Source organism: Cinclus cinclus, chromosome Z, assembly GCF_963662255.1.
Source record: "Cinclus cinclus chromosome Z, bCinCin1.1, whole genome shotgun sequence".
Taxonomy (NCBI): Eukaryota; Metazoa; Chordata; class Aves; order Passeriformes; family Cinclidae; genus Cinclus; species Cinclus cinclus.
Window position 1 is genome coordinate 33,259,057 of NC_085084.1, and position 72,089 is coordinate 33,331,145.

The window sequence follows — 72,089 nt, forward strand, 5'->3', positions numbered from 1 at the left end:
ATTTGAATGGTACCCTACAAATATTTCTCAGTGCAAAAATGCAGATGTTTTGTTTTCAATTACAAGAAAGGTTCCATAAATACATACTTCTTTCTCCCCATTATAAATGTGTATGTTTTTTGCCATGAATGAGAAAAGTATTCCAAGTACATGCCATAAATACAATTTTTTGCAATCTAACAACCTGACTGTAGCTCTTTTAGAGCCCTAGGAATGTGTCCTGCATTAAGAACTTGTCCATAAAAAACTTGGTACCCCTCACACGTTAAAAATTTCATACTGCACTTCAAAGAAGAACCTTATATACATTGTGACTAAAGTACTGTTTATTTCATAATCTAAACAAACACTGGAATACAGTCTATGCTTTTCTACTTTCCGGCAGACTTTACAAAGAGCTTTTTTTTCCCCCATAATTAAAACAATCTGCATACACATAGAACATGCATTCTCTAACACCAGTAATGAAGGTAAGCAGAGTCAGTTTTCCTCATCTTCCTGTTGCTTGTGTTAGAAAAAAAAAAACACTTTTCTTTTTACTGTAGTTATGACAGTGTGGCTAAGGATACAAACACTAGAGCACAGTTTTACTCCCTGCACAGAAAATGTTCATCACAAGCATGCTGATGGTGATACATATTAAATGTCTATTAAATGATAGGCATATTTTTATCCCCTTTACTCCCTTTTTAAAAATACTAAGTGGCTACATGTAAATGCAGTGAAGCAGGTATAAGCTTAATTAATCAGAGTTGATTCAGACTGGCACCAAGATGCAGCGAAGTCCAACAAAGTCTCAGCAAGGCTTTCCTTGGGCTACTGATGACGTGCTCTGCAAAGCAACTACATTCTACTTTTTCAAAGTAGAATTCAAGGTCTTTGCAGCATGGCCAATCCTGTGGATGGGGCAGTCTGCACTGGTATGTCAGGCCCCTGGAAAAGATGCACTTGTAGTCCATTAGTGTTTGAGAAACCGTGAGTGGGTTACCTTCCCCTGGGGCTGTGCATCTGCCCCACCCCACAGCATCGCCTGCTGCCCTTTGTTGGTCTCAGGGCTGGCTGTGGCTTCACACCACGGAGTGGTCATTGCTGTGGACGCCAGCCAGGATGGTGTGGTTGAGGGAGGATGCTGACCGATCCGAGCCTTCGGTGGGGCCATTGGTGTTCTCACTGCGCTGGCAGCAGAGGATCTGCTTGAACGTCGCACTCATTTCCTTGTCTCGATAAGAGTAGATGATGGGGTTCATGGCAGAGTTGAACTCCGCCAAGAGCAGGAAGAATTTTTCATAAGCCAGGACATTGCACTGGGGACAGCAAACATCGAGAAGCAGCAAGACTAATCCTGGGGTCCAGCAGATTATGAAAGCACCTACAAAGAGAAAAAATGGACAAAGTCTACAAATATTCTAATGCACCATTACTCATCAAAACACCCCAAGAACCATCCAGACAGAAGCAGCAATGGTTAATTTTCTCTTTCAAGAGCATTGTTCCCACACTCTCTTTTCACTGACCCTATGAGAGGGATGCCTTTCAAAGATCTGTAAATGGTTATGGGCAGCACATCAAAAGAACAAGACACATCCCCAACCCCCCACCATCTGAAACTCTGCTTGGTAAATACATTTACATTTAAAGTTGATAATGAGGAACATTTTTTCCCTTCAGTTAGAGACTCTGACTAATCAATCTCTTGATCAGGAGAAACAATACTGCAATTTACTTCTCAAACTAATAACAACAAAGAAAACTTTTCTGTGAGTGCTGTGACTGAAGTATCAGTAATAGAAAAAGAGTGGTGCAGGCAGCAATTCTCAAGAAAAAGAAAGCCTGGGTCTTGTTAACCCATTTCAGCCCCATTGTGTAATGGAAAGTCCTAAACACACATCCTTCTTGCACTGAAATGCCGGATCTACTTCTTTTCTTAGGGCTCTATTCAATCGAAATTCAGAGACTCATCAGGCTTCAATAGTGTCAAAGCCAAAGAGTCTTACACCGATTAAAATGCTTCCTCCCTCCTTTCTCTGTTTTCCAAAGCTCTGAGGAGAACAAAGCCCAGAACAAAATTCAGAGCTCAATGCAGAAATTAAAACAAATGCCTTGTACTTTATTGGGAGTACTGAATTAAAGGAAGATTGCAACTCCTTGAAGGGTTAGAGAGGCTTTAAATATAAGCACTGCTGGGGAAACCCTTACACACCAGTCATGTCAGAACAAAGAGAGGGCTCCTGAGATTTTCCAGGCTGCTTTACTGAGGTGGAAACCAACGTCTTATCATCACTGAGCAGGATTAGCACAGGCAGCAGTAATAAGGGCTTTCCAGCACTATGCAGTGAGCACTGTTTCAAAGTGGTTCTCCTGTCACTGTGGTATTTATTTGTTTACATATTGCCCCTGTTTTTCCTTCAGTGATGGTTTCTTGCAGGACTAGCAGCTAAGTCAGATCCCACAGCATGCAAACTTTTTGCCATGCCTGCAAAGAAGGTGCCAGCAATTTCCAGGTTGGGCAATGGCAACTGCAAGCTGTGCAAACACCTTTCTGTTTGGACAGCAAACCCACCTAGATCAAATAGAAGAAGATTTTCCAAAGGGGTCTGCAAGCCTGCAATATACACCAGGTGACAGATACTGGTTACCAACTAGGAAACCACACACAGAGGCTTTTTACACACCAAAAAGCATCCCTAAACTGCATTTGCTTGCAACTAATGGTGCCACTCAATGCCTATCACTTTGCTGACCAAGGAAGCTCCCCAGTGGAAAGAAGCTGGGGGGGGGGGGGGGGGTTTGATGTGAATTGCCAGCTGCCAGTACAAAGCATTGAACCCTTTCAACAAATTATTTTGTCAGGATCTCTGGCAGCAATTTGACAGCATGGGAATGAAACTCTCCCATGCTGAGGTGGCATCAAACACATGAATCTACTTTGGAGCTTTAGTCTGCAGCTCTTTTGGAATCCAGCAGTCTTAGAAAAGAGTACTTGAAACCCGTACTTGAAACTCCAAAATCACCCATTTTGTGGTGCAAAGAACAAGCTTTTGTCCCTTCCTTGTACCTGTTGCCATAAGAGTAGAAAACTGCATCCTTTTATTTGCAGTATTGTCCATGCTAATAAAATCTGCCCCCTGCACAGAAAAGCTTTGCTGAGCTGTTTTTTGCAGAAACCAAGTCAATAATTCAAATTCAACCACTCACTGTTGAAATTGTGCATGTTGTCATGTTGTTTTCAGCCTCCTAGCTAGTAAGGCAGCAGTGGATTTTGTTCTAGCTTAAGCATGTATTTTCTTCACTGTAGGCTGCCTTGGGAGAACAACATCAGAGATGGGAACACTGCAAGTCATGGGATCGACAGTGAAGGACAAAAGACAATGACAGCATTCTCACCAGGCCTGTAGCAGAAAAATCCAATGTGGAAACAATGAAGCTAGCAGGAAAGCTCTCATAGCATTGTTCAAAGTTGCAATTGAAAGCTTCCAATTTTCCTTTTTTTTTTTTTTTTTTAATCTGTTGCTGAGGAACAGCAGAACATTCTGTTGGCATAATTTTTGATATGTTAGAAAGAGCAACAAGAAGCTCTATGGTGTGGTAGATAGGAATTTGCTCCTGAGAAAGCTCCAAAAACATCCAGAAAAATCCACATGCAGCCCATTGCACGGAACACTTGTCTCAGATGGAGTTCCTGAGCCTCTCTGGGCTCCTCAGTATCTCAGACAGGTCTGAAAACCTGCGTGCTAAGGTTTGATTGGCTGCACTCAAGAAAAAGTGCATTGTGGTTGAGCAACCGATTGCTCTGTGCAGCTCAAGCTACACTGAAAAATAATATAAACAAAGATTGCCTTCCCACCCAGCTCTGGAAGGAAGTCACTATTGTGCAAGTTGTCACCCTTCTGCTCCTAGCAAAACATTCCCCCATGCTAATGGCTCTGGCAGCTTATTAAGTGCTTGTAAGTGGTGACAGCCTCAGGTTAGCTCACTTCTTATTTAACTGTTGGTATACCGAAAAATACTGAGAAGCATCACTCATGATAACGTGTGTTTGAGTTAAGTACAAAGGAAAACATAAATGTCAGGCTCTTAATACTTCAGATTTAGGAAACTTCATCTGTTAAATATGGAATTCTTTTTCTGGAAGGAAAACAAGGATTGAAATTTATTTTTTTTCTCTCTTACTTAAAATATTTGTTAAAGTAAGCTGGAAGTGAGATTAAATTCTTCCCCTCCCAGAAATCAATTGTGAATTGACTTCACCAAGAATGAAGATCTAAAAATATCACATTTAATAAAACAGTGACATCCAAAAGGTTCCTGCTGCCATATACTGGAAAGCCTTAAGCATACACCAAAACATTGATGTTTTTTCTGCTCAGAATCAGAACTGAGAGCAGGCTGAAGAATAGTGTTAGTAATTTCCAGGCCCATCTTAACATTTTACAAACTCAGTCAAACCTGAATTACAATGACATACAAAGCAGATCTGCTGCATTCAGTGACTTGAACCTTTGTGGATACGTCATAGTCATACCATGGTACTAGGAGAGCCCAACATACTTGGAAAAAAAGTGCAGACTTTATGTCCTTGCATGGCTGAAGAGCACTTTGACTGGACAGAGAACCCCTTGGGATATTGTCTCCAGACCTGACAGTCTTTTGAAGGCAATGGCACTTCAAGAAGCTAAATGAGCTCTTCAGTTGCAGCAGAAGGAACATTCCCATGGAGCATGGCCAAGGTCTGTCCTGAGGGTCAGGCCACAGAGGGCTGGGTGAAGAAGAAATGCCCATCAGGCTGAGGGGTGAATGGCTAGCCATTAGACAGGAAAGCTTGAGGGAACCAGAGAAATAGCACATCTTCTTAAAAGATTGAAGGGTCCCTACGGACCGAGAAGAATGTTTTACAGTGGGAAATATGAGTTACAAAAAACCATTTATGACCTAATCTAATTTTCTGCTGCTGTGTGATACCTCTCATCCCAATGAGAAATGAAACTCCAACTCCTTGTGCATTGTCTCTCCTGAAGAGCTGTGGCAGAAGTCCATTGGAGGCTTTCCACTGACTGTGATATGACTACATCACATTTGTCTTGAACCCTTGCCTGGTGTATCAGTGCAGATTATGTTTCCAAGGTAGCTGGATGTTGAAACCCTTGGGTAAATGAGACAAGGCCTCACAGCAAGGTTTGATTGCAAGAGAGTAAAAACTGTTGTAGGCAGTAGGCATATGAAACCAGCCATGATAAATTACACAAAAAATCAGTGAGTACAAGAACAAAAAACAACTCCAAAAAACAGCAGCAGAAAATAAATAAGCTGCACATGAATAAAGACTGATGAAGCAGATGAAGTAGCCACAGATTACTAGGATACCAGACTGAATGGCTAGCCATGAAACTTCTTGTGTTAGCAGGCAAAGTGTTTCCTAAGCGCTCTTTTCTTTTTCCCCCTTTTTTCTTTTTTTTTTTTTTGTCTTTTGCTTTGGAGAGCCTATGTCTGTGTTTATTCTATGAACATTTGTTTTCCTCTAACCCAAAAAAGCAAAATAAAAGAAGCACTTCTGCTTCTGCCAAGTCACACACTGTTGTCCTTCAGAGGTTCCAGAAGGATGGAGTTCTTGTCAATGCACACCTATTCTGAAACACCCTTCTTCTCTGCCTTAACCACACTGTGTCCCTTTCATGTGCTCTCTTCTATTCATCTTGTGTGTTAACCCTGATATCTGGCATGGGCTCACCTCACCCTGCAAATTCCTCAGTCTGTGTGGAGAGGAAAAATATTGAAAGGGCCTCTTTTAGGGAGTGAGGGAAGAAAAAAATCTCTCCCGTGTTTGCAGGTTTTTTTTTTAAGATTACAGGAATAGGATAAGGAACTAGCATATCAAAGACAGAAAACATGCATTCCAGCTGAACTGCAGGAATATTTACAATCTGCTGGTGCTGCCCTCCTGCTCTTGTCCACCCACTGTCCTCCCCTCGAGCCCTCAGAGTGGCATTTGTGACAGGCAGCTGCACCCCCCTCTTTCTGGGACAACGGTGACTGGGAGAGGAAAGGACATTCAACACCACTGCTACCACAGCTACCAACAGGGAAAAGAGTCCTTCTGCACTTGGTGCAAGCTAAAAACAATACTCTGGGAGAATGGTTTGTTTTCATTAACAAAACCATAGCCAAAAAGGGTTTCAGAAGTGCCTGGCATTTTCCACATTCTGATATAATCCCACCCTCAGCAGGGAAAGCCACTTGCTATGCTAGCTGAGGTGCAACCTCATTAGCTGCAACACAAATGCACTTCTTCATGTCCTAGCCATCTGTAAACTGTATCAATAATCCTCCTTATCACACTGAGCATTGTCTTGTGCATAGCATGAACAGAGATAAGTACTGCAAGCAATATTACTTATATACAGCTATGTATTGTTTTCCCCTGACACAAATATGACAGCATGAAATCTAAAATGAATGAATTATTATAGATGCCAAAGATTACGAAGAACATTTATCATTCTGTAAATATATAGAGTGTAGGAGTGATTCTTCTAATTCTAGTCTGACCCAATTTTCCCCAATTTTGGAAAAACACTACTACAATATAGCTAATAGTCCTTGGTGGAAGAAAACACAGTTGTTTTTTGCATTTTCTGCTGGAAATAATTAACATGGGGTGATGTTTGCTTCCACCCATGGAATTTTCATGAGAAGAAATAAAATGTGACTACCACATTTGGATCAGATTAATAAATTTAAAATAATTGTATGCTAAACTTGGCAAATTCTGAAGAAGTTAATATATGAAAGTCTTGCCTCTCCATTCACAGACACCAAAAGACTTGAGGAGGATGACAGTGAAGGGAAGTCCTTGAAAAATACCCCAGGTGGGGGAGAACTGCCTGCAGGGTACTAGTAAGAATGGTCATTTGAAACAAGATGCTATCAGAACAGTTTCATTTATTCAATATGTCTTTATTTAAGGAAGCTGTGTGAATTCTGAAAGAGTGAGGGATTCATTGCACACTCCTGCAGTTTTTGATTGATTGTAAAATGCTGCCTTCTCTGACATGCCTCTGGGAGACTAACACTATGGATGCCTTTGTATTTCAAGCCAAACTTTTATTTGGTGGGGCTGTGTGTGAAAGAAAGAGGAGATATCTCCAAAAAGAAAGATGGATATCAGTGTAAAACAGGAAGTGAGAAACAACACAAACAAAATCTACATTAATATTCATGCAACACTATCTTACATATACTTCTCTAAGGTGATTTGAAGCAAGAAGATGTGAGCACATAAGAGAGAACACACAACTAGAGAGCGCATGAAAGGAGCTGGGTGATCCAAGCCACCAGCTTGTCTTTCATACAACTGTATGTTATCCCCATCCCTACAAATCCATGTTCTAGTCTCCCAGGAGCTGAGCAGTTCTAAATACTCAAGTTATAGATAAAACCCTATCCTCAGCTTTATCAAATATCTTAAGTCCACATGAGCTCTGTAACTGACAGGTATGGGAGATTTTCCAGTCTGCTGTACTCACGGGTTTGTAAAGGGATTTTAGAATAAACTGGTTCTGCTAGTATTGCATCAGATCCCTGACTTCCTACCTTTTACACAGCTACCTTCCATCTTCACACATTAGTCTGGTTTAAAACATATTAATGACTTAACATGAAAGCAGCTTTGGGGCTCTGCCTGTGCTCTAGCTGGGCTGGGAGAAGCAGCAAGCCTCGACCCCAAAAAGTGAGGTGCTAACTGTGTATGTTAGCATCACTTCTTTGTGGGCCTTAATACTTACTATTTGGTGTGTGTATGTCCATCCATCCAATCCTCATCACCCTCTTTCCTTTCAGAAAAAATAAAGTAAAATCTCTTTTTAAGGGAACACACCATCTTGACTACCAGTGATACTTCTGCTGGCACCTAGACTCCTGTGCTACAGACTGGCCTCTAATCTACCTGTTGTCTTCCAGTACTCACATCACCACATTGCCCCAATTTATCATTGAAAAACACACACATATTTTGGTGAAATCTTTAGGTCAACGTCTTTCTTTTAAACCAGACACACTTTTTGCACCTAAACCTGCTACACAAAGGATCAGCTGAAGAAACATCTGACCTATCATGGTGTTTCACAGGGAGCTGACACAAACCACTGACCAACAAGTGCACTGGCACCACTAGCTGCATAACCACCATCTCTGAGCATGGAGATTCTCAGACATAAAATGCCTGTGGTCAGTAGGGCTGCATCTACAGTGATCATACCTTACCTCAGGGTGGGCCAACACCTTTCATCTTCTTTTCCTGCTCCACTTTGCAAGTCCTGACCAGAGGTGATGAAGAGCAGGTTTCCCTCAGCCAGACTCACAGGTGGCAGCTGTGGGAATCTTTGTGAGCTCACTCTCTGCAGCACCTTATGCTTAGTGCCCTGAGTGCTTACTGCCATGTGCTGGAGGCAGGGTATGCTGACACTCAGGCTCCTGGCTTTTGTTCTGGAGATGTTATCTGCTGCATGTCTTCCCACCTGGACACCACCTGGTGGCCTCTCCACAGAGCCTGGCTCTGCATGTGTGTGTTTCCAATACCCAAAACACTTTTGTATCCCTGTAGCATCTAAAGCTTTGGAAGTTTGAAACAGCAAACAGACAGAAAAGCCTGGAGGAGTAGTAACAAAATAAAACTAACTAAAGAGAAATTTAAACTGGGCAGTAGCAAGCCAGAAGAACTGACCTGCTTATTTCAGGGCTGCTCATCAAACTCTGTCCCATGTTAACCCTCGATGTAATTTCCTGCCTGATGCTTGCTGTCTTGCAAATGAGTGTATTGGTTTTTGGCCAGCTGATCCAGCCTCCCTCAAGTATTCTACAGCTGATATCTATGAAGGAGAGCTCCAAAGCTAACGCAAATGGAGGAGACCAGGATGATTTCTCAATTGACATTTGTAAACCAAAGGTGTTTGAATAGTCCTCTTTTAGACCATACTTGTAATGGTTTTAAAGAACAACTTGCAAAGACAAATGTGCAAAATGCATTCCAAAAATAAAAGCAAAAGCTTAGTCCTGTTGCAATTTATCTGTATCTACTTGAATCCATCAAAAACAAGAAAAATTGAATTTGTTCCTGATCTAGTAACTGCAGGAGTGAGATGGTGCACTGCCTCTCTGCAATGGGAGAAACTAGGGCTTTTATCTATAGAAAGCATTTTAGACAAAAACAGGAAGTCATTAAATGCCAGTGGTCAGCATTCCAACTGATTTCTAAATTCATAAAGATACGTGAAGTTCATGTCTGAATAAAAGCTTGGTGGTTGCCAAAGCAATCTGATTATCTCTGTGTAAAGACAAACAGAAGTCCTCGTGGAGTTTTATTGCTGCCAAAAAACCTGACACAGAAAATTTTGGTGTCTTTTTCAATTTTCAGGTGCTCCACACAAGCTCTAACTTGAAAACAAGTACTCCTACAGTTCCAAATCAGTGCTGGTAGCCTGGCTGCTAAGGGGCTCCTGCTACTGGTCTCCCTGGGTCACAGGATAAAGAAAAGCAGGCAAGAGATGTCTGGGGGAAATTAGAAGCAAGAATCATAGAATCCCAGAAAGATTTGGATTGGAAAGAGACTTTTAAAATAATTTAATTCTAACCCCTTGACATGAGAAGGGATGTCAGCCACTTCATCAGGTTGCTCAGGGCTCCGTCCTTGAACACTTCCAGTGATGGGACAGCCAAAACTTCTCTGGGCAATTTTTCCAGAGCCTCATCACCCTCACACAGTAAAGAATTTCTTCCTAATCTCTAATCTTAATATATTCCCTTTCCATTTAAAGCCATTCCCACTTTTTCTATCACTCCATGCCCTTCTAAGAAGTCCCTCTTCAGTGCTCTTGAAGGCCCCTTTCTGGTACTGAGAGCTTTCTGAACTGAGAGCTAACTTCTTCCCAGAGCCTTTTCTTCTTCAGGCTGAACAAGCCCAATGCTGTCAGCCTCTGATCCAGCCCTCTAATCATCTTGGTCCTCCTCTGAATCTGCTCTAATGGGTCCAAGAACCAACCTTTAGCTTATATCTGGCAACCTGTTTTCAGTCCCTAGTTCAAACTCAGCTAGGACTCTCTTTAGGGGCCCTGGCTGCTCATAGGAATGACTTGGGACTTCAGGTGAGGGACATACCTCTCCCTGAAAGGCAAGAGGACCCTGCCTGAAGGGTCTGGGTGAGGTTTTCAGGTCCCAGATGTGGGGCAGATGGAGGTCACCAGGTCTCCTGAAACGTGAACATGCCAGCAGAACAGCTGGCACCCTACAAGCAGGGGTCACAGACTGGACTGTCCTCTGCCTGCTTCTGCAAGGTACATTTAGTGTGTTTAGCACTTGGGTGTTTTGCTGCTTTTCTAGTAGCTGCAGTTTCCAGTCACAGAAAAATAATTCACAGCCATGTGAAAAAAGCCCTGTTCTGCCCACTTTTCCTACACAAATCCGTATATATTCTGTGGTACTCTTGCTACTTTTCCAGACATGGTCAGAATGCTATGCTCAAACAATACAGCATGTTTAGCGGATATCAAACAACTTGGCTACATGAGATTGTTTAATTGTATTTTCCTTTGTTGTTAAGGACATTAAGTGTTACTGGTATTATGTTTGGATAAGCTCCAGTTGCAACACAAGATTCCAAATGAAGCCTGGGTGGATGCAATTTAATATGCAAAGGACTGCCTTGATTCTTACATAAGATTAAACTAATAATATTAGAAGAAAGATATTAGTCGCTGTTGGTTTCCTTAGTAGAAATAAAACTTCTCTCATGCTAATGCCAGATTCTGAATAGGAGAAAGTGTTACCAAGTGTTACCAGCTCTACCTCAACTGCAAGAAAACTCTGTGTGATTTTAATTTAGATAGCCATACTACCATTTATCTGATTATAGCTATCTGGTTAAGCTGTAGTAGACATCCTTTGAGGGAATTGCATTAAGATCGGTCACACAAAACAGTTTTAAGAAGCAGAATCCATGCTAACAGCTGTGTCTCTCTGAGAAAACAAAAAGCACAAGATCCAAAGTGAAATGGGCAACAGGGCAAGCCTCCATGGATAAGGGAATGCCACTCTAGGATAAACCTGCTTGGAAAAATCTGCCTGTCTTTGGACAAGTTAGTATGCATGAGTTAGAAAAGCCTTTCTACTCCTCACCTGAATGTAACAAATCAAACTACTGCCTTAAAGCAGAAGCAGCCTCAGACAGACTGCACACAAAATGCAATACACTAAGTTTCCTGCACACCTCACCACCCAAGCAAGTGTTAAGGTCATTCAGACATTACTCAGGCCATCAGACCATCAGGGAGGCACCTACAAATGGCACTGCTAAAAGAGAGGGGAGCAGACATGTGACACTGCACATCACAGGAGTAGCACTGAGTGAAGAACCACCAATGTTTTGATTGTGGTAAGTATATATTTACAGTTTATCAAAAGGATAAATTCTAGGTTTTGGCACTTAATTCTGTATGTACGTATTAAAATTATCTAGATGAGGCTGGTATCTAGGGCAGAAAATACAGGTTTTGTTCTTCATTTCCATACTGTAAAGATGAGACATTATTTAAAGGGATGCAACTACCTTTGGACCTCACAGGTTCTTCTGGATTCCCCTTTAGGATGCTTGCTGTCTTGCTCCATATAATTTTAGTGTGGTAACAACAGTATTTCCCATATGTCAAACAATAAATTCAGTGAACAGAACTGGAAAAGTTTCACTGATGCTGATGGATTCCAGGGGCAGCTCCTCTGTATTTTTTGTTTTTTAATTTAACATAGCAGAATGTCGAATCAGTTAACTCTTTCTCTCAGCAGCACACACTGGTGTAAAACCCTGGAAATATAGTTACACCCTCATGACTACAAATGAGCACATCCCAGTCTCAATCACTTAGAGGATTAGTCATTTAAACTGCTCCAGAGTTAGACAAGTGATGTGTCTTCTCCCTACAACTTCTCTCTTCTCCTTAAGACTAAGCTTCCCCATAATCACTGCACTTTTGATGATGTGAGCTTGTTTCAGCATACAGAACAGATCCATCCCTGTGTTTCCACTGGCTTACAGGAGCACTCTTCTACCTTTGGAAGTCCGCTCTCCTGTTCTAAATTTAACCTCTGCTAAGAAAAATATGGCACCTAAAAGCACCCAGGAATAGTTTCTTGGACTATGTTAAGACCACTTCCTTTGTCACTTGGCTTAAAGATTGCCATATAAATAGCCTCTGAAATCACAAAAAAGCACACAATCATGCTATTTTGAAGGTTACTCTATCTGCATATTTCTGAGGATGTGTCTTTTTTGACCTCTGGCAGATAGTTTGTCCCAGTGTCCCTAAAAAAGACTGTCGATTTTGGCTATATACAACAGGGGACAATGATGAAGTCAAAAAAAAAGGTGCTAAGTCTCTTAACTTTCAGTTCCCTTACTCCCACCCCCTCATGAAAGAGCAATTGAATAGCAGAAAAAAACTGAAATAACTGTCTTTGCCAAAAGTGGGCCAACTCCCAGCCACCTTCATCTCTTCCAGAAGTGTTAATGAGAAGTGCCAGACCAAGGTCATTTAGATCCAGCCCCTACCTGCAATGCAAGGAAAGCAGAGATGTTAACATTGGTGCTTTCTCTGTAGCATGCCTTGCCTGCTGCTTGGCTTTGTCCTGCGTTTTCAGCCGCTGGACATGAGCATGAATTCCCACTGAACTCTTGGCCTCTCTAATGAGACTGTCAAAGATAAGAGTAATCATTCTCCTCTGTCACCTGTCTTCAGCCTAAAGGTAATGCCAACTTGTGTCTCACAGTGATGCAGAGAAGAAACTGCTGCCAGGGCAGAGCTCATGGCTGTGCTCACACAGAGGCTCCCCATGGACCTGCCAGTGAATGTGCTGCTTCTGCAGGGTAAGAACTTGAGATCTCCTCTCTTCTAGCTCTCTCTGTGTGTCATGGACTTCAGTCCTCAAGTGATAAGGGATTTATATGTCATCCAATGTGAAATCTTTGCCAGCTGAAAATTTAACAATCTAGTTTAAACTAGATTAATCCTTTAATATGCAGATGAAGGTGATCTGGTAAAAATGCACATCACCATTATGTACAGCTGGGTAGAGCTCTACTTTTAAAAATAACCACTAATAACAATTCCATCAGATATGGCAGGAAATGACATACAATGCAGATCACACCAATGGCTGCCAGAGACAGAAAATGCTTGTGAAAGCATTTGTTTCACACTTGGAATGCCTGAGACTTCATGCAGACAGTGATGAAGCATCCAGAAAGCAAGCCTAATTTGTTCTGTTTCATCTGATGGCCCTTATAGCTGTCTAGTCCCCTCTGAGTGATCCTGTGCCATCACCAGGCTTGTCTGTGGAGCACGCTGCCCTGACCTCTCTGTGTGAACAGGCTCTAGGTGCAGGGCTGGGATGTCTGCTCCAAGGGAGGGGACAGCATACAAGCAGGGAGTCAGCCTTCAAAGAAACTGTAATTCCACTAAATCCCACAAGCAATTGCAAAAACAAACAGTTGCAATTGCTACAGCTGCATTGAAAGCTAGCCTCTGAAAGGAAAACAAAAGATTCCTCCACACTCTGTGGAAACCCACAAGAAGTTTTGGCAAAGTTATCACTCCTCAAAGAAGGTCTTAGTATGCCCAGGCCACCTACTGTATTGTGTTCTTCTGCTTCAAACAATACAGTGGATGCATGATTGTGAAATGGAAAACTGAACTAGCGCAACATCAGTTGTTGTTGCCTGATGGAAGAGGAACCTAAAAACCAAGACTGCTACTAAACCACAAAGACAATTTCCACTTTCATTACATTCTGCAGCTGCACATGTCTGCAGCTCACCTATGGGGCTAAGGAGGTAGGAAATTGAAAGACTAGCAGAAGGGGTAAAAAAGGGATAAGAGGATTCAAAAAAAAAAAAAAAAAGAAGAAGACACCCCCTCAAATCCCTGCTCCCAGCTTTTGTATTGCTCCACGTTAAAAACAATGTACCACACCCAGCACTGTACCCACAATCACTGCTCAATATTACCAGCACATGCCCAGGAGGTAGAATCTTGGGACACTGGAAATGTTTTATTGCAATGCTAACTAATGAAAGCACTTCCACTGAGTACTCCTCCTACAACCCTGTGCCACCCCTCTTTCAAAATAGTACCTGTGGGATCATTCAATGTTTTAATTCATCATTGCTCACAGTAGTTCAAGTCAGATTATTTTGGAACAGACATGCTGATATAAGTATCTACAAGACTTCTCCAGGACTGTGTATTTTTATTTTGTTTTAGCAGATACTTGTAGGCTTGTGCCTAAAGCAAACAGGAAACTGCATGAGATAAAATGAGACCTTCCAGGCAAAAAGGCCCTTCACTTAGGAATTTTTGGGTTTAAAAAAAGAGAGATAAACGAGCAATTAATACATTGTATGAAAATTGCTTGCAGAATTCTTCTACTCAGCAAATTAATTGCTTCTAAGAAGTGCCTCTTCTGATCTAATTGAAATATAAAGCTTTTTTTCCTTTTTCAGAAAAGATTAAAACTAACTACTCATCAATGCAGTGAAGGGCACCACTCAGAGATGCCTTTATTTTCTTTTAAAATGTTCTAACAGTGGAATATTCAAGCAAATCCAATATAGACACAGTGTGTAAGGAAGATGCATAAAGAAAAAGCCCTGAGGCTAATTCAGATGAGCTTTTGCTGGACTTCATTTGAAGTTAGTTCCTGGTGATACTTGTTGACTTCTCGTTTTTCTGCAGAGCTCAGAGCAGCAGCCATACCAAAAGCAGGCTAGCTAAATGAGGGACAGATGCAAGGCAGAGGGGCCATTTCAGTGCTGTAAGAAAAGCCCATGCTTCTAGCTCCTTCTCTTAAATTTAATAGCCTGGAGATTGAGCACAGCTGTGCCTTAAATAATCACGAGCTAAACCAACCATCACTGCAAACTTTCTGTATGCTGGGCTCTAGCTGCTCTGCAAGCTATGAGGGGAGAAAAAGAGCAGAGATGTCTCTGTCCCAGGTATCTTCTAGGAGAGGCAAGTAACAAGGGATGAGTCCTCTCATTTGCCTGTCAAAATAATGAGCATTCATTTTCTTTAGGCATCCAGTGACACTACAAGCGTTTTACTGCCACTGGTGTTTTTGCTGTTGCATTGCCATCCAAACCCTGATATTGTAATTGTGTTCATTAATTATCTATGTGCATGAGAAAATGTCGATTTGAACAGACTGACCTACTGCAAATTTGTCAATTTCACAGTATTTTCAGCACATATTTTTCTGAAAACAAGCACTCACTAACTATATTTTTTGTTGTCTGTCCTTTTGTCTTTAATTGCCTTTATTAGAGAAGGATCATTCAAGTTTAACCAGTTTGAATCCCTTTAAGAGTACAATATCAGTAGCTAAGCTACAGGTGAGGGGCAAGTAACATGGTCTGTGCAGGAGAGTTTTCATTCCCTGCTACTTTAATCCACTTTTTGTGGAGCTCATGTGCAAAGCTGGCTGAGCACTTTGCAAAGCCTGCTGTGTTGGGATGCCATGTGAGTCTCTTGGTTTGGTGAGTTCCATGCTCCACTGCAGAAGACATCATCCTAGTTACAATCCAGCCACCCTTCCCCCTTATTGACACGGCTTTCACGTGAACTTTGCTCTCCTCTCACCTGACCCATGGCTGGAGAAGCTTGCATCATACCTGAACCATGGGGTTTTGTAAAACCCAAGCTAGGTGTGCCTGGGAAAGGGAATGAATGAGAACGGGGAGGAGCAGTATTGCTGGACCCCTCTTACCCTCTCCTAACAAGAGAGATTTGCTGTAGTAAGTTATAAACAGTGTTACCCTCTCAGATGGTACCAGATCTCATGTTTTCGCTGTGTGCCAGGGGAGCTCCCTTGAGATAAATAAAAATTGCAGCTGTTGAAATCTACTGTGTTGATGTTCATTGGCTTTGTGTTCTATGTAGGTGCAATTATGGCAGCGTGTTGCTGCAGTTATGGCTATATGTTCCATTAATAAAATAAACAAAAAAAAACCCAAAGGCAACTGATCCACAGCCTGGATGTTCTTATCTCTGCCTTCTTATTCTGCATGACAGACTAATTCCTATATTCATAAGGCTTACTTTGTGCAGGAGCTATGGGCTGATGGGAGAATGCTGAATGCAGAGATCTTCCAAGGATAAGATGTGGCTGTAAAATACTGCTACTAGCTGTGAAGTCTGAGCTTGAATGTTGCTGCAATGCAAGCTTTTTGAGTGGAGAATTCAGATGTTCACTGTAGATGGTGTATTGCACAGACAAGACCAAACTGATCAATAAGTAAGGAAATTAGTTGGTTCGCTAATTGCAGTAGACATTATCAGGACATTTGAGATAAACAGTGAGATGACCATATACAGGTGCCACCAAAGGAGCACTGTCCATGAGCACCGGGAAAGGGAGAAGCAGAGATAGGAATGCCTGCATGAGCATTGCATATCACTGCAACAGACACATGTAAAAATTTATAGATGCAGCTTAAAACTCAATCTTTTCCAGAGAAATGTTGTGTTGAGATGTGTCAGCCAGGTGGAAGGAGACAACCCCAAGAATTGTTTTATGGTACAAGAGAGCCATATGTCACTTGCCACCTCTCCATCTTTATCCCGAGCTGCCCTTTCTTGGTGTATCCAGTGATGGTCAACAGGCTGTACTCATTTCCTCACCCCTAGGAACACCTATTGGGTCAGACTCAGCTACACTAAATGTTATACTAAGGGAAATTCAGAAAGCTAGCTTATGTTGTCATGACACTTTTAGTGCATATATGCATCTTGCAACTTAATGCATTTTTTGTCATCTGTATTATTTGTATTTCAGGTACTCACGCATGCTTTCACAGTGTATTGATCATGAGCAATCCAAGAAAAACCTGCATCTCCACTGGTCATGAAATGACACTATTGTATACCTGGCTGTGAGAGCTATTGAATGCCATCAGACTTTTTCATTATGGCTGTGAGGGTTCATGGGGCATGAACTAGGTTTCAGTGTATTGTATGGTACTGGTCTACCTGTGAGTCTGTAATTGGAGCAGTTCTTATTGAACACGGCTGAATTTAGAGTGCTGTATTGTCTCTGTATATCTGTTAGTCAGTGTGGAATTGTCTTTGACCCAGAATCTAAGCCCAGCTGCTTCCAGCCTCTTTGATATCTGAGGACTATCTGGAACACAAGGGCGTTTATTTTCCTGTTAAATTTCCTTACTCTTCATGTGTCAGAAACGTTTGTCTTACTCCTAATGTGACAGCATCACAGAGATGCCCTTATCAGCTCTTCAGTACTCTGAACTCTAAGCAAGTCCTCTAGCCAGAAGATGCTGCCACAAAGATGACAGCTATGGTCACAGCAGTAAGGGGTCTCCTGAAAAACCTTCATACCAAGGGCACAAACTGCAATATGCATACACACCCTTTATCAGAAAGGGTGAAAATATTCTAACACAAGTCCTCCATCTAAATTAAAGAAAAATTCATACATGAACTGAGCTACTGAATCATTAAATATTTCCAGATTTTTCTCTTACTGATACCTCTCATGTTGGTTCACCAAGTTTCCAAACCTACTGGTATCCTAACAACTCTTTCCACAGGTCTTTATAAAGCTGGCATTGCATCTGGTGTTTGTAAGAACTTTGTATTTTATTTTTCTGAGGCATGAGAAATAGAGGTGTTTAAAAAACGAAGTACACTACCCACCTTCCAAGTATGCGGGCTTTTCTCAGTTTTTTTTGAAAGTGGTCAGTCTGTGTCACAAAAGTGGAGGATATGGTTTCAAGATGTGGCAACAAACACCTCTTGCTATCACAGATTTCAGCACACAAAAGTCTACTACAATACACTGCTGCAAAATGCTGCCTTCAAAATTGCATGCATGCAGATATTTAGGCAACTCTATCAGGGTACTGGAGCCTGTGCAGTGTACTAACACTATTTTCTATTAGAAAAACACCCAACTCAACTCTTTACAACAGTATCAGAAGCTTTTGTGCTTGGGCTGGCATTTTTATTTGTTGTGCTTTCTGCTTTCTTGCACACATCTGAGGAGCTGCTCAGTGGAACTGCTGCATCCATTAGACACCTCTTCTGTTTGAAAGCAACTGCAGTAAAAAGAGGCAGTGAACTTAAATTTCAAATTAAAAGGATGTCAGGCTTCTCCCATAAAGCCTCTGGCAAGTACAATATTTTCTTTGTTATTTTGGGGGAAATCTGCAGTCAACATTGCAATATGCCATGAAGACATCTCAGAAGAGACTCTGCAAGATTCCCTGTACTGTAGGAGTCAAGGGTAATTCTTGATAATCTTTGGATTCAGGAGACAACTCTGCAAACTTTGGGGAGAAAGGTGAATTGTTTTAAAGTGAAGTGCATAACATATAAAGCTTATGAATGCTTCATGGTCAAGGTTTTAATACAGTTCAGCACCGTTTTCAAGGTCAAAATCTGGTCAAATTTGAAATCTGGTTCGTGTCCCTGCTAAGATTTCAACAGTACTTGCAGAGAAATCCTTGTGTTTATACAGACAAATGTAGAACTTGTGCTTCAGCCAGCTCTCTCAACTCATTTTAAATGCAGGAGATTTTGGAATCTGAGGCACTGTTGTATGCACTGTACCCTAGAAAATTGCTCCATCTGTGGCTATACATCCCTCCCAAAGGTAAATACTCAAATAGGTGCAATTTCCTTATGGATCAAACCTTTACCAGACATTATTTCTGTGCAATCTACTTTTTCAATTACTGATGATCAATTATGTCCTAGACTTAGGAACTGGAAGTATAAGACAACCACTGAAATAAAATAAAATCTGAAAGAATATATTTTTGATGCTGAGTTTCCCAGAGCACTGAGGAGAGGTTATAGCCTTGGAAAGCCATATATCCTCTGCACCTTTAACCAGCGGATGTGTCTCAGGCCTGGCTAGCTTCTGTGAGCTCCCTTGGATGCAGGGGGAGCTAACTGAGGAAAGAAACCCTACACCTAGACCCCCAAAATCTCAGCAGCAACAGTAAATCGACCTGTGCCTGGCCAGTGGCCAAAGACAGCAGGCTCTTTTGCATCCTGGCATTGGATCTCTTTCTTGGATCAGCCTAGTAAGGAAAGCTGGGAAGTAAATGGCTGCCTACCCAGCAGGCAAAGGCAAATGACTCAATACTCCTCCTGCTGAAGTACTTCTCTCCTTCTATCAGAGAGATAAACCAGTCAGATTTGGTGAATGGTGAACTGGCAGGGTAAAAATGCAACAGATGGGCCTGTCATTGCACAACCTGGTTCCAATAATTCAAGAAAAAAAAAAGTGCTCTTCTTTCTAAGAGTAGATCTCTATGTACTAGATATTTATGCCTATGATGGTGGTTTGCAGGAAGGTGGCTACACTTAGTTTTCTGGAAATAGGCCTGGAACTGCTTTTCTACACCATGCTACAAGCCAAGACTGTCTGGCAGCCCTATCCAGCTCAGAGGCACGTGAGATGGGGCCACCAGTGCTCCAGGACACAGTGGTCTCTACTGTGGAGGCCCTAGAACATCCTTTGAGAGGTCAGGTTCCAATGAATTACCCTGGAATTAGGCTGGCTGTCAGAGGTGCTGCTCCTACCTGCCAGCCAAAGAGGGACAAGACCACACAGATAAAATTATAAATAAAGAGAGTGGAGAGATGGGAACAGAGAGAAAGGAGAGGCAGGAGGGTGAAGAATAAACAAAAATAAATAAAAGGAAAATCTCATGGGAAACAGCATCAATCAGTACTGTGTTCTCTGGAATGCGCTTAAAAGCTCATATTTCTGGAGTGCATATGGCTTTATCCACACCTCTCACTCTACTTTCTGGGGCAAGGCCAGTGTACCTGAAAGCCTTCTGCTTTCTAGCAGGACTACACATGGTGAGTGCAGGACTAAGATATTTGATGGGTGAATTGGCAGAAAGTTCATCTAAAGAATGCTACATTACTTATTTCAAGCTAAGTACTTTGCTTTGTTTGTTTACTTAAATTGATCCCTCCTCCCTATAGAGTGAACCAAGCCAAGCTTTTCTGCTGGAAAGACAGAAACCCACACAACTCATTTTGTGCAGAACTCTGACTAAATAGGCAAGGATCAGATGCAGATCACCCTCAGTGAAGGACCATTTTCACACCCCACAGTCTACAGGGGTATTACAGTCTATTAACCAATATGCATTCACTTCATCTTTCCTTTTTTGGTGTGTGTTTGTGTGACAACAATAGGAAGGAAGTTAAGCTACAGCATACTCTGATCATTCTCTTTGTTGGAGGAGGGTAAATACAAAATGCAACTGGAAGGCCAAGTGTACTCACAAGGATGAGTATTGGGTAGCAAGCAGACAACAAGCAATGGTCCCTGGGCACCCAGCACCCTTAAAGCTATGTCCCACAACATGACATCTATCCAGTTTTCAAATTTAGTCTGTTTAAACAGAGGAAGTGGCAACCATTCTACAAAAACACAACAGTTTTACACAATATTTTTTTACTCTCTATATACTTAGCTTTTGCTTAGAAAATTCATCTCTAAAGTACTCTTTGTACTTCTCTAGAAAGGTATAAAAAGAAGCACTTTAAAGCAACTTAAAACAAGGGAAGATGAGAATTATCAATGCCATATGTCAGAACAAATTCTTTCTGAGGTTATATCAATACCAGAAGATGTGAAACAGCTCCCTCAAAACTGCTTTTAGAAGAACAAGGAAGGTACTGAATCCAGGGGAGCCTGGCAGCTTTTCCTTCTTTTAACAGCAAAATCTCCTCCCTTTTCATCAGGAGATGACTTCTTTCGTGAAGGAAGGTATTTCAAAAATCTTAGCTTTCTCACATATCTATGTTATATTAACAAACTTGTAATCAGATACCAAGTACTTTATTAAAACAGAAAGACCCAGGCAGATAGCTCTTGCTCAGACACACAAAAAAAAATGCAACAGAATTACTCTCTCACTCCTCTCAAACATGTCTCAACCTTTTTTCTTTATAGTAACCTCATAGGCTTTTAACATCAATATCAAGGAATTAATTACTTCAACCTCTGCAACACACAACAGGCAACTCTCCTAACAGTAGCAGATGGTCACCCCTATGGCAGATAAGTCTGGGGCAGTCTTACAGACCAAGTTCTCACTTTCCCAGCTGCAAAACTTTACATTACCCTATCCACAAACTTCAAAGCACTCATCCCTGTTCAAATTCCTCCTGGTTGGTGGTGGGTTTGGAAATCAAGGATTTTCACTTACAGCAATTCCCTATGCTCCAGTACATCACTAGATAGCACAGACTGATGGACAACACCAGAGCATGGAAATTAAGCACTTCAGATTTACAAATGATGTCATAGCTTCTGAAGTCTCATGACCTTTCATACAAACTCTCAGCCCTTGCTGCTCTCTAGCCATTGATGGGAAAGGATATGTATCCATCAATGGGCCTGTCATGTTACACAAGCAACACACTTGGACACATAACCAGTTTCTCCATATGGATACAGGAAAATGAACTTCAGAAACATTTCCTTATGCTGAGGAAAGTAGAGGTGTGACACAAAGTTTTCCCAAACGAGAACTACAGGAAGGGTGGGAATCTTCTGCTGCTGTTTCAACTTCCAGCTTTAAAGAAGGGTATCAAACATGTAAGCATGTGAGAGAAACTTTTAGTGTACTGGCGGGGGGGGGGGGGGGAGGGGGTGGGGTGGGGAAGAGAAGAAAAAACCCTAAAAATATCTTTGAAAGAAGAAATAAGAAAGTAAATGTAGTCCATCAGTGAGCTCAGTGACAGCACCTCCATGAGTATGGAACGTGAAGATAGGAAGCTGTTCTTCTGCCACCAGAACTCTGAGTCACATTTTCCTTTCACATTCATATTCTAAATACAGTTATTAAAAAATTGCAGAAACTAAGCCTTTTTGATGAATGTTCCTTTCATGCTGAGGCTAGAAGGATGGAAGCATGGTTGCTGTTTGAAAGCTGTTGATCACTGCTTACCATTTTCCACTGCACTGACTAGCTGCTGTACCTCAAGTGTCCCAACAAATTTTGCCATCAGCAGTAACTCTGGCTTGACGTCAAGAGCCATATTGAAACTATAATGGCAAAAATAATTTGATATTGAAAATTGTTATTCTTCTCTTTTCATGGATTATCCCAGAATAAACAAACCCAGAATACTTAATCACACTGCGTATGTGGAATGAAGCAATGCAGAAGGAGCACCACTGCTTCTCTTGCACAAAATGGTCTGTTGTTGTCAGTGCTTTCCACTGGAGGAAACAAACAAGAGCTCAGTGCCCCATTGAATGCAGTTTTACAATGAGACAAGTTAACAGTTGGCATTTTTGTTCACATAATTTCTGAAGCTGAGGTCTAGCTGTAAATTTGACTTAGCACTTGCATGGTGTTTGCTGAAACAAAGACAAATGGTATCCCAAAAGTGAAAACAGAAGCCAATGTCTGGACATGGACCTAACTCTTTACCTTCAGACTGCAAATACTTTCCTTTAAGAGTTGCCAAGGATGTATCAGTTTTAGCTGAGGGGGCAAGAAATATAATCTGGAAAGTCAGTGAACAAAATAAGCAATGCATTTAGAAAAAATTCACCGTGCAACTATGCGCTTTCTAGAAGACAAAAATGTTATGTTGTGAGCAGCCCTTTTGTAAAATCACAATTGTTGCTTTTCTAAAGAATGGAAGGGTTCCCATCTTCTCTTCCAAAAAAATTCAAAATTCAAATTTCAAAATTCTCAAATTTTGACAGATCAGTAGAACTTGATCATGTGCTGGCATTTTACAGTAAGCCTTCTTGTACATGCTGATTTTCAAAATTTCTTTCTGGTAACAATTTCTGTCCTGGGTATTCAGGAAAATTTATCAAGGCCTCTGTTTTAGTGCAAATGTCCCACAAAGCATTTTCATCTGCATTGTTTTGGAGAAGCCCAGATTGGTGAGTACTCACCCATGGATGTACAGCACTGCTAAGTGGAGTCTGATCTCAGAGCAAGCAGGGTCACCAATTAATTTTGATTTGGTGTGGATTTTCAGTAAGTGACTATCACTCCTTTGTCAGCATTTTGTTATTCTGGATACAAGTGAAAATCTTGAATTCTATTTTTCAGGGTCAAAGTGTGACTTCCAAATCCTATTATTGACTTAAAGGAAAATAAAAACCAGTTCTCAGGGCCTGTTGGGCAATAGAACTACTTTTGCCATCACAATTAATTTTTAGAAGCTTCTTTGAAAAAGGACAAAACCTATGCAAGAAAAAGGAATTATTTATTTTCTTTATAATTTTTTTTAAATAAAAAGGTGAAGTGCAAGAACTACTTAAGGTTTTCCCCTTTCTGGCCTGGAAAAATGAAGAGAGCTTTCATCTGCCCTTTAAATTTATTTTTTCCCTGAAAAGGTAATAAATTATACTGAAGTCAGGGGAAAGATTTTTATTAAACAAAGCCTCATTTTCATCATACTTAAAGGAATGTATTTACTAGAGACATTTTCCCTCTCAAGAATAAAATAAAATAAAACCACATTCCTGTCTTGGGAAATGATGGAAGGTCCTCAAAGTGCATTTTCAAAGGATTCTGAATGAAAATAAATAATTCTTATTCTTAACTGAAGGGGAAAAGGAGAAAATGTATTCCCCAGAGTGGAGCACTGAATGCTGTAGAGATACCTGGAATACTTCAGAGAAAAGACAGTTACCAGGGATTTATCATCTTTAACTGTGGATGCAATAAAATAAACTGAGAGAACTAACTGAAGAAATTAAGTAAAATATTTAGAATGAGACTTTCTACACATCCAGTCACACTCTGTGTTCAGAGAGTTGGCAGGATACAAGGAATCAGTAACTTCTGCTTCATCAAATGGTGCTTGCATGGGCTTGTTTTGGAAAAGAAAGCTACTTATGAAGTTTATCACACAAACAAACTGACCACACTGTAATTTCCAGATTCTGTGCTCCCTTATTATTTTTCCTTTCAGCATCTTCACCAGCCAGTCAGTAACAGGAAGAGATTTGGTTTGGGAATAGAAAAAAATTCAAGAAGATCCACCAGAATTGATTTGCAGATCAGTAAATGACAATAAAAATGATCAGTGACTGAGATTTTGAGACAGAGCACACATAGTACTGCTTTTACTAGCAGCATGTAATATATCAAGCAATCAAGAAACATCCTACAAAGGTTGTCAAATTTATGTCACTGCATAATTACATACGTATTGTCCATAGACCCCTGGCAAGTTTTCATGCCTCCATTATTTTAACTGTTAAAAGAAAACCTAACTGATTTTTAATAATTCTTTGTGAAAAATTGTCTTCCTGTTAGAAAACAGTGCTGGAACTGTCTAATATAGCAATCAAGCTGTATTTATGCAGAAAACATGATACAGACATTTACACTTACAAAACTAAAAATATCTGTACGCTTGTTACGAATCACTGACTAAAAGTTAAAGCTTTATCAGCTCATTCAGTTATTAAATCTGAATGATTTCACAGTTAAACTTTCTAACAAACATATGCAATAATAAGAAGACTTTCATTCCCCTTCATCTACTGGCAAGCTACAAGTACAGTCTTAAGTCAATACTAAAATGTTACTAAGATGCACAGGGTAAATTAAAAAAAACAAAACAACAACAAAACCAAAAAGATAACAGATAATACACAAGGCCTGGAAACCACTGACTCCCTAAACTGCATGTTTTTTCCTGCAAGGAAGCTTTTGAGGAGAAATCAGAACTACTCGTAAGGCCAAGGGAGAAGAGGGAGAAATCCAAGTAATCCAAAATCTGGTAGGATAGATAAGGTGTGCTATAAATAATACTTTTAATCAAGATTTCACTTGTTTTCATGCAAATCTTTAATGATGCAGCTTGAAAGTACTGATGTCACACAGCATCTTCGAAAGCATTTATTAAAACCTTTGCTCTCCATACAATGTAATAAGATTTTATCCCTTAAACTCTATGAGCTCTCCATTTAGACTACAGTCTGACTACAGTCATCAGTAACAATTTCCCAGTTTACTTGACTGTAGGGTTAAATTCACAGTTTATGCACATTTAGAAAACTTATCTAAAAAACACTGGGGCTGCACATAATGGCAACCTGTATGCTAGAACAGAAAGTCATTGATTCTCAGACTTGTATTGCCTGCACCAATTACAGAGTTTATTGCCCTGTTTTTTCTGTCAGGATTAAATCAATACACAGGTGACATTTCTGTGATGCGGGGGTCAGGCAGGGTTGGTGAGTCTGAACTGGCACCCTGTGCAGACCACAGGGTTACATGGTTTTATGGTTTCACATTGCACCACTTTCAGAGAAGAAGCTGTGAAAAATGCTACTCTCATCTCAACTCCAGCCTGATGTTACTGTCCAGTCCAACTCTCTATGGAAAATATAATCATTTTAAGGAAAAATGCCTGACTGGATGCTGTTTTTCTCCCCATAAGGCCACTGCTACCTGTGGAAGGACATTCCCAAGCTAAGACAACACCCTCAATTTCAGTCATCTCTGGAAAAATGCTGCTGCAAAGCTCATCTCTCTTGAGAGCAGCAGGACTCCTCAAGGAAGAGGTAAAAAGGTGAAATTGTCTTCTTACAGTCCTTGGGCTCAGAGTTAAACCCTGGCTTCTCCAAAAGATTATCTTATAAGCTGCATTGTGATAAGAGGGCCGATTCTTCCTTTGGCCCACAGTAAAAATGTTCCATGGGCAGGGAAGGTCTCTCAAAGTTTGAGTGATACCATAACCAAGCTCTGTGTCTAGACATGATCATCTTCATCTCAGTCCAGGACCACAGCCTTGGTAACTGCTGAAATAAATTTCATATTGTTTAAGGCCAACAAAGATAAGCCATTCCAATTAATTACCTGATACTGCTTGAGGGATATGGAAATAAAGACATGCCTCTGTCAAGACACCATATGCTGTCAGTCAGGCTGTAGCATTATATCATAGTTTTTTTATATTCTACTGATAATCAAATGCTTTTACTGCATGAGAAGAAAAAGGGAGTGAAGATGCAGACTGCATATCAAAACAACCACTCAGAAAGGTTAAAGTTATCAAAAATGCAGTTTATTTGCTTGAACAGTGTAGCTACAGTGCATGTATACGCTCACGTGCATTAACAGGTTTTTGCTGTTTTCCAACCCCATTAGGTACCTAGATGTGAAAGAAAAGCTACAGAAGTACAAAAATAAGTCTTGTACAATTCTTAACTGCAGCAGAGAGGGCAGGAAAAAGCTGTTGCTGAGCAGTTCTACCCTTACAGATGTTTATACTGAACTTCCAGATGTTTTTCTTACATTTGTTTCTTTGTTATAGTAAGTAAATAACTGTCTTCAAACACAGTGAGACTTCTTTAAATCAAAATTTATACAAAGTTTATACAAAAAGAACCTTGAACTTTTTTATCTGTGCCCACATTCGTTTTCCAATCTTACAGAGTAAACCACATTCCTGCAAACAAAGTGGATGATTCCAGAGGCAGGAAAGTCCTAAGTGTCTTTATTTTTTTTTCCCCAGGAACAAAAAGGGTAAACAATTATGAATTCATTGTTTGGTCTCCCTACATTCTGAGGGCTAGCTGTGGCTCTTGCCTCAACAGGCATGCCTAATTTTGACCAAACAACACTGAGAACTCACCCAACATAGAAGGCTAGTCATCAGGATTAGTAAAATACAAATAAGAGTGTTTGTTGGTATTGTGCTTATTTGAAATTCAGTTATAAATCCTCAATATCGGAATCTCACACTCTAAATTCTAAATAGAGAGGAAAGCCCAAAGATGCATATGGAGGTATATGGCAGAGATATTGACACTACAAAAACAAGAGGTGATAAATTAGGACAGATATTTAATCGGCATTTAGGCAGGAGAAATACAGGCTAACTTTCCAACAGCAACATTGTAAGCCAGTACTTCTCTACAAATGCAGTTATGCGCCTGAAAATACCTGAAAGACCCTAGCCTTTCATGACTGATTCTGGGCCAAGGAAATCCTGATCAGAGCAAGTTTATCCAGGCCTGGCCTCTGAAATCCTTAATTTGGTGCTTTCACTAGTTCTTAAAGTAATAGTTAGATACTGTAATTCCATTTTCAGGCCAAACCTGTGACTGGCCCAGACAAACACTTTCAGAGCCTAACTATGATCCCCAGCAGAAAAAGAAATTGGCTTTGTCTTTAAATGTAACATGAGAAAAAGTGGAGAACAGAAGACAGGATGCCAAGTTTCAGCTGATGTATCTGCTCAGTTTCTGCCTGTTCCCTGACTGCTCATTTAAAGGGAACAGATGGTGGTGGTGAAAGGCAAAGTGTCACTGAGCTGCAAGCCAAACCAGACATGATTTTATGGCTGTGTGCAGTACACAGATCAGTCCTTAGTTCCAATGCAAAGGAAAGGCATGGTTTAGAGAAAGAGCTTTATGTTCCTTTTTACTTTTGAAAGATTTCAAAAGCAGCCTTGTTAAAAGAAAAACGGGCTCAGCTATGAAATCACTTCCTTCTGTTTAAACTGTTTTACTCAAGGAAAAAAACAAGAGGGCACGAAAAAAAAAAAAAATCCGTTCTTTGGTTTTGACTTGCTCCTAGGATTCAGCATCCCGCCCGCTCTGTGGGATGACGCAGTGTGCCAGATCCCGACCGCTCCGCTCTCAGTGCGTCAAGCGGCCGTAGCCCTCCCCACACAATCGCCCCCTTGTTGGAGGCAGCTGGCACCCTCCCCACACATGCTGACAGCATCACTGCCTGGAGGACTGCACCCCTTTGGGGCAGCTCTTCTCCGCTTGGAGCAAGGCAGCAAGACACAAGGAGGGCAGGCCGTGTTAGGCTGCTAACAAACAAGAAGCTCTTGTGCTCCCTCCTGCCTCCCAAACATACTGAGAATGCAGACAGGGGAAAAGATGCACTTCTGCTTGCAGCAGCAGCATGGCTTTGCCTGGGAGTACAGCCAGCAGGATAACTCCAGGACACCTGTTTATGGAAGTTTAAAAGTCAAATGAACAGTTCACTGCTGCCCAATTCACAATGGGGTTACTTATAGCTGAGCAGCCTTTTAACAATAATTCTAAGATGAGGAATGGTTTGCCTCCCTCTGCCAACGCTCACAGGTCTACCCAAAGCCCCAGTTCTGTTTTTCTTTCAATCCCAGGGTATCCTCCCTCTCCTCCAAAATTAATTGTCTTCTCCTGTGTAAAGTAGGCTGACAAACCAGCTCATTTCCTCACTTAGCTGTGGGGTAGGAGAGGAGGGAGAGGGATCTTCAGAAATAAACTGCTTTCTTTCCTATCTTCACTTCCTGCAAAGCATTGGTTTCTGCCCCAAACTAACCTATTGAGTAATATATTATTACCCTGATCTGCATGATTAGGAAAGGCAGGAGTTATTTTCCTCCATATTTTTGAGGTTTGCTGATGTAGAAAAATGCTAGATAACATAAGATAAATGTTCAGCAAATTGCTCCATGCAGCCTGAGACACTCACCTTTTCTGCCCTTCCCAAAGCTCCAGTAGATAAACTTGCAGCACTATCTTTTCAAGATGGGACTCAGGAAGTATGACCCTTGAAATTAAATCTTCTGCTTAAGAAAACTTTAAAACAGATTTACAAGTAGACTGCAGTGATAAGATCACGAGAAAACCTGCCTGATCAACATGCTGACTACACTATTTGCTTGAGAGAGACCTGCTGATATCAGAGATATCTGCTGCTCAGAAGTGCTTTGAAGAGATGCTTAGCTCTTCTTTAGAACCACAAAATAATCCTCCCCTGAAGTGTAAATTCAGCAATATGTGACGGTACTCCCCAGCTGATGGCAACTAATGAACATTTCTCATGGTGCACCTAGCAGTCTGGTAACACCTTGATCCACAAATATTTAACTCCCCAAAAGTTTCTGTGGTTAACCCAAAGCCTAATTAACTTAACTGCATCTTATTATTTATTAATTTATTTATTAAATGAAAAGGCTTTACACAGCAAACCCTTCGCTTCTTCCCAACCATCTTTATTTTGCAAATGTGCCTCACAGGTGGTGAGGTGAAAGTGTTGCTTCTTCATTACACTACATGCCTTTGACCCCCCTAACTTTCCTCTAGTAACCACATTGCCTAGGAAAAAACCCAAACTGATCCAAAACCCAAACCCTTTGCAAAATAATACCAAGGTGGGAGCTGCAAAAATGATGATGTTTGTCACAGCCGACAAGTGCCTTTGTTTCCCTTGAACAGACTTAATAAAATAATAAGTTATTGTTTTCTGAAAATGGTATTTTATGCCGATTAGAAGAGATGCTTAAATACAGTGTGTGCAAAACACTGAAGTGCAGCAGAAACAAGAAATAAGATCCTGTTTGAATTTTGAAGAAACCTTCAACATGTGTCAGTTGCAGTCCTGAAAAATCTCACCTTAATGAGGAGTCAGAGCTATAACTGAACTACATCTGCAGCTAAACTGAACTTACCTTCAGTTTACCTAATGCCCCTTAACCCCTGGAGTTATTTCACTCTTTCTAGAACAATACCTGAAAAACAAAAAACTTATCGGGGGAAAAAAAGTGTCGCTTTATGTTCCTTGTACATCACTACTAATGTGGCCATAGTGGCCTGTATGTCTTCCCTCTGACCTCTTCTCACAGGAGAAGGAAGGACAGTGTGGTCACCACCTATTCTTCCTGCTGCATACACATACCTCTAGTACTATACATGCTTCAGATTATCTGATATTTGCTATGTATTCAATGACTGTTTACTGCTACAACTTCACATTGCATTGGTAGAAGTGCCTACTATTTTCCACCCACTTTTTTGGGGGGGGGTCTTCTGGCGTTTTTTTTTTTTAAATCTGAGCCAGTCTTTCACCTCATAGGAAATAGTACCCTTCTGTATCAACAATTATGTTTTCAGGAAGGAAAACATAGAACTGTTTCCTAAAAGAGGACAACAAAACCCAGATTTTCTTTGTATTCTTAACCTCATCTTGCCTTCTGCCATGAGAACCCTTGAGATGGTCAGGGACAGATTTTTGAACCACCAGGAAGTTGGTATAGGCTTTACCAACTGCTACAGTCTCCCTTGCAAAACTCATAGAAGTTCTTCTCCTGAAGAGAAGAGAGGACATGGAGGAATACATCTTATCAATAGTTTAAAGGGTTAGTTAACTGCACAGTTCATACTCTGGTTAAAAAGCAAATCACTAGGTCAGAGTACAACATGTAAATTCTTAAACTAACAGGTGAGTGGACACAATGACTCACTGATTCTCTGCAACAATTCTGCCACGTTTGTGATAGAAAGCACAAGTCACAGCATAGAGCTATGGGAACCATAATGCCAAGGAGATAAATGGGGCTATGTTTTGGGCTTTGCGGACTTTGGGCATAACAATTGCATTTATGGACTTTTAGGCAACCATCTGATGCGCAGGGTACTGGAATACCTAGAGACTCACATACAGTACTGGAAAACCTAAGAGGTGAGAACACATATTGGGACAAGGATTGGGACATCATCCTTGCTGCCTTCTGCTTACTATCATCTGCAGCAACAAATAACAGAATAAACAGCAAAGAAAATCACCAGGTAACAATACTCAGCATTTAGGTTATACTTCTGCATGAGGAAACTGGGAGCCCCAGACAAAACCCAAGTAAAACTATTCACAAAATGACATGAACCTCCTGAATCCAAAGTGTGTTACGGTATTTCCCTCAGGTGCTTAGGCACCTCCTGAGCAGTGTGCTGAAGCACACCAGCATCTCACATGCTACTTTCCTGTATTAGCAAATGGTCAGATACTGATGTGTACATAACACTACAGGACTCAGCACATGCAGTCCTGCTTAACACACAATCTTTTTGAGTAACCTGTAGCCCCTCACTGTTCTCCATATACTGGAAGTTTGCATTAATACACACAACACCTTTCAGGTGGCTAAAAAGGAGACAACAGGTATTTCAGTGGAATACTGAGCCTTCCCCGTACTATTTTAAGTCTGAAGACATTTGGCATCTTCAAAGGCAAAAGCACAAATACTACATATAATAGGTTGCTACAAAAGCTTTTAAACATGAGTTGCTGCAAAAATACAGAACATTACATCTGGATTTGTACCAGTTTTCTGTTACATGTCTGAGTGACCATGTTACATGAACTTCCATAAATAAGCTTGATAGTCCCAGTGGTCACAGTAGTGAACTCTGGATGTTCTTATCGTCTGCACCTCTTCTACTAGTGTCTTTCAAATTCTGCTGACCCCCAGGAGCTGACCATGCATTACTGAAATCACCTGATAAGAAACAGAGCAGGGAGAACAGGATGGGCAACGTAAACACTTACCAAGCACAATGACCACAGTCTTCAGGAGGCTCATCATGGTGTCCCGATTCCTGCGAGGCCCAGAACTGTGTCTGGACATTCTCATAGTCCTTTGGCGAACATACCCAAAGATGTGAGCATATAGGACCACCATGACCACAAAAGTGACCAGGTTGAAGATAGCCCAGAAGACCAGGTAGGAGTCACTATAGAGTGGTGCCATGTTGGAGCAGTGAGTGATATCACAAATACAGTTCCATCCGACACTTGGAATGGCACCCATGACGATGGCCATAGTCCAGATAACAACAATTACAACGACCACTCGGCGGTTGCTCATCCGAGTATGTAGTTGCATTCGGAAAACTGTAATGTGCCGCTCAATAGCAATGGCCAACAAATTGGCTACAGAGGCGGTCAGACTGGTATCAATGAGACCCTGACGGAGAAGCCAGGTGCTTACAGTCAGTCTTCTAGTGTTGGGTCCTGTGTTGAACATTAAGTAAAAGTAGGCCAGCCCTGCAAAAAAGTCTGCAGCAGCTAGGTTGGCCATTAAGTAATAAATAGGAAAGTGGAATCGGCGATTGACATAAATGGCCACCATAACCAAGAGGTTGGCCAGCATTATGAAGATGCAGACGGTAATCCCCAGTCCCATTACAAGCTTGCTGACAGTGTTCCATTCAGTGGCTAGATATTTTCCACTTCGGTTATAAAAGAAGGCAATGGTTTCATTGTAGTAGCACTGTGGTTCACTCATGGCTGTGGACTGAAAGAAGAGGAGAAAAAAGAGAGAAAAAAAACAAAACAGATGACATCAGAACTGAAAACATATGATTGCCTTCATGGAGGAGACATACATGAAGAGCAGGGAAGGGGACAGGAAAGGAACATGCTTCAGAACAAATTTATTTTTTCAGACCAAATGGCATTCCATAACTCACAAACAATTGCTCTGAGGAATCTCGTAACAGCAACCAGATTAGAAACAATCAGAAATGGTTCCATCTGCTCTGGGAACCAGCATGATTTCTGATGTAGTTGTACATTGCATAGAAAATGAGCTTCTGGCCAAGCAGACCTGCTGTGAGATTCAGTTAAAGGGAAAGGCATGCAATTCATAATTAAGAAAAATTAACTCTGTGAGACACCTTATTTATGTTATCAGAGCACAAAACTGTTGTTTGATGGTAGCACAAGAGTAGCTCTTCAAGGAGGAGGAAATGAGCATTACATTTCTCTGCAGGTTTTAACTCATTCCATTTTCCATCATGGGTATTTCTTCCTCTCCTGTCTTAAAATATGGGAAGAACACCCTAAATAAAGATTGTCAGTATTCTCTGAGACCATGATTTACCAGGGATGATGTATGTCCATAAAATTGCTTTTATAAACAATATAGGAAGCGTGACATAGCATTTCTATGAGCACGAGCCACAGTTCTAGAAATGGCTTGAAATGCACAATGCTTTTAAATATAACTCACCAGAACTAACTTATTCCAATTTGAAACAGGAGTGAGCCAAGAAATAAGATAAGTAATATTTGGCTTAACTAGTTTTAAGAGCATCCAACCTTATTTCCTGCATTAAATATTGTCGTGGCTGTGTCAGAGAACACATGATTAATATTCTTTTCAGAGTACTCCGCTGAGAACAGCTAGGGAGGCAACAAACAAGCCCATATTCCACCAGAATGTGGAAGTTTTGGATAACACTGTTGGCTTATAAGAAAATGCCCAATGAGTATCCTTTCTCAATTCCACTTAATTACTCAAGGTGAAATTCCCAGAAGGAAAACCTAAAGAAAATAAATCCCTCTGAATAACATCCTGGTCCCTTGTTTAGCATGGGTAAACAACAAAGATGTAAAAATAAAAATATATATATATAAAAAAATTCAAACCAAGAAACACTTGTCAAAAAAGTCTTTTTCTGAAAGACCTGCCTTTGCCTCTCTGTTTTTATCGCCCTGGAACTCTATCAACTAAACTTGAATTTTTACAAAAGCAGGACCCATTTTAGCAATGCAGGTAAGAAGTCCAATCAAGGAACAGACCAGCAACACTAGAAGTTGGTAATTTCTTCCCATTAAAACATATAAAGTAAACCATATGTTTTGGACAGCTCCAGTTACTCTGCAGGAAGTGCTACAAAACAAAATGTACAGAATTGGGAAACAGAATTTGTAACTTGACTCAAGTGAAAATATGTGATAAAGATCTCCTTAAAATTACCCAAAGCTGTTTCTGTTTCTTTTCATTTCTACATTTGTCAATGCAATTAGGGCAATTCCAATAGAGCAATATACAAAACTTTCCACCTATATCCCAAATGGACTACATGACATTTAAATTTATGTTAAAAAAAAAGGTCTTTTAAGAAAGATTTTACCTCCAGCCTAAACACTGTCCAGAAACATTTGCAGTCCCAGGATAATAAAAAGTTAGAGTAAATAGTATTTCTCAGCACAGTGAGTATAATACTTTTATTGTTCCTCTAGGATACATCAACCCTTGGGTTTGAAGCCTTTTAGCCTTAATTATTTAAGAAATTTTGAAAGTTCTTATATAGGATCTGTTGCATATAAAAAAAAATTATAAGGGACATTTAACAAAAGGAGACCTAGCTACAAGACATCTGGCTTTAATTCTTTGGTTAAAGACCTTGTAGTAATAACAGGTCAAGTATAAGAACCCTTGAGGGAGAGAGGAAGTCATATGAATGAATTAGTGGCTCTTATAAAAGCTTGCCAACATCTGCATTAATTATGTAATGCACAGGATTTTTTAGTCTCTGTAGAAATATCTGTATGCAAAATCTAGTGAATATTTGTGATCTTGAATAAATTCTCTTTGCCTGTGTATTTATCACTCTATTGTTGTTTTTTTTTTCTTTCAGATGTCTGCTGCCCACATATAATGATTCCTGCTCCACTGTTGCTCCTGTGGAAAGGGGCCTGGTACACCTGGAAAAACACATATTTTTAATTCAGAAATTTAAAATGTGGCAGGTAGTATGCTTTTATTTTCTTTTCCCTTCTTTTTTTTCTTTGTATTTTTGTTTTGCACGTGGGCTTAAAATGTGAATTATTACTTGATTGTACAATATTCTCCTCTACCTTTTCATTTGAAATATGAAACAAAATATGACAAAAAATGTGACCTTTTCACAAAATGCCAAACCAAGCTGGAATGTATGTACACACATAAGAGTATGTAAAATGCTACAGAGCCAGACTTGTTCAATTTAAAAGCATGACAGCACTTGAGCAATCTCAGAGAAGTTAGCATGAGGCCCATTTGCTCCTTCTCTCATTTTGAAGACAAAAACCAAAATTCTGTGTTCATGTAAGGTATTTTCAAGAAGTTTTCTTTTTAAGGGATTCTAATCTAAAACCTGGGACCTCCTGTAAAAGTAATCTTTTCAACACACACTTTCCCCAGCCCCCCTCCCTCTAAGAGAAAGAAGAGGAGACAGTTTGCTGGCAAAAGTTCAAACAAGGGATGATCAACTTTCTCAGATGCCATCTTAAAGGAAGGTTTTTGACCTCCCAGGTCACAGACATAAAAATCCCAAGGCATCACATTTAGCTGTGATGCTGACTAGAAAGGCTCAAGCAGGAGCGAAATGCACTGTATCTCTCAGTACTCAAAGTGTTAACATACCACAAAGGCATATGCAAGCAGGCAGACCCCATCCCCTCTCCTGCCCCTGCAGGAAAAGGGGCAGGGAAGTTTATATTTTAATTTCCTGAAGTTTCACTGAGTGTGTTTCACTGCCTGTGTAAGCCAGATGTGTGGTGCCCGGAGATTTACCTCATCCATTCAGTATATCTCAACAGAAGTTTAAAACAAACTGAGCTTGCAAATTGCCCATGTTAACTAAACCTCTAGGGCGCATCTGTGTGGAAGAAGTAAACAGTGAGTTATAGACCAACAAGATGGATAAAGAAAAATGGAGTAAAAGCAGGCTAAAAGCAAAGTCTTCTCTCTCCATGTGAAGATGACCAAGACACAGTTGTCCCAAATCAAAGAAAATCACAAGCACATGGAATTAAATCTCTTATTATCAGGAGACATAGTCATAACCACAGCACAGTGCACACAGTCCAGGAAATTTGACACCAGGACTTAATAAAATTTGCTCTTCTTCAGCAATTAGTCATTCAACTCACCTTGGCACTGGCCTTTTCAGGCACTATTTGCCTGGTTGTCTCCTTTCCTCTGGTTATATGGGATCACCAGGGTGCCAGTGGAAACACTAGGAAGAAAAGCCCATGCAAGCTTTTCCATGTTTTGTGCCTGACTCATCTTGCTTCTGCCTCACTTCTACATCACACTCTAAAGGATGGAGTGAGGATTTGGATCCACAGCAGCTTGACCATTGGATGTCTTTGGGAGGGCAGCCCATTACTACCTGCCCCTCCTGCAGCAGAAACAGGAGTGAAGAATGTACAGTGTGCTTGGAGCAGAAAGTGAGAGGGGATCTCTGGATCCTGCCAGCTCCACAATGAGCGACAGCTCACCTGGTAAGGGCTGTCTATGGAGAGATGCTTGGGGTGGAAAACAGACATCAAAAAGTTTTCAAATACTACTGATTGATCCTGCCTAAACAAAACATTAATTAGCACAAGGTGCCTGAGGGGAAACTGATCATTTTGCAAACCCCTCTGCAATCTCAGAGTTTTGGGTGTTCCTTGTTCCATGAAACAAAGAAAGACAAGCCACTGTCTCCCCACTCCCAGTACCCATGGCTGCATCTATTTCTTGTTGAGAGAAACAGAATGGAACATTATTTGAATACTATGGTCTGACTTTTAGAGAACTTTTCAAACTTGTAAGCCACAAAAAAGAGTCCATATCCAGGAAATCCCTTAAAAATATCTTAACCCTAAATTCCTCAAACACACTCTGCTTCTCTCTTTTTTGTCTTTTGCTGAATTAACCTCCACATGCCACTATTTTCTTACCCAGAACACAGAGGAGAAGAAAATCAATTAATTTTTCTAGTATTAGTTTGGTAAACTAAGACTACAAAACCACAATAACTGTCTCATACCTTTACATTTAGTGCAGCAGTAAATGGAAATCAGTGCCACTACTTTCAGCTTAGGTAAATATCTTAAGTTTACCAACATACCAGAAAGGGTCAAGCTGAAAAACTTCAGAGAACTACCACCTTCAAAATCCCCAAAGAAGGGTATAAATTAAGAATATCTTTAAAATAAGGAAAAGCAAGTAAGTATAGGCATAATTGAATCAATATGTAAATACGTCAACACATAACTGCTAAACGTAGGGTTTACGAGAGTAAAGTTGTGACAGATGAGGAACAAGAAATCCAATTTGCAAAAACAGTTGTCCATTATCTAATGAAAAACACAGACGACTTTTCAAACTGCAGAACATGAAAGAAAAGCTTTAAAATTAAGTGGAAAAGATGTGTTTCTTTTAAAGATAAAAGTAGAAGTAAAAAAAAATCATGAAGTCACAAGACAAGGGTCCTGATTCATAAACACTTTTCATCTACATGAATGAAAGTATGAAACCCTACCACTAACACAAAATGGCTCCTCTTCTTCAGAACTGCATCTCCCAAAGTAACCATTCATTGGACTTAAAGATAAACCTGTATAATAAGATGGGGTGGTTCTGTCACAGCAGGTTATTTCATTTCACTAAATTAATTTTGCCTTTCACAAAGCTGACAAGACAGGAGAAAATTAGTCTCTCTGCAAGGGGATCCCTTTAATGCTATTAAAACATTCTAAAGCATGAAGTTATGTAAGGATCATATGGCAACAGCTAGAGCATCCAATAATTTTTAGGATGCTTTTGTAGTAGACTGTATTACTACAGAGTCTCAGAGCTGACAAATGTCCCATCTACTAGAAAATGAACTGAGAATTTCTCTGTGTCCTTCAGTTTATACTGGAAAATGCAGCTCAACATATCTAGGCACTCAGTGTATTAAAGAGACCTAGCCTTCAGCAACAGTGTGAAAAGAGGAAGTTTTAGACTTGGAAGCTATAATTCATAAGTGACACAGATCCCATTGATTAACCATGATTACAACCTCCACAGATTGGCTATAAAACCAGGGATGTTGTTGACCTTCCAAAATTCTGCAAGCAAAATGATATTTAAGAAATTAAATCTAGAACCATCGAAAAAAAAAAAAGGCAGAGTGATCTCATCCATCCACAACTTAGCCAGCAATTCACACACTGTTTTATCTTTGCTCCTTTTCCATGGATCCAGCGTATTCAGATGAGCTGTGTCCCTCCAAGTACTACAGAAATGTTCATAGGAAAATTTTCCAGTAGAGGAGGAATTGAAGACTGCTTGAATCAGGGCATAGTTCTACATCATCACACCCTCACGTAGATTCCTAGACTGGCTTATTTATGTTGATTATTAAGGATTTTTTTTCTCTGCCACCCCATCTCAATTTTTCCAGGTGCTCTCAAAGGGAGATCCCCACTGTAATGCAAAAATAAATATTGCAAAAATAAAGTAATTTGCTGTGGTGCAAGATGAGCATTTTTTGAGCCCAGATTGGGTGCTTAAGCCCAAGTGTTCCATACAAAGTACAGAAAGAGCTTCTGCAATGCTCATAAAAACTTCTTTTCCCTTGGAGTAGCTTTCATGACAAGCTGAGCTTTGCAAACTAGCCGAACCTGGGCACAGGCTCAATGCTTTGTGGGAGACACAGGAAAACAATTGTATTCCATCTTCTCATTTAGTGACTGAAATTTTCCACCTCTTACACCTTCAGAAAATGTCTTTGCCATGATGCTGATTTGGCTGCTCCACTACCTTGCCTAGTTCATTTCCAGTTGCCCACCTGCCTTACCCTCACCCTGAACATCAGACAGATATCCAAACTGCAGTGAGTCCCTGAATGCTGCTGTGAGGATAAGTGCAGTTCAGAACAGACCCACACCCTGGGAGCGGCTTTCTGGAAAGTGGTGCAGCACACAGAATTCTATCTGTGCTCTTCAGAAGCCAGAGTAGAAGCAGTCAGAGGGGGAAAAAAAATCTGCACCTATAACATCCCAAATGAGTTTTCATGCATAATGATTTACAATGTGCATCCTTCAGGCCCAGATAGTAAACCAAGCTGGGAGTCAATTATTGGCTACAGCAGCTCCAAGACAGCAATTTTATGCTGAAAAAACACTGCGGACTACACTAGGGTTGCTTCCACCTCCAGGGCACACCTCCCCTTGTTCCTCACCAAGCAAACTAACAAAGCGAGCACTTGGGAGAATTTAGCCTACAAGTAAAATGCTTATGTCAATGAGCATAGAAAATTTCATTTTGGGACTGGAAATAAAAGATTTACAGATGTAAATATGAAGACTCTTCTGTGTTTACAATAACAAATACATTTTTTTCATTAATTGGCTACTTTTTCGTTGATATATTAATATATTTACAAAATATATAAACACACTGTGGAAAAATCTTCGTCTCAGAGCTTTAGGAAAAATGGAGTCTCTATAACTAACTTGCTAACACATTACTGAGCAGTTGCCTTCAAGGCAGTATTGTCTACTTTAAACAAAACGGAGATGCATTCTGAACCTCCAATAATCTTACCTAGTAAAATAATTTTTTATAAAAAGTGTACTGGAATTTTACTTTCCCCTATGATGTGTGTAACTGGGTGGATTTATTTCTAATCACAAATCGTTTTTTCCAGACTCACCATTTCCTTTTGGTCTTGTTTGCTGTATTTACCACCACCAGAGGTCTGTTTTGGTAACAAGGCTAATTTGTTTATTCAGCTCAAGGAGGACAAAAAAACATCCACACACTTTTTGGCTGCAAAAACTTGGCCACCAAATCCAAAATGCAAATTGTGTTGTGCTTCCTTGGGGGAAGGGGTGACAACAGCTGTGCCAGCCCACAGCAGCCTGTTCTCAAGCACATTATGAGAAGGATAACCATTCTGTGGCAATGATAGTTTAAATCTCTTCCACTCCAATTCAAACAAAAGAAGGAGAAAATAGAGACGTGTTCAATGGCACAGAGTAGGAGAAGTGATTTTTGGCTCTGATAGTGAAGGCCATTCTAATGGAAACTGCTCTGGATTTCTCTTTGGAACAGCTGCAAGTCAGTTATTTAAACGTACTCATTTGCTTCTAGCATTTGACTGATCCACTGCTGGCAAAAGCAAAGGGAGAATGATGAATTTTTGTTGTTTTCTTGTTTTAATAATTTCTGAGGCACTGTTGGACATCTCTGGTTCATTAAGTAACTGGAGCTCAAATCATTACTTCCTCAAAGCGTTTATTGCAGAACTCATGCCATTCACAAAGAGAGAAAATACTAATCACTTCAGAGAATACTTTCATCAGTATGGGTCAGCACTTGTGAAGCTTTTTTTTTTTTTTTTTTTTGCAAACAGCAAAGCCCTCTGGGATTCTAAATGCTTCTTACAGAACTAAACAAAGTTATGTGTAATGCATTATCAGACTTGTCAGGTTTCTATGAGATCATTTTACTTATACATATTTGAGGTATGAAGTCATAACATGTATACAAAATATCACCAAATTAAAAATCAAAAAATTCTGTTACATTTTATTTCTCCCTCTTTAAGAGCAGAACATCTTATATAATCAGAAATCACTAGACTGTTATTTATTTTGATTAATTTGAGATCTTTTTTGCCTTACAATGAAATCCTGTGACAAAAGCCCAAAGCGTATTTGGGAATTTTTTTGTTTCATTGACTTCTTTGACATTTTGTGAATGCTGTCCCCTAACTATTTTCTATTTCAGATCACAGCTACAGACAGGTAAACTACCTTGACACTTTACTTATCCTTCACCTTTACACATCAGCAGAATGCCTGTGCTCTTAATCACCACTTCTTGTGTCTGGTAACAAGATATGGTTATCTATTGTTATAGAAGAAAGGAGATTTGAATAAGTTAGTGCATTGGGAGGGTATGAAGAATCATGACAGCAGCAAATGCATCGCTTCAACAGAGGGTTGTAGAGAAGCACCAGAATCAGGTCCTATGTTGACACATTAGCTGTAAGAATATTTAAGACAGTATTACCAATTTCACACCTGGTACCCAGAAGTGACTTTCAGAAACTTTTTCAAAATGTGAGCCTTTTGTTATCTGATTCAGAGGATAAATCTTTGGAAAATACCATTTGCCACTAAATTAATAGGAACTTCTGTTATTGTGGTGCCAAAATTAAAGTCCAAGCAAAAAACTATCAGAAGGAGCTCTGGCTTAAAAAAAGGTCCTGCTGAGGTCTCAGAGTTTCTCTCCCAGGGGAAATAAGCTTGTTTGCCTGGTGCAGTCAAAGGACTGATGATAAGCAGAGGAGTATTTATTACTGGAATGTATAAACATGTATGCCTATACATAAATAGGCATAGATATCTATAAGAAATAGATAGTATTTACTTCTGAGTCTAAATTGACCAATTGTGAAGGAAGCCAACTATGCAGGCAGTGCCAAAAGAAAGTTTTAAGTTAAGGATTAAAAAAAAAAAACCTAAGAAAATTCCAAGTAAAGTAGCAAAACTCTTCTTTTTTGCAACTAAGATGCCATCTAGTTCATGCAAAAGGCATGCAATGTTACTTCCAAGTTGGAGGAAAAAAAATCCTTCCTTAATACACTAGTCTCTAAATTACTTCTGCAGCATACTGTGGCATCTCCTCAATTTCAAAAAGCAAATTAATGTCCTCTTGGGGAAAAAAAAAAAAAATTAATCAATATTGTTTTCTAAAGTGTATCCAAAAGTTCATTCCAAACATGAAAGATAAAAGCCCATACAGTCCAAGTATGAAAAGTGCTTTACTTCAATATTTAATCTAGCAATTGTCTCTTCACATATGTATCTCACTACATTCTTGTTAAAAAGGTCTTCCTTACTCTCAGAAACATATAGATGGCTCCCAGCAGATTGTCTGGAGATGTTATTCTTTTATTTATGTTTGAAGACTTTCATCAAGTATCATATCCACAATGATTTACTGCAATCTGTGGGAATTCATGCAAACATTTAAGTTTTCTCACACAGATACCAATTTTAAACCTACTTTTATAACATTAGGATGAGAGAATGGTATTTTTTCTACCATAATCTCCTACACTGAGATACCAGTCTTTCCTTTGCTTCTTGCTGTAATTTCTTTTTGGCTCTCAAATCAAATTCCATTGAAGCACAGTTTCTAAAATTTGAGTGTGGGGGAAGATCTTTAGATTACTAATCAATGACCAGAATCATCTATTTATTTCTAGTCTGTGATGTAAGTCCAGGCAGAATTTATTAATCAAAAATTCCCTGCAGATCCAGGATATGTGAATTTATTCAACACAACAAAAAGGTGACCATGCTGATCATCAAGTCCTTTACAGGTGATAGCTTTTCTTCTACTCATTCTCACACTACAGCTGCTCTTATTCTCTTTTTGAGAAGGCATTTGTCCTGAACAACAATCCTTAGATATACACAAATAAGAAACATACTGCAGCCAAGAAAACTACATGAGTGAAATCCCCTTGGAATAGAGGGTAGTAGCTGGGTTGCCATTATGGCGAGGGCTGGCAAATTGACTACATTGGAGCACTGCCACAAATACACCAAAGCAAGAGCTACATACTCACCATGGTAGAGGCAACAACTGTCTGGCTGGAGACATACCCTGTAAAGTATTGCCACTGTTTGGAATGAACACCATCTCAGGCCTTGAGAGACACATTTTGTAGTGACATGGTACACCAGAGGGAATTGAATCAGAAAATGGGACTCATTTTCAAAATAAACTCGTGAAGTCCAAGGCAAAGAAACACAGCACTGAGTAGATATACCACATCCTTTATCATCCATGATCCTCTGGGAAGATTCAGAGGTATAAGGGACTGCTGAAGACCATGTTAAGAGCATTAGGTAATGGGTCATGGAAGCATTGGGATGCAAATTTAACAAAAGCCATTTGGCTGTTTAACACTGTCCTGGGACTTGCTGACTGCCCTGGTCCTACCCAAACAAAATCCATTCACACTGTGGGAGGAGATATGGTCCATGCTCTACACAGGGAAGTGGCTGGGGAAGTCAGTGTGGGTTTCTCCTCCCACTAAGGCAAATGCATTCATGGGATTGTCTTTGCCCAAGGCCCTGGGTGCACCTGGTGGGCAATGATTTGGTTGGTAATGCAGAAAGATGGGGAGACATGGTATGTACTTCAAGGAGATTTAATCCTGGGGCAAAAATATGCTGTGGTGTAAGTTGTATGTTGTAGAAGTGACATGAACTAATGAAATATGGATTTTGTGAGGAGGAGGGAGAATGCAATGACAACCCAGGTAGGGCTGGTGTTGGTGCCCAGTAAACAAGTATACCACTTCTCCTGTCTTTTCCACTCATCCTGATGGACTCAAGATCTGGAGAGATGAAGGAAGCCCATGAAACAGGAAAATAATATCTGTCTGTGAAAGACCAGGGGACAGTAGTTAATGAAAATGTATGTTTGATAGAGAGATGGTTTAAGGATGTAGTTTAAGATGACTATGTGGGTAAAAAGGGGTTCCAGTCATGAAAAATAAATACAAAGGAACAGTCAGAAGATACATTAATTATATGGGATCTGGATGTGACAAAAATGGTATGGAATAAGGGGTGGAGATTGTATTGGGTCTGCTTTGCACAGGTGTTTGGAAAGGTGCTGGTAACACACCGGTGTTTTGGTTATTGCTGAGCAGCACTGGCACAGCATCAGCACTGTCTCTCCAACATTCCTCCCTCCATCAAGGGGGCTGGGGCTGGGCAACGTCCTGGGAGGGGACACAACCAGGCCAGCTGAGCCAAACTGACCAAAGAAATATTCCAGATACAAAAGGTGAGGGAGGGCAGGAGGAAGAACGGGAGGCATTAGTTGTTTTACAGTGTTTGCCTTCCAGAGCAGCCACTCCATGCTGAAGCCCTGCTTCCTGGGAAGTAGCTGAGAATCATTCACTGATGGGAAGTAGAGATTAATTTATTTCCCCTTGTCTTATACACACAAAAGCTTCCACTTTTGCCTTAGTAAACTGCCTTATCTCAACCTTCAAGTTGTTTTCCATATTATTTTTCTCTTCCCTGTTCCACTAGGAAGGGGATTGATAGAGCAGCTTGATGGGTAGCTGGTCCTCAGCCAAGGTCAATCCACAACACTCATACATAAAGGAAGGCTCTGAAGAGATGACCTACAAAGACAGGGGTGCAAATGTGTGGTGATGGCCTGAAGGAACCTTTCCCCAGATAAAGGAGGAGTCTGGCAGTACCTATGCAGCCTGGGACACAAGCATACAGCATTCACCTCCTACCAAGTATTTTGCTGTGCTGTAAAGAAACAAAATCCTTTTGGAACCTTAACAGAGACTCAAAAAGTGACAAAAACACACTAGTTCTCCATTTGAAACACAGGAAGAAGAGTAGCGCTTGGAAGTTTCTGAAAAGCAGACTTTGGATTTAGCTCATATCACATTATCACCCATGGTTTCTTTTAGGACATATTTTTTTCTAAATTCACAGAGTCTAGGGATATTTGAAATATGGCACTTCTCAGTGCACGTTGCTGACAGCTGTAGTTTCTTGAGCCAAAGAAACTACAGCAAACAAGAATAACAAAAAATAAGCAAAATAAATATTGGATATCAAATTTTCTGATATCTACCTTAATTATTGTGGTGGCTTTTTCAGTAAAAGATGCAAGACACATCCTCAAATGTTTTAAATTGTAAGAGGCACTTGGGTCTCTGTGAAGTCAAAAAGACTTTCAAAATGCTTTTCTGAAATGAAATCTTCACTGTTATGAGCATCTCCTTTTATGTTTGTAGTTTTTACTTAATCAGAATACTCAATTACTTGTTGTTCAGCACATGAAGCTAAGAAATCACTTTTATAAATGAGTCTGAGACACACAGTGGTTTCATGAAAGCAAGATTAGGGTCTTAGTAATGCTAAATGTGTTATTAATTTTATGACTGCTTTTCACTTAAAACTTTTCTGATAAGAACACTGAAACTGAAAGTTCCTTTGGTATTATTCCAACTTATCCACATAACAGACTCAATTTTGTATTTATTACACACAGTAAAAATCAAGCAGTAGTGGAGTGACCATTTACACGGAGTCAATAAAGATCATATTTTGCCATATATTTTCTTCTACAAATAGTACTATAACACAGCAATGTCAGGTGTCAAAATATAAAACCACTCTTAGCATGTGATGAGTGTCTTTAATACAGTATTTGCAGCAAATTCCCCTGATGACTCAAAATGAGAGAGGAAAAAAAAGAGATGAAGATGAAACTTGCAAGAGTTTCATTATGGTCTATCGTGCTGGTTTTGTATGAATTGAGTTTTGATGAGAAGGGAGTGAGCCCAGCCAAGGAAGTGATGTTCTCAGAGAAGCTGACAACAGCTTCCTTTATGCCTGGCAAATGAAACTGAAACCGCCACATCTACTCACCTCAATTATCTCAGGTTGGGACATCATGGACGACGGCACCAAATCTGTGGGGATATCCATGGTAGCTCAAAATGCCCCTGCTATCCTTGCACTGCTCCTCTGCACCAGCAAGCTCTTGGTAGGAACACAGAAGCCCTTCCTCAGACTCTAGTCATACTGATATTTATTCCTAACAGGAAAGAAAAGAAACCTGTTGAGAATAACAAGAGAATTGGGTAGGCAGTCAACATGCAAGACCCTGGGCTGCTGCAAAACCAGTCTGAGTTTGTACAGCACCACTTGCTGACATGACCACTCAGAACAGATTCCCAGGATCTAAAGGCATACTGTAATTTGATCCAGAACAGGAAAAAAAATTCACTTGACAACACAAACTAGACTCACACAAACTGAAATCAGCAAGAAGGCTAAGGCACAAACTGCTTTTCTTTTGCAAGAAAATATGGTCACCTAAAGAACACTGAAACTGCCCTGACATCTTTCTCCCCCACAAAAAAAGAAAAGAGAAAATCCCCACATAAGAATACTCAAAGAATTACTTTCTGGAATTCAGAATATGTTTATTCCCTCTGTTCAGTGATCACATGAACTTTTCTTCTTTGATAAGAAAAACAATTTACACATTATGACTTAAAAATATGATGCCCTTTTTTTCCAGGTAGTCACAGATTTGGAGTCCATGAATACACCGAACTGTAAAATTTAATCAGCTTATTCAACAAAATGAAGTTACCTCCATAGCTGTCATTTTTCAAGGTCAGTTCAGCTTCCACAGATATGTTCTTTTTTTCTTTTTTCTTTTTTTTTTTTTTTACTCATGTGCAAAGAAGACAAACAAACAAAAAGGCAGAGGGGGAAACCCCTGTAAATGTCCAAGATATTAAACCCATTAAAAAAATTCTAGACTAGGACTACTGCTGGCTTTTTCCCTTAGCCAGACCAGAGATACACAACACAACCCACAGATTAGTCACCACAGAAAGGATTTTGGAGAGACACGTACCGCTGTCTTTGTCTATCACTTCTTATTCTGAAAGCTGTGGCAGAAATGTACTTGTGCAAAGTGTAATCAGCATCCAATAAACATACCAAAAATTACTCCAAACTTCAGTGGTGTTTTTTAAACTGAGGCTATAGTTACACAGAAAATGCCAGTAACTTTCTTGGCTGTAGTTCATTTTTTCAAAGGCAAACACATAGCAAGCCAAGAAAGAACAGATAAGTGCTATAGGAAAGTTAAGCTCCACATGCTTTTCTGATTCAGTTACGTTTTGGTGATTTTTTTTTTTTTTGTTTTGTTTTGTTTTTTTTTTGGTATTGTTAATTTAAACTCAGCCTTTGTACTTTGTACGCCACTGTGGAAATTGTTCCTCCTTCTTAAAAAGCATCATCTTGAAATGCCTGCTGCACATTTCAACTCATCCCAACATGCCTTACGTCACACGTAGCTGTCTCATCTTCCAAGGTCTAGGATCACTTTTTCCATCTTTATATAGCTTTCCAGTGACCCCTATTCTTTCCTACTCAGCTCTTGCTAGTAACCTTTCATTCTTTCCACTCCCTGCTCCAAATTTCTTCTCCTATACTCATGGGGAGAGCAGAAAATGGAGACATAGCCTCTCTCCAAGATAGTCTTCACAAAGTAAAACAACAAATGCAACCTCTAGGCTTCCTGTTTTCTTTCAAAAATGAGAGTTGAACTAATTTTCTGTAATTCACTAATTTTCCTATGGACAGATAAGGGAAAGAGCACCAACTTGGAATTCTGACTTAGGGAAGCTTCTGCAACTTGAGAGTGATTTTCAGTAAAACTCTATCAACAGTCTGAAAATCCTCAACCAACATATCTCATCACTGTCTTGTGTGCTGTTGCAACTGTAATTTAAATAAGATCTCAGAAGACATTTTTTTCTGTTCTTCTCATGACATGCTTAAAAGCAGGACTTTCATTGCACCTACTTTGCAAGAGGTCATTGTTAGTTTCCTTAAAAATCTTTTCTCTTAATCCTGAAATGCTGCTGAAATACTTTTGGATAACAAAGGTGGGGAAAAAATTACAGCTGAAGCTGACTTCAGGGAATACTGTCTAAACCAAAACCAAAAGTATGCTTAGAATCCTGTTTGTCAAACAAAAAAAACAATTTTGCTAGGAGCATCATAAAGAAAAAAACCTGAAAAACTAAGAAAAAAAATCTGAAGTCTGTTCATCTTACAGTGTAAAGTACTAACTGATCCCAGATGTATAGGTCCCATAAACTCATAAAAGAAAAAACATCTAAACACCATGTAAAAAAGCTGAGAAAGTATGAAAAAGGTCTCACACAAATGTCACACTTCCTGATGTCACATCTGAATTTTTGCTGTCTGAAAGTATTCTTTTGGCATCACTCGCCTCTGGCAGCCTTCACTAAACAATCCTGCTTGCAATTAATTCATTCATCTCACAAATAAATGAATCAACACACCATGGCAACCTTATCAGTCACAAAAAAAAATGAACGCCATCCAGGGAAGAAGAAGAGCCTAGCATTTCATTTTACTACTTGTTGGAGTAATAGGTAGCACAACAGGTGTTTTCCTGCTGTCCCGAGTTGAGATAAGAACAATTTATGGGAAACAGCAGTGAGGTAAGAATATGAACAGTAACAGTAACAATATTAACAACATAAGTACACATAAAGAAGGTGGTTTACATGCAAAAGTGCTCATAGACTGTCCTGGTGCCATGCTGCCCCTGAGACAATGAATCATGCATAGACCCTCTGTGCCTATGTTTTTCTTCCTGACTGCAAGCCTTCCCTCTTTCTTGGAAGCAAGATTCCCTTAACTTCCAGCCCCCTGCGGTGATGTGTGTGGCACAGAACAACCACCTAGGCATGCCCACAGGGCTCCAGGTTCTGACCCCTCATTGCTACTGTGAGAAAATTAACTCTGTCCTGGCCAAAAAAGAAGCACTATGCACCCCTTATTCTATGACATCTACATCATGCCCCGCTCCTACACCTTCCAACTTGACACACACACATACACAGATACACACAAACACAGGTATATTTTCCATAGTCAGTGGCCATCCCTCCAAGATGTCTGTTGTGTTCATTCAGTCCATGACTGTGGGCTCTATGAGGACCTCACGCCGGGTGTATCTGAAGCATCCATACTCATTGTCCTTGGTAGTTATGGCACATAGTGGCAGCGTCATTCAGCAACCAGTATTATTTAATTCAGCATTACAGACAGACTCTTCTCAACCAAAAAGCAAATCCTTTTGAGGTATACAGCATGTTTCCCTATCCCTCTGCATTACTCACCAAGTGCACTCAGGTCCTTGAACAAAAAGAATCCAATGGATGGGTTTGTCTTTTCTTGTCTTTGAGGCAGCACTAATCCAAACTGTGTTCCCTTACGTATTTCTCATATGCACTACTGCAACTTTATCCCCTTCTACCATACCTGGAGGTTTGTATTGGGCAGGACCAGCTCAAATCATAGAGCCTCTAATACTAGAGCCTCTAGTGTTAACTAACCTGGTGGCTTTTGCTAAATGTAGATGCCAATGTTTTACCCATTGCTTTCAATGTGGTTTATGGAAGTCCACTGCACTGTTCAATTTTTGCAGAGAATGGTGCATGATAAACCCATGCTCTCTGGGCCAGGTGTCTATTACTGAAATGAGTACCGCTGTCTGTTCAGTTCTCTCAGGGGTACCATGCCTCCAAAGGACTTGCTTTACCAGGCCCAGGATGGTGTTCCGGGCACTGGTGTGAGGCACAGAGTAGGTCTCCAACCATCCAGTGGTGGCTTCCACCATGGTCAGCACGTAGCGCTTGCCTTGGCGTGTCTGAGGCAGTGTGATGTAGTCAATCTGCCAGGCCTCCCCATACTTATATTTGGACCACCGCCCTCCATACCAGAGGGGCTTCACTCGCTTGGCTTGCTTGATGGCAGCACACGTCTCACAGTCATGGATAACCTGGGAAATACTGTCCATGGTTAGATCCACCCTGGATAACAAGCCCATTTGTGTGTTGCATCTCCTCTCTGATGATCAGAGGCATCATGGACCCAGTGAGCCATAAATTATTCTTGTTGCCAGTCCAGACTTGCCAGAGACACGTCAGCCTTGGCAGTTCATCCACCTGTCTGCTGTTGCAGTATTCTTCACAAACCTGACTCTCAGGTGCATGTGCATCTACAGCATGCACCTTTTCAGCAACTCCTCTACCTACGTAGAGAAGTCCAGATGTGTTTCCCTCTGTGATGCCAACTGTCTTTTTTCCATCATTCCAGCCCCACTACAGAGCATTTGCCACCATCCACAAGTCAGTACAGAGGTACAGCGCTGGCCATTTCTCTCATTCAGTGATCCAAACCCAGCTGGACGGCTTTAAGCTCTGCAATCTGACTTGATCCATCACGCTTCACAACTTGCCACATAGGACTCCATATAGCAGCTTTTCATTTTTGATATATCCCTAAGACATGACACAAACTGTCAGTAAAGAGAGAATATAGCTTCTCATTTTCAAGTAGCTGATTATATGGTAAGGTCTTCTCAGCACATGTCACCCCTCCACCACTTCTGATGAAAATGTGAAATTTCTGCTTTTGTACCAGTCCACGATGACTTCCATTGATTTAGATTTCCTATTTGAGCTTGCTGTGTGATCAAATGCAACACACTTACTCCACTGTAGCATCAGTGGTATGAACTGTGGAAGGGACTTCCCTTTGAATATCCAGCCAAGCACTGGGCAGCCAGGGAGACAGGAGGCGCTATACTTTGATGCCAATGACTTCTGAAGCAGACTAATCCCCTTCACAAACTGTCAGATATGCTTCTTCAGCCAGGGTGTAGGATGCCTTGGATCCTTTGTATTGCTGACTTCAGAATCCCAGGGGTTGTCCTTGAGTCTCTCCAGGTACTTGCAAGAGACTTTTTTGTTTTTCAGGATCCCACTTGAAATCATTCTTCTTTGCATGTCATCTGATAGAGAGGGCTTAAAAATCTGACTGTATTCTGGAATATAAATCCTCCAAAAAACCACAATGCCTAAGAAAGTCTGGTTTTCCTTCTTGCTGGCTGGCAGAGACATAGCTGAAGATCCTTTGATCTTACTTCACCAAAAACTGGGATGCCACCAAGGCATAAGGACAAGCCAAACAAATTTAACTTGTTTTGAGGAATATATTTAATGCAGGTATCTCAGCGGGTGCAGGTTGCAAGCTGAGCTACCTGCATTTAGTGTATTCCTCAGTGGAAGTGGTTAAAATCTTTATTGTTTCCTCCTAATTTTGCCCTCTTTCTGTTCCATGTGATGTTTTATATGCAAATGAGGACAACCCCCTGCATTCTGTTCAGTACTTAAAAGAGCTGCAAGAAGGTAATAGCTGTGATTCCGTACTGGGCAAAAGAAGCAGAGAAATAAAAGAGGAGATTTCCAGACAGATGGTGCAGCCCATTGTTGTACTCTTGTGCTAAAGTTCTTCTGAACAACACCGAGCATTTCTTTTTCCATTTAATGAGACTCCCTACTATCTCCCCATCAAATTTCTAATGTCTCAGCAAAGAGATTACTGTTTCTCTTGCCTCAGCAGATGTACTAACAGTTTGGAAGCTAGCACAAAATTAACGGTCCCAGTCAGACTTTGCTAATAGGTTGTGTTTGAATATACATATTTTACAGAGCAAATTCTGTACATCAAGTTGGTATCATCCTGGCTCCGTTACCTGACACCCCTCTCCAGAAAGCAGGATAAAGAGTGTCATTACAGCCATTATCTATTATCATGGCATAAAGTACTGAAATTGATCTAGTATATGGCATTGCTTAAACAAGTTCTATAGTGGTGACTGCAACTAATCAGCACACCTTTAGAAAAACTACTGTCGTACTGTTACAATGTAAGATGTAACCAAAAGTATGTTTTCTATCTAGTAGGTATTCTATTTTCATAAGCTGTTAAAACCAGGTGGGGTGGTGTTCTTTATCTCCTCCATGACACATCCCTGATGACTCCTTCCAAGGGATATCTTCTGTTAATGAGCCATCAAGTTCTCACTGCACGACTCATAAAAATCACATCACCCCATTGTGAGATGCTCCGCCCAGGGGGAGGAACCAAGCATTCCTACCTGGACATAATAGCGGATTTGGAACACAAGAGCATCTACCACTGGATTCCCAGACAACAAGAACTCAAAAAAACAGCACTGGAGAAGGACCAGTCTTTATTACAGGATCACCACTTGAACATAACCACATCCACCTTTAATTGGACTGCTATCACCACCGTGACCAGCAAGATGTCAGGATGTATTCTGACTGACAGTTTAGCCAGTGTTTTCTGCCTTTATTTCAATTTTCCTATTAAACTGTAGCTCTGACTTGGAATCTCTCAGCAGTACAACTACCAATAAAATGCACAAGTATTACAGTTTGGGCTTTGCCAATTTTAATATATTTACCTTCTGTTGTGAAATAGATTTAGAAGCAAAAGCAAAGCAGCCCTAAAACTTAAAAAGGTATAAAGAGAAACTTTATTAATAAGACAACAAAAATAATAAATTCAGAAAAGATCTTTGGACCACTCCCTCCTCCCCCTTTTCACACTTAACATACAGAGACACTTCAGTCAGTTCCTTACTTAAATAATCTTTTTCTGTTCACTTTAGGGAGAGGAGATTCTTACTGTTCAGCTATAGGGATCTTTCCTCAGGACAGGAAAAAAATAACCTCAGTTTTCTCCTGATTTCACTTTTTTCAGCCGCCCAGAAATCCACAATCATGAAACTCCTCCCATCTTCACATCCTTCCCAGAGCTTGTGGGCCATGTCAAAGTCATGGGGTATTACTTTTAAGGGTAAGTTGCTCAAAGGCAAAAGTTCTCTTCAGTTCTCTTCCCTCTGTTCATACTTCATTCCCAGGAAGAGAAATCCCCTTTTTCCATCAGGGAAAGGATCTTCTGAACATTTCAAACTCCAGCCCCCATGTCTTTATTCCATGGTTTAAAGGGATTTTTTAGTGTAGTACAGTCCACCTCTATAGCTAACAAAAAAAGATTTTTCAGCAAACCTTTATGTCATCTCCTTATTCTCCTTCCATCTAAAAACTTAGGTCTTGCTTCATTGACTTTGGTGTATCCTTTCTGTTCTTTTTTCCTCTCACCCAAGGAAGGATTAGAAAGTCTGTAAGTCTTATCTTAGCATTGGAAAAGTTAAAATCTCCCCCAGAAGTTGCAGGGGCTGTGCCAGGCCATGCCGGAGCTGTGTCAGGATCTCAGGGTGCCCAGGCCACGCTGGAGGGGCAGGACGAGAACTGCAAAGCGCACGCAGAGGAGAAATGGGTGCCAAGGCCGTGTGTCCATGGCTTTCCCCAGGCGCTGCCCGCCCCCAGCTCCAGCCGCAGCCCGGGGGTTCTCCCTCTGCCCTGCCCAGCACACAAAGCCCTGGGGGCTCTCCCAAACCGGGCCCGGCTGCCTCCCCCCAGCCCGTGAGGGCGGCCGGGCGGGCTCGGCCACCCCAGGGCTGCTCCGAGCCGGGGCAGGGCAGGGCAGGGCCCCCCGAGCCGCGGCCACACCGGGAAAAGGGCGAGGATCCCAGCAATGGGCTCGGCTTCTTTTGGTTATCGGGGCTCCTGGTTGGAAACGGGGCCCGGCAGCTCCCGAGCCCAGCCCTGCCTGGCCCCACATGAGAGGGGCCCGGGCCGGGTCGGTGTTACCTTGGGAGAGGATGGAAATGCAAGAGGAGCTTTCCCGGGGTTTACTTGCTTCAAATGTGATTCATGGAGCAAACCGACTTCTCCAATTAGTTTCTCAGGCTGTCAACAACTAAACCAGCCTCCAATTGGTCCCATCAATTCACAGAGGAAGTTCTCATGGAGAAAAACTTCCTAATGTGCCAACCCCTCAGGTGCCTTCATGGCATAACCAGCACAGCAAGTTACAGCTGTTCTTACAGCACATGCAACACCTCCATCATCCCAAGGAAGACCATTTCTACAAATATTCCAACACTCAAAGCCTTCCTTCTGTTTCCAAACACTGACCAGACAGAAAAAATTACAGAGCTATAGCTTCTCACCCATTTGGAAGGTCTTCATAAGAATTAATAAATTCACTGTGAAAATGGATTTGTGAAGTATTAATGAGGGGTCGTGGAAGTCTGGAAGGGGAGTGCCAAAAACAAGGGACAAGCTCACCATGTTTCCTGTGCTGGCTGCACCATCAATCCCTCTGGAAACAGTCCCTGTCAGTAAAGCCAGACATTTCTTTTGGTCTAACTTCACCGTCTAGAAAAATAGAATGGAATTTGCTAACATATGAAAAGATTCAATAGGAAATCTCTACCTTGCAAATATTGAAATAAAAAAAAACAAGAACAAAGTCCAGAGTAAAACATACCTGACTCTGCCCTTTCCCAGTATGGAGTCACAAAAATTACAACCAGCCCTAAGAAATTGTCCAGATTTTTAAGTTTAGGAATAAAGATCAAAGACAGACTGAAGGCACAACAAAACTGAGCTTATTCATTCTTTCTGCAGAAGAAACTGAGATCTCACAGGAAACAAGGTGAATTTTTCATGATGCTGTATATAGCATGCTATATAGGAGCAAAAGCTCTTACATATGCACCAAAGACAGGCAGTAACTATACAGCATAAAATATGCTTATGTAAATAATACTTCATACCCAAAACACATATATGTACATATGCATATATTTATCCAAACTACAACTGGAAATCAATTTATACTAGCAACATTTTTCCATCGAATCCCTGTCCCTTCCGGAAGAATCCCCTACAGACATAGTAATTTTTTTGCAGTTGTCTGTACTTAATCCACTTTGACATTAAATGCCAATTCCTTCCAGATATTGTTTAAGAGATCAGCATTTTCTTTTACAGTCCGAGAACATTAATCCAACAACATCAATTTCTATCCAGACCGCTTCTGCTCACAGAACTCCTGCTGTTGATAAAGCATTGTGCTGTTTAGCACAAACATATCCAGAGCAATTATTAAAAAGGATCATTTTCCAACCTGACACAATAAATGAACAACACACAAACTGCCTAAACAAAACATCCTTAAAGCTTAGGAGGGTGGGAAGGAGAGGAAAGGAGACTGGTGACAAGAGTAACATAGTGTTTGAAATGTTTCTCTATCATAAAAAAATGGCATCAATAATAAATAAACTGGAAACTACAATGAACAGTTGAGTTGGTTGGCCCAAACCCCAGAACTGGTTGGTACTAAACCTTCTCTCATGATCTCACTCTTTGGCATTATGTAACAGAAAAAAAAAATTTGTAGCACATCTGCAGAAGCACTATCAGAGCTGCATTCACAGGATGTCCTGTGCCATGGGGATGGATCACAGGATTGCTGTCAGTGAGGCCAGCTGAGACAGCCTCCTACCTAGGCACTGAGAGCAGGAGAACAGCCTCCAGCAAGACCACTAGACAGCAAGTGACATCACTACGCACCATTTGATCTCCAGAAGACTGCCTGACCCATTTCAAAATCTCAGGGGAGACTCGGGTAAAATGGCATGAACAGCTCAGCAGATCAGATCACAAAAATGGCAGTATCCTCTCCTGGTCATTGGAGACCACCCTCCTTTTATCCAATGAACATAATCTGTTTTCTGGCTTTTCTCTCTCTTTTTTTTTTTAATGTGTGTTTGGGGGGGGGGGGTTGTTTTGTTTGTTTTTTGTTTGGGTTTGTGTGTGTGTACGGGGGGTTTGTTTTGGTTTTTTTGTGTGTGTGTGTTTTTGTAGGATCTTTTTCTTTGTTTTCAGCAATCTGAGCACTCAGGATTTTGGCAACCAGAAAAACAGGACAAAAACACTCTCCCAGCTACGGATCAAACCCAACCACTGAACATATCAAAAGAGGTAATGCCTACACCGCTGCTGTCCCTTCAGAATGACAGTGCCTTAAACAATTGTCTTGGAAGTGATTCAGTGTTACAAAGATATGACAAAGGGTCAGGGATTTTATTACTGCTACAGTTCAATTAAAGTAATACATCTACTTTTGTGTTGGTATGATGCCTTCTTGGATTGCAATTTGTCATTCAAAGCATACATTCAGCTTAATATTAAGTGCAATCACCTCTATAGCCATGAACAGCATTAAAAGTGGGACAGCAGTATGTTTAGCTGTGGATCAACTTGAAGACTGCTTTACTTAAACAGCATCAGCTGGTCAGAGCCCTCAGCTTTTATTTAAACAAATCAAAACAAAATAACAGACAACACTTTGGAAAATTTAACTTCAAAATACCCAGGTACCTGAAAAATCCAACAAAAAACCTCAAACCAAAACAAACAGAACAAACGTGAGAGCTTACTTAAAGAGCAAACTAAAATACAGAAGTCCCAAAGTATATTACTAACCAGAAGAAAAAAACAAAACAAAACCCCAAAAAAACGAAACTCATGTTTGCTGTCTTCCCTTCTGCCTTCCACCAAATCACACCTGTACACCTCAAAGAGTTTTAGACTTTTTAAAAGCTGCTGCAGGGAAGTTTGCAACTTCCTGGGGCTAAAAGAGATTTTAGTTTCCATTACCTCACTCTTTACTTTCAAAATACAGCTGTTAGCCTTTCTTAGGTAAGGAAAAAAGATGAAGATTTCAGTAGTGATCTGAGGCTAGAAATTTATTTCTATACAGATTTTTAAAACTGCCCTTAGAGTCAGTAGGACTCTTCTATAACACAAGGTTCCACAGAGCATCTCAAATCTAAGTCATTTGCATTCACAGTGCAGTCTGTTCTTCAAACAAACAAACAAAAAAATTACGTCAGTCAAACCTTTCTGAATAGAAGCTCTGTGGCTAATCTGGAGAAGATAATTGTTCTGGCCTCAATAATACAAGTACTGCAAGACTGCTGCTAAGGCTTCCCATAACAGAGTACAACCTGCAAGTCCAGCAAAGATGCCTCAGGTGGAGCCTCCTTAGCCAAGCTAAACAGTTTCATGAACTCTGCAGAGGGAGCGTTGTGTGAAACTGTCCTCTTTCCCCTCTGTAAGATTAGGGAGATGATCTGTCAATTTAATAATCTATCAGGCACTGAATTAGTTTACAATAAAATAGTATCATCGTGCAGTTGGATTCCCTCAGAGAAATCATCTGCCATCACAAAAGAACATGGTTCAGCAAAGATACCTTCACAGTGATCCCACCAGGGCAAGGTTAGAGATCCTGCCCACACCCCCAAATAAAAGTGGAAGAGCAATCTGAATGTACAAAAGGACAAAAACCTCGCTTCACAGATTTTCAGTGAAAGCAACCAAACAAACCAGTAGATAGTATAATATCCTCAAGCCTTTAACTTGCAGGGAAATCTTTTCCATATGACATTCTAATTTGCCTCATATCCCTTCTGAGAATGACAAAAGCAGATGGACCACAGTCATGCACTGGGTTCCACCAAAGGACAGACAGTTCAAGAGTCTGTAATTCAGCTACATGTCTACCTTTCTCCTTTACCTGTTCTGAGGTTCAGCCCCAGAAAGGACCTCCAGATTATCTTGAGTATATTATTCCTGAAATTACAATCTGTTTATTTTTCCAGGAATTATTTTGTCCTGGAGTTGTGGATTTTGTTATTTTGGGGTATTTGGAGGGAGAAGAAAATTTTGTTAAGTGACAGAAAATATACTATGAAAAAACAAACCCATGTGATCTGGCATTGTAATATGTGATATCATAACACATTCACCCTAATTCATGTCAGTTATGATATAAACCAGACTCACACCAGCAGCAGGCTAATCCTTGAGGGTTGCAGCAACACCTTAGGTTTCTCTGCATACTAATGAAAAGAAATGTACCAAAATGAAGGGAAAAAGAGATGTGCTCCTAATTTTCTATTAACACGTCAACTTGCTATTTGCTAAAACTGTTGTGGCTGTGGTCTCCAAAATTGAATCATACTCCTTTTCCTTGCTAAACACAGAATACCATTTTCTCTGCTACAGATTGAGGCACTTAATCTCATTTGCAGTTGGACAAAACTTCCATTTATTTTATGTAGTTGTCCTTTTCCAGAATCCTTTCCATACTTCCCTGACCTAGATCAGTTTGCACCATCATGTGCAATTCTCTCCCTGGTTAAGCCTCCTTTCCTGATTATTTTCGTATTGTATCTATTCCACACCCATCTCTTGGGGAGCATTTTGTAGCTGTTTTTTTAAACCCAGAATGATACCTCATCTTCTCTCAAAGCCTCCTGCTTCTCTGAAAAACTGAGCTTTTCTGAAAACTCAAAAAAAAAATAAAAAATCTGCACAGCTTCCTCAGTTTTCTCACTTTCCTGCAGTTTACCCTTTAAAGCCAACACATCAGTTTTCCCATTACTATCCAGCACCTCTAGAATTATTTCAGTCATTATCTAGCTTCTCCTAATGACTTCTGTAAGGGCTTGCTTGTTAGGAATTGCTTAGAGATGATCATTCCTTTGCAACTGATTAAGGCTGGAGAACCTCTTCCCAAAAAAGAGTGAGCATCTGCTTTAATGCAAGGGATGCAGGCTGATAGATGCACATCCCTTGGGATGCATTAGGGGCTTTTTCAATGAACACAATGAACAGGTCAGTGTAAAACAATCACAACAAACATAGGTAACCGACACACAAAAATTGCTTTAAAGCACCATCTTCAAGAAACAACTGCAGCAGCAGCTCCACAATTTTTTTTTTTTAATTGTACTGGAACAGTACAACACAATCCAAAATGTTTTTTTTTTTAAGTATTGGAACAGTAAGTTATCCCTGACAGCTAATTTTTAATTTTTGCATTTCAAGTAAAAGCAATGAACTAAGAAGACTCCAGAAGTAATATTTCATGCAATCATCTAATTTCAACATTATCTCATTATTTTCTTATGATTCTGGAAGTTTTAAGTAAAGAGGGAAAATACAGTTATGACACCAGCTCCAGGAGAATAATGCCAATCTGCTCAGGCTTACGTAAACAAGTCACTACAATATGGATGCTCTCTCATAGCACAACCACAATGAAGCTGCTGTCATATGACTGTACTTTCAAAATATACACTTTCATCATACTAACATCAATAGTACCAAACAACTTCTAAAAGAAGTAATTTCAAAACAGTTTCTGAAACTCTTTTAAAATTGTTTATTTCTACTGACAGATATGAAATTTGAGGTAGTTAACCAAGAGGCAGAAAAGATCAAAGTAACCATGGATGGCTCATAATTTAAGATACAGTATTAACTGTTGTCAGCATTGTGTGCACATGTGTGTATAAAAGAAGTAAGTATGCTTTGCATTTGTCCTCCTCTGTTTCTTCTGTTATTAAAAAAAAAGAAAAAAAATAAAAAAAGGAGAGAGAGAAAAGAAATGGTGGAGCAAGGAACTGCTCATTAAAATTACTCTGAATACTGGAATTGCAAGAGTAATGGATAGAATTTAGCTCCAAATACATTCTCAATACTATTTTGCTTATGAATCAATATCATTTAAGAAAATAACAGCAGGCAAATACTTTTGTATCAATTTTATTTATGACATAAACACAGGGATAGAGTGCACCCTCAGAAAATTTGCAGATGTCCCCAAGTTCAGTGGTGCTGTTGACACACCTGAAGCTCAGGATGGCATCCAGAGGGACCTGGCTAAGTCTGAGAAGTGGACCCATGGGAATCTCATGAGGTTTAACAAGACCACATACAAGGTGCTGCATGTGGGTCAGGACACTCCCAGTATCAGCACAGGCTGGGGATGAACAGATGGAGAGCAGCCCTGTGAGCAGGACTGGGGGTGCTGGTGGGAGAGAGGCTGGACATGACCCAGCCATGAGCACTCCCAGCCCAGAAAGCCAAACGTGTCCTGGGCTGCATCCAGAGCAGCGTGGGCAGCAGGGGAGGGAGGGGACTCTGCTCCACCTGGAACACTGCATCCAGCTCTGGGGTCCCAGTGCAGGAAGGACACGGACCTGTTAGACTGAGTCCAGAGGAAGCCACCAAGATGTTTAGAGGAATGGAGCACCTCTCCCATAGGAAAAGGCTGAAAGAATTGGGATTGCTCAGATGGGAAAAGAGGGGGCTGCAGGGTGACTTAATTGCAGCCTACCAGCACCTGAAGGGGGCCTTCAAGAAAGTCAGAGAAGGACTTTCTACAAGAGCATGTAGAGACAGGACAAAGGGGAACAGATTCAAATTAAAAGAGAGTAGATTTAGCTTATATTTTAGGAAGAAATTCTTTACTGTAAGGGTGGTAAGACACTGGCACAGGTGTTCCAGGGAAGGTGAGGATGCCCCATCTCTGAAAGTGTTTAAGGTGATGTTAGATGGGGCTTTGAGCAACCTGATCCAGGCAAAGTGCCCCTGTCCATGGCAGGGGGCCTGGAACTAGGTGATCACTAAGGTCCCTTCCAAGCCATTATATGATTATGATTCTAACGAGGTACAAATCACTACATCAGAAATCAGGAAGCTGTTCACTCCTTAGCAGAAAAGGCAACAAGAACTTAATCTTCTCAACAGCTTACAAAAGGAATTTTAGTATTTGTTTCCAAGAAGAAATAACAAAGTGATACAATTACAGACTGACAATGACACACTGCCACGGATCAGCAACAGAAACTCCATTTGTACACCCTCCCTTTTGCTTTAAACTCAGAAAAGTCATAATAGGCTGGCACTCTTCTGAAACAAGTTTGCATGTAAACATTCAGGCCTTATCCTTTTGCTAGATTAAAAAAAAAAAATCCAGATGATAACAAAATGTCACAATTCTGTAAGCAGCATTGAGCCTTAAAACGAATACTTCCTTTTTACCCCACATCCACAAAACAGATATTCAATCTTCAGGCAGAATAAACTACCACAAATACAATAATCTGAAGCCAAGGAAGTTCACAATTAAGCATGTCAAACCCCAAACCCAAATTACAAAGGCACAACCTCAATATAGATCTACACGCACCATGATCAATGATACACGAACAGGAGTTTAATTTAGTTTATCTGAAAAAGAAATTTGCCAACTATTCTTCCCACTCCTGAAAATACATTAAGGACTGTATGGCAAAAGCTTAACATGGTTCAGGCTGCCACCAACGCAGACACAGGAACTATTTATCAAGCCCTCAAACCAGAAATAAGTCATGCCCCTTCAGAAATATTTATGCAACATCTGCATTGGTTCAATTTACTGTTCTCCAGACACTTTCTGCAGTGCTGCATTTTGTAGAGTTTGCCTGAATGAAGTTTGAAAGAACTTAGAATTAACAATAAGAAGGAATTATCTTAATGACAGGATTTAAATTCCCTATTCTCACATCACTGCTCTTTCCCAAGGCCACAAACAAACTTATCTGATGGACAGCAGTGACCCAGAAATAAGATCTTACCTTTGATCTTGTCAAAATGGAGGGTGAGCAAACCCAGTAGCTGAAGACAACAAAAATCCTGATGTTGACAAATGAAAGGGAATTACTTCTTGTCCATCATGCAAGTATCTGGTGTGCTCAGAACAATACACCCAGAATTTGTGAATCCCTGCTGCAAAATTGGGGCTGGTTACTGGTTTCTTGGCAGAGGCCAACAGGTCTTCCTAGTCCTCACAGTCTGAATCACGTTCCCTGCTGTCTACAGTATGCCAACTCAATGGGTTGGACATTTTGTGGAACAGTTTTTATGGGTGATCAAGAAATAACACACTCCCCAAAATAACCTGGGAGCAACAGCAACTGTCAGGGGTGCTTAGTAGAGAACTGCAGCAGGGTACTGGGTTTTGGCCGTGGGTGTCTTATGCTGATCATTCTATAAATTCAAGATTTATAAATGCAAAGCACTACTGAAATATGCCTTGAAAGGAGAGATATGAAGAAAAAAACAAGACTTCATCATCTTGCCCTCTGACTCTTCCCCTTTCAATTACCAAGTGAAGTTTAAAGCAACTTAGGCTGCTGCCTATCTGAACAAGCAGGTAAATACAGAGGATTAGCTCACAGCTTGACTAATTCACTTTAAGAATTGACTTGGATTAACTCTGAGTTGTGTTTAGCATACAGGCTCTTAGTGCATACAAGAGGTCACATGAATTAGGTAGACTGTTGTAAATTCGCACCATACTTCAGTGATTATTCAGCTTCTCTGACTAGGTCCCCAATATATACAATGCCCTACAGAAACAACAAGTATTTCAATCAGTATTTGGGAAATGCCACAAATTCAAGTGACAACAGAAAGCCAGGAGGCAGAATAGAGTTGATGTAAAAATTGAAAAAAAACCAAAAAAACATAAAAACCCCTATCTTCTAACACATATGATGACAGAGATGTTAGTGTCCAAGCACTATTTAGCCTGTCTCAGCATTTTTTAGATAAACTCCTTTTGCACCTTTTAAAGAGTAAGGAAGGCAAAAAACCGATCCTATTGGACAACAGTACAACTGAATATCAATGGATTATTCTTAAAGAAATAGAGAAAATAAAAACTAACTAGTAGTTCGCCTCCAGCTTTTCTGTTGGAACTTGGTGCACATTAGCATGGGTACAAACTTTAAACACAGACACACTTCAAAGCCTCCTTCAGACAGTTTTGTAACAAAAGCATAAGCCATAAAGCATTACTTGGGAACCACTAAGACTTTTTTGTTACCGCACAAATAAACTGAGAAGTTCAAGGGATCCAGGCCACAAAAGGAGAACGTACCGAAATCCACCCACAAACCAGATTTTTTAGGCATCCCACAATTGCACACACCAGCTGTGTCCATGGCACCAAAGCTTGAGGCCCAGCACAGCTACTCTCTGTATCCCTGACACAGCCCACTAGGCATGCTGGTCTGATTTTCAGCCTCCTGCTACTGAGCAGCCTCTCTTAGGTAATACCAACCTTATACTCCCCCCTACTACTCCACTCTTGGGAGATCCCACCTGGAGTACTGCACCTAGCTCTGGATCTCTGAACAGAAGAAAGAATAAGTGCTGAGATGGCCATAGAAATTATCAGAGGGCTGAAGCACCTCTCTTATGAAGGCAAGATGAGAGAGTGGGGCTGTTCAGCCTGGAAAAGTCAAGATTCTGGGAAGGCCTTACAGCACCTTCCAGTACCTAAAGAGGGCATTAAAAAAAAAAAAAAAAACAAAAAAAAACCACCAAACTGGAAAGGGACAAGGGTATGTAGTGATAGCATGGGGTGTTATTGACCCAGAAAGAGGGTACATATCAATTAATATCAGGAATAAATAATTTACTGTGAGAGCAATGAGACAGAAACTGCAGATACCTCAATCCCTGGAACTGTTTGAAGTTGTGCTGCACAACATTTTGAGCAGCCTGGACTAGTGGAAAGTGTTCCTACCTGTGGCAGGGGCTTGGGACCCAGCTGATACTTAAGGTTCCCTCCAACCCAAATCATTCTATGATCCTATAGAAACATGCCCTATGGCATGTTGGCAGAACTGACAGTGTTTTGGAGAAACCAAATGCCTGCTACTTGGTCAGCTGCTGCCTTCAGTCTTGCAGCAGGCTTCTTCCAAGAATACTCCACTTAACCCAATGGGCAGCACTGCCAGGCAAAGAAGGAAGAGCAAAGCACCATAACTTATTAAATCCTCAAAAGTTTCCCACTACAGCAATACTGGCACCCCCCTCTAGTGGAGACACAGCTCATACAAGCAGGAGATAACACTTGCAGGGTCTTGGGAGGAAAGTTAATCAAACAACAAGAGGAACAGCCAGGGGGATATATAGAGCACAGGATGACTTCCGGCACAATTGCAGGAGACAGATGCATGGCAAGTGCATATTCGGGTTTCCTACCAACCAAGAAATGTCACCTTAACTTGGGAGCGCCAAGAAAAGTCAGTATTCAGCCCGCAACCACCCCCTCCTCCACCCCCCTTCCTCACATGAAGCACAAAGGAGCAGGGTGTGGCTCCTTTGCCAAAGCTATTCCTGCACTTTCGCGTCACGCTTCTGAGGGAAAAAGTAACTGTTTTCACACAAAAATTATACTAAAGATCCCCTTACAGAGAATTCATATCATATTAATAACAATTTAGGAAGAAGAACCAAAAAAGCTGTAAACAAGTCTCTCAAACAGAAATTTGTCATAAAAAACTGGCAACTGATTGCAAGAAAGTTTGTGGAAGAGATGCTGGGGATGGAAATATGCAGAATCATGGCATAAGCATTTACTCAGGCACATTATTTTTAAGGCATTTATGTTTTCTACAATCATGTAATTCCCTCCTGTCATCAGATTGTCATCAGCTTGCACATCTCCCCCTGAATTTTCTCCTCTAGGCTGAACCTCCTAGGATGCTTTTGCATGTGAAACTTAAGCAATCCAAGGCAGGAAACAGAAACACATTGGACTTCTTGGAGAAGCAGGCACTAACCTATGCTAGCCCTATCAACTGTGTGCAAAACTGAACAGTTCTAGAAAGCTATTTTTAGCCTATTCACTAAATACCAGGATTGTTCTGATTATAGTAATACCCTGAAGTCTCACTCAGTTTCCAGTCCCACTAGCATAGGCTTATGAAACAGGACACTGTAACTACTGTAAACAAGAAGCTAAAAGACTAGGGGAGCAAACACTAATTCAGAAAAGTCTTCTTTTGTTTGCAAGGCTTCTGTACAGGGAAATACTGTTTTCAGTAGTTCCATCAAAAGGAACAAAACTTTCCTGATTATGTTGTTAGCCACATTGGGGCAGCTCTAAAAGGCCCTGTGCAGAAACCTTGCCTAGGGCAGGTCAAAGATACCTGCTAATTTCCAAAGAAATGCTCTCCATGTATGACACATTTTGGGAAGGACAGCAAGGAAAAGGAAAGACAGAAAGACCAATAAACCTGATAGACATTTATAATGTTATCTTTCAAGTACAAGTCATATTCAAGATGATACTCCTTGAATGCTGGTGAGCTATCCACACATCCATTTTCCTGAAGTTGTTTGTCCCACTGCAGTATCTCAGGACAAAAATTGGTGAATTGCATTTCCTTGACAAGAGGAATGAAGGGGCAACAACCTATTGAGGCACTGGATTTGTGTCTGTGGGAATGTAGCAACAAACAGGGAGACACATGGATTGAAATAGCTGCAAATCCCAATGAATTCTTCACTGAAGGACCAGGCTTTGCTTCTCAACCCAATCTAATGTTTATGTGGATGGTTAACATGTGCTCAAACTCCACTCCTAGTGCATCTCACTGTTACTGTGGCATATAGGATAACATGCTCTTACTAGCTGGCTGTTTCATCCTGACTAGACAGAAATGCCTGGAGATATTCTCAGATGGATACAAGGAATGTTCAAGTTATTCTCCTGTACTGAAAATTCACCTATACAACATACAACATTTTAGCAGGAGCATGTACACATTTGCAGACACTTTCCTAGTGCAATAGCCAGCTACATGCAACACAGTATTAGTACAATGCTTTGCCCTTCTTTGGGATTGACAAGCTTACCATCACCATTTTGAATCCAAGCTTCTCTATCTACATTGCCCTACCAATATCCCAATTTTTTTTTTTTTACTTCAATAATTAGTTTTATACATTCAAAGTTAGCACACAACTACAGAAATCTGCTACAAAGTTTACTCCTATAAGCACAACCTTCGGCAAGGTAGCCAAATTTACCCTTTGCATCCTACATCTCAGCTTCACTACCACATGAAACTCTTTCCACTGAAACTCCTAAGAGTACTGCAAGTACCTTGTAAAACTACTGATCCAGTTGCTACAATCACTGAAAACACAGCTGTCACAATAGATATCAAAACAACAACTCAATTACAAACAAAAGTTCACAATTTACTTCTCTTAGCTGGAGTATCAATGAAAGAGCTCAAAAGTGTCCATATCAAGCACACATACATGCTGCCACCCTTTGCTATTTTACTTTATATTACAAGTAACTGCTAAAATGGTTAGTAACACAACCATGAAACCCTGAAAGCTCTAGGACCCAAGAAGTGACACCACTGTTGCAGTAAGAGATTGTAAAAACACAGTAACCACAAGAAAAACAGATCCCACCAAGAGAGTCTCTGAGTACCTAATGCAAGCACACAAACCAAACAAGTATGACCACAATAAGGACAACCACAGTCCCTCCCAGTGCAAGGCAATGCCTAGGGGCAAGATGACCTTCTCCTGACACTGCCACTGGCTTGAGGTACCAACCTGCAGTCCACCACCCAGGTCTCTTTCCACCAGCCATCCAACTGGCAGCAGCTGCAGCTGGTGCCACTCTTGGCAATTTGCCTCTCCTTGATCCAAAGCAGCCGGAGGGTAGAGGCGCTCACTATCCACTGGGCTTCTGTGCTGTGAGCTGAAGGGAGGGTGACTGCTGCACTGGTGGGATCCCCAGAGCCTTCCACCCCTTCTTCAGCTCTTCCACCTCACTACATGCCAGCAAAGCTGATTCAGAATTGAGCAGCAAACAAACTTGAGCTTTCCTCTGCACAAATGCCCTGGCTGTGGACACCCACATCCCAGCTCAGGGAGGCATGCTGCCCTTCACACATTGCAGCTATGCGGTGCCACCCCATTTCCCGTCCTCTGTCACCAGCGGCAGTTCAAGGCTTCAGAACATTGTCCAGAAGATCTGACAACCACAACAGGTCAAAAACAGACTGCACTATCAAAGACTAAACATTTAGTGAAATCCAGCAGCTACAGAGCCTTTATCAAAACCCCTTCGGAGCAGACAAAACAACACTTGCCACACTTGAAAGCTATGTAGCTATGAAATTCTGAGAGTTTCTCAGTCTCTCCCCTTTCATACAAACAGCAATCTGAAGTACAACCACCTTAAAAACAAGTGTGACCGGTACAGCACCTCTCTTGACTACCTGGATTCCAGTAAGTCTTTGCTAGAGTTCACATTCAGCTTACTGCTATTAAATAATCACTTATTTACTCAAAGAAGATACAAATTTTCCTATGCTGTAAACATTCAATACTCATCCAACATTTATAGCTGTAGTTAACATCTTCTTAAAAAAGATATGGATCCAAGTATAGCTATATTTTTTCACCCAGGGTGAAAACAATCCTCAAATGGCAAAAGAACTTCTAAGAAAAACTTCTGCTCCCATAAATAATCTAACAGCACCATTTCATATCTGCCACACACACCCTAAAAAGATGGGGAGGAGGGAGGGAAAGGGGCATGCAATGTAAAACGGTATGCATTTGCTTTGCCAGATTTTTTACCACTCTTACAATCTCCAGCATTCTGTAGAAAAAGATCTTGCCTTTGATGTCAATCCAATGCTTTCAGGCTTGCTCCTGCAAGCACTGCAACATGCAATACATTTTCTAGCAGGCAAAGAAATGGATGTACTGCAGAAAGGGCCTGTGAAATCCGTCCTACTCTGAAGGCCACTGTGGCATGTAAATTCCAAGAGAAAAGCCAGAATGGTCTGAAATATGGCAACATGAGGCCTACACCAAACATTATCATGTATTATCATACATGACTATCTAACTCACAGACATCTTTTCCAGCAGTTTCAAAAATCCACTTCAAGGGGTGTTTGCCTCTTAGTCACAGTCAGAAGCAAAACCAGAAAGATAACACTGGGCTCCCATATTTATCACTTCTGTATTTTTGAAAAGAAAATGAGGGGACTTCCAAATTTTATTTCGAGTATATCACATGGAAAACAAAACAAAACAAAAAAAAAGGCAGTTCCAATGTCTCTCAAATTAAAGAAATCTAAAATAAAGATAATTCATTTGTCACAAAAGTTTACATACGGTTCTCGGCAATACAGTATCTATACTCACAAAATATGTTTCCTTTTAAAAGAGATCCAGCCTCCCCACTTTTGCAACTGAAAGCATTTCTTGTGCCACTGATCCACACCATCTACCATCATTTAAGCAGCAGACCACATTGCAATGTAGGAGTGGGAAGCGGCAAGGAACAACATTTTGCTCCTCTTTCCCCAGCAGGACCAGCAGCCAGGCTATTATCCATTACAAAGTCCACCATCACAAATCTTCAAGGCACTTCGAAAGCAAAACACTCTGCCCACACCCCAGGCCAGAGCCCTGTCCAGGCTATTTATCCTGGGAGCGGCTTGAGGAGGAGGGATGTGGTTCCCTCTCTCCAGCAGTACTGCTGGCAGGGACAGGCATGCCTTTCCCAGACTCCTTGAACCACAGCAGCCCCTCAAGTCTGTGTCTGTTTTTGCCTGCCAGAACCAAAGGGAGAAGATTCACTTTATTTTTAAGAAGAAACACTTCTTTGCTTCTGGAGTAAATGCACCAGTGCTCTCCTCTTTATGTGCACTAACCTAACTCCCTACAGCATCTTGGTCAAGAAGGAGCCAGATCTAGTAGAAAACAGGTACAGGACTGAAAAAACCATGGTCAACAAACTATTCCAGGCTGTGCTTATCAGTAAATTCTGGACACTTTGCACTAATCCAAACAAGGCTATTGTTCCTTTGTAGAGAAATACAGAACCACTTCTTTGTCAAGAGCTTGTAAGAGAAATGCCATGGCATGGAGTTGCCATGTGAGATGGGGACACATATCTTATCTAAACCAGCACCAGCACAAAAGCTCTTTTGTTTTCTGGTACTCAATGTTGCACAAATAAGAGTTCAACAATTAGAGACACCAATCATTAAAAAATGAAAATTGATCCTAGAGTGCAAACTTTAGCCAAACTATTACCAAGATTTTGCAAGCCAGGTGTGCTGTTATGGGAGTATGGAAAGACTGTCAGGCAGTCAAGAAACACCAATGGAGGAGAGAAGGATAGGTCTGAGTACACAAAGACAGGCACTTCTCAGAATTCTCCTCTACTTTCAGCAAAAAACAAACCAAGGCACCAGACGTTCAGATGCTCACTGTCATATGTACCAGTACATCAATGAAAGTGCATGAATGCACAGGCAGTGCTTCTACATGTTTTAAAGAAACTAAGTTTGAAATATAAATGAAGAAAACCAAAATGCAAGTTCCCTACATATAAGCAGAACAGCAACTCTCATTTCCTTGACAGAACTTTCTTCTGCCCTGGGAATAACTTTATATTTATGTCAAAGCAACACATCAGCCTTGCACCTGATCCAAAGTCATTCAGTGCCAGTACAGATTTTGCCATTGACGTCTGTGGGCCATGGATGAAGACTTAAGCTTCTGCTTTAGCTATGAACAAAAACACATGGGGGAAAACATTAAGTAAGCTCAGCCCTAATGCAGCACTGCTGAGGAGTGCCACGTCTCTACAATATCACCTGGAAGAGAAAAGTCAAAAACACATCAGAAGCTACATAACCACTGCCAGTTGAAGCCATTACTGCCTCAGGTCCCTCACAATCAAGCATTTTTGGAGACTGGTGTTCTCCCTCAAAATTATCAAAACTTCTAAGGCAAAAAATGAGGACCATACCTAAATTGAAAACAGTCTTAAAGAAAAGATGGAAAAAGAAAAGAAAAGACACACTTTCGTCTCCCAAAAGTTGGTTTTCTTTTCACCCTACTAAACTGATAGAAAAGAATAATACAGCCCACTGTGAAAAATGAAGCAGCAAAATGCATAACTTACAAAAAAACTAATCCACGAACTAAAGATGCTGGAGGGATCAAATATTGATTGTTCTATCTTTCTTTCAGTAAAACAGCTGCGTGCATCTTTTCCATGGCGTTATATGTAGCAGCCACTCTTCAAATATCCCATTCAGATGGATTTAAGCTGATTTTAAGTGTCCTTTAAATTACATGCACTTTTCTTTCTAAAAGGGAGGAAATTGTACTTATGTAGCAAATTCTAATTTTGCGAGGGAAAAAACAATGAAAAGGATAACTGCCACACAGTACCTCTTCCCACTCTCAAATTCTTCCACATATCCTTGAGCATCAACAAAACCATAAGTGATGACCTATGAAGAGTTCCCTACTCAGCCCTGATGGCAAAAGAGCTGCACTCAATTTTCCTCTACATCTGTATGAAAAAAAAACAAAAATCCAGATACACAGCAACAGTGCTCAGTAAGTGCTGGCAGGTCACCACCTAGAGGTGCTCAAAGCCAGCTCTTCTCACATCTGGAGAAGGCAGCTCACCTCCGAGAGTGCTCAAACTGCTGGGTACTCAAAGGGAAGATAGTGGTGGTCTTCTAAAGGAATAAACTGCTCAGAAGAATTACCTGCCTTTTGATTTAACCCTCTGAATATGAGACACAGCAAGATCAATAGGAGAGGCCACTGAGAAACAGCTAGCTCTGCATTAAAGTGTTATTAAGAGCCCTTCATAGTGATATCAAAGTGAATCCCATGTAAGCACAAAGCAGAGCAAAACACTTTCTTCAACAACCTCTCCTGGATTGCCCAAACAGTTAAACTGTGTGACACTATCAGACCGAGTTAAAGACAGATTTTTATTTTTCCCCATTTTTAAGCAGAGAAGGAATTATATTTTAGTTACAATCTCCCAGAGATACTGATGAAAACCACATGACCATAAAGTACTTTTGCTCATAGTGCTAAGGCTGTCTGTTACTCACACGTGGAGTTCACATATTAAGGCTGGGTACGTAGTGTAGCACTACTTTGATTTTGCATTTTCCATGTGTTTCATCTCAAAAGCTGTTTAACCTTTTGACCCTCAATATTTGTTTTGAAGAGCGGAGGAAGAGAAAGCAGACACTAGCCAATGTTTTCCTCTCTTCAACCAGGACTGCTACTGCTAAGTTCTCAGAACAAGCTTTATAGCAGCCAAGAGCCTAACTACTGTAATAGGAAGTGATAAAGACAATACCACACTGATCATGCAGCAGAGCTTCTCAGTATTCCTAAATAACATTTCCTTGGTTATTTGCCATACAAAAAGGGAAACAATCACTTTTCATGCACAACTGCATGGAAAGAGACCGTGTTGGTCTATTCAGGAGCAAAACAGCATTTAATTTTGTGTGGTTAATGTTTAATAAAAACAGCAGTAAAACATAGGCCTATCAAGTTGCTTTGTAAGTCAGAGCACATATCAGTTAAGGAAAGACATGCGGCACGCCTATAGCCAGTAATAGCAAGCTGCAGGGCAGAGCTTCACTTACGCCTGTGCTCGCAGCATATTGCTTCAGTCCACTGCTGAAATTGCCAGAAATATTATTTTAGTACTTCAGTATAGCCCATCCTCGCGCAAGAGTAACAGGCTGCATGGCACACAGCCCTGGCCGCCAAATTGAAACATGACTCCAGACCTGAAAGTGATTCATTTTAGACCAAATGGTACAACACACCAAACCTGACCTAGCATGCAAAAACTTTCTTTGAAAAGATAAGAGTTGCAGCAGTTCTTAGTGGTAAAAAGATTGCAGCTGCCCCAGTTCCCCCACACTTTGAGAACACAAGTTGCCTACAGGGTCTCCCCCAAGTTTTTGCCCTGAAACTTCAAAAAACCAAACAAAAAAAATCAACCAACCAACAACAATAAAAAACACAGAGAAAACCAACCCAAACCTGGAGCAAATAAGGGTGGAAAAAGAAAAAAAAAAGAAAGGGGGAATTTAGGCAGCTCCTAACATTCACAGACAACTGAATTCATGGAGGTGTGAGCTTGTTTGACAGAGATATCCCCAAGAAAATTAGACATTCCAACATTTTTGTGATAGTGAAAACTTTTCACATATTTCCATAGGAAGCAGTTTTTGGGATAGTTCTCACCGTGGAGCTATTTAAAAAGAACATAGGAAAAGAAGTGAGAGGAAGAAACTTGGTCCCTCTGGTTCCACCTCTCTCTTCTCACTTCAGTTTGTTAACGGCTTTTGTCCTCTAGCTTCCCTCTTCCTCCCCGCTCCCGGTCTTTCTCGAATAAATCACACCCTTACGCTTGTCATTCATCTTCTCCCCGTCCTTTACCTTTGTAAACACCATGGATACAGCGACACTGCTCCCATCGGACTTGAGCAGGCTCTTCGTCCGAAAGACTGAGGAAGTCAGCAAAGAGAGGTGGCAACTATTTTTTTAATCTAGGACTTTTTCCACTGCCTTAATTAGGTATAAATAAATCCAAAGATATTTCGAGGGGGGGGGGGGGGGGGAGGGAGGAGGGGGAGGAAGGAAAGCGGGAAGAAGGGGGGAAGAAGGGGGAAAGAAAGGAAAAGAAAAAAAAAATGAGGGCAGACCCTAAGTATGTCCTGTTACAGCTTCTTAAATAAGTGCCCATCAGTTATTCCAGGCCAACCCCGGAGACGTTAGTCCAGCAGGAACACCCACCGGACCCGACTCCTCGAACCCACACGAGCCCATTCCTTGGAGGCGCGCCGCCCGCACACCGCTGCGCGCCGCGGGACTTAGACCAGGTTCGGAAACGCCGGAGAAAAAGCCAAAGAGAGAAGGCGGAGGGCGCCGTCGGCACGGAGCCCTCGGGGACTGGGAAGAGGGCACTTTTCCGCGGGCAAGAATGGAGGGACCCCCGCCCCGCTCCGCCCCCGGGCCCGCCGCGCTGCGCTTACCTGCGGGGGCTGCGCGGGCGCGGCTGGAGGGAGCGCGGCGCCGCCGCCGGCGCGCACAGAGGGACGGACGGAGGGAGGGAGAGAGAGAGAGAGAGGGAGGGAGGGAGGAGGGGAGAGAGAGAGGGAGGGAGGGAGGGAGGAATGAGGGGTGGGACGGGGAGGGACGGAGCGGAGCGAAGCCGAGCGGAGCGGGACGGGACGGGACGGGACGGGACGGGACGGGACGGGACGGGAGGGCACGGAGAGGAGGGAGAGCAGGGACGGGCTAGGCTGGGCTGGGCCGGGCTGGGCTCGGCTCCGCTCCCTCCGCCCCCGCTCCGCCTGCGCGCCTCGGCCGGGCGGGACCCAGGTGTGCCCGCCCCGCGGACCCCACGCGTGCCCGGCTTGCGGCCGCTCGCTCTCCTCAGCCCGCGGTGGCCGGCCGCGGAGACCGTCTGGGGAAAGGGCGGTGGGGTTCGGGCTGCCTGGCCGTGGTATGCAGGTGTTTCTGGACGGTTCTCGTCCTGCGAAACTTTCCGATCTCTTGCCGACGTCGACAAGAGCCGTTTGAGAGCCCCAGCCATAGGAACAGTCAATTTGCAGGTCCACCGAGCACTCATCCTTGGAAAGGGACGGAATTGCATGACAGATAGTTTTCTAGATTAGAATAATTATTTTATTATACAAAACCAGGTTCAAATTACTTCTTCACCACCCCCTACCACCCATAAGTTTTTCCTGTGAAATAGTCTTGGT

The 72,089-nt window shown here is 41.1% G+C and overlaps 1 protein-coding gene across 1 annotated transcript; it reads right to left on the minus strand.

The window, feature by feature from the left end:
- Positions 1-1,067: 1,067 nt before the first annotated feature.
- Positions 1,068-44,932, minus strand: LPAR1 (lysophosphatidic acid receptor 1). The gene is made up of 3 exons (XM_062513359.1): positions 44,873-44,932; positions 31,400-32,147; positions 1,068-1,369 (listed from the first exon to the last, which is right to left on the minus strand). The coding sequence occupies exons 1-3, from the start codon at positions 44,930-44,932 to the stop codon at positions 1,068-1,070; spliced, it is 1,110 nt and encodes a 369-aa protein (XP_062369343.1).
- Positions 44,933-72,089: the final 27,157 nt, after the last annotated feature.

What these genes read in the sequence shown, in the direction of transcription:
- LPAR1 (XM_062513359.1), bottom strand. Translation starts at nt 44,932, where the DNA reads ATGGATATCCCCACAGATTTGGTGCCGTCGTCCATGATGTCCCAACCT. An exon ending in CCCAACCTGAGATAATTGAG is followed by an intron (nt 32,148 to 44,872) that starts GTGAGTAGATGT and finishes CTCTTCTTTCAG; the next exon opens with TCCACAGCCATGAGTGAACC. An exon ending in GACTGTGGTCATTGTGCTTG is followed by an intron (nt 1,370 to 31,399) that starts GTAAGTGTTTAC and finishes TTCTCTTTGTAG; the next exon opens with GTGCTTTCATAATCTGCTGG.